At 37.3% G+C, this 72,089-nt stretch overlaps 2 protein-coding genes and 1 non-coding gene across 5 annotated transcripts; 1 reads left to right on the top strand and 2 right to left on the bottom strand.

Annotated features, from left to right (window-relative positions):
* Positions 1 to 14,139: 14,139 nt before the first annotated feature.
* On the top strand, positions 14,140 to 14,225 carry TRNAM-CAU (transfer RNA methionine (anticodon CAU)). The gene is given in 2 exon segments: positions 14,140 to 14,177; positions 14,190 to 14,225. It is a non-coding gene; the product is annotated as a tRNA-Met (tRNA).
* A 4,594-nt stretch (positions 14,226 to 18,819) lies between these two features.
* On the bottom strand, positions 18,820 to 24,405 carry LOC149840835 (GDSL esterase/lipase At1g29670-like). Of its 3 annotated transcripts, none has more exons than XM_090004565.1 (5): positions 24,041 to 24,405; positions 23,620 to 23,958; positions 22,604 to 22,840; positions 22,087 to 22,327; positions 18,820 to 19,237 (listed from the first exon to the last, which is right to left on the bottom strand). In XM_090004565.1, exons 1-5 carry the CDS (start codon positions 24,044 to 24,046, stop codon positions 18,972 to 18,974), a joined length of 1,089 nt encoding a protein of 362 aa, XP_089860691.1. In that variant the 5' UTR covers positions 24,047 to 24,405; the 3' UTR covers positions 18,820 to 18,971. The 3 variants fall into 3 exon arrangements, with proteins under 3 accessions (XP_089860691.1, XP_089860692.1, XP_089860690.1); XM_090004566.1 differs by having other exon boundaries at positions 24,045 to 24,405; XM_090004564.1 differs by having other exon boundaries at positions 23,620 to 24,405.
* Positions 24,406 to 42,302: 17,897 nt separating this feature from the next.
* Positions 42,303 to 56,105, bottom strand: LOC149840834 (serine/threonine protein phosphatase 2A 57 kDa regulatory subunit B' theta isoform-like). The gene is made up of 3 exons (XM_090003368.1): positions 55,703 to 56,105; positions 54,101 to 55,592; positions 42,303 to 43,143 (listed from the first exon to the last, which is right to left on the bottom strand). The coding sequence occupies exons 2-3, from the start codon at positions 55,361 to 55,363 to the stop codon at positions 42,760 to 42,762; spliced, it is 1,647 nt and encodes a 548-aa protein (XP_089859494.1). The 5' UTR covers positions 55,364 to 55,592; positions 55,703 to 56,105; the 3' UTR covers positions 42,303 to 42,759.
* Positions 56,106 to 72,089: the final 15,984 nt, after the last annotated feature.

Raw genomic sequence — 72,089 nt, 5'->3', positions numbered from 1 at the left:
ATAAGAGACCTATGCCCATGATAACAGAAAAGTCAGATCAGATTAGGGTGTGTGGTGTTTACATGTTGTGTATTCTTGATAGATAATGCGATGGGTTTTAAAGAAACAACAAGACTTTACACGTTAAGATATTTGCAGAGTTTTAGTCAGATTTCAAAATGCATTAACAACCTCATGTGTTTGGTTTCCAATAGTTCCAATATAAGTTTCCTATGCTGAACAAAACCTATCTCGACCATATTACAACAGTGAAGGAAAATATATGCTCTAAAGTGTGAAACATGAACTCTTCTAGACCCAAAGTGTACCAGAGATTGTGTGAATATGCATGCATCTGCAGGTACAAGCTAACAACATACACAATAATGTAGCACAAATTATATATGAAAAAATGTTACATGCAGAACTCTATCAGAAATTCATCAAGATTGAAACGCCATTTTTGCGCAGGAATAAGAATTTAACACTCCCAAATATGATAAAAAATGGCAGCCTTGGGAACATTTATTTGAGTAGTAATTCTAACTGCTTGCTCCAACTATACAATTAACATATTAGAAAAGAGACACATCCACTATGTCAAAATCCTAAAACACACCCACTGTTTCTTAAATAATATAAGAAATAATATCCCCTATAATTCTCCATTTGCCACCAAACTCAAAATCATTTAATAATTGATGTTGGCATATTTATGAAAAAATGTTTATAAACACATTAACATGACCTTTTTTCCATCAAAGCATATAAAACAAATACCAGCAAAAAACTACAAGTTGTTGGGTAATCTACAATGACTGCATAACATCGTTATTCCGAACCATCATAATGAGCTTTATAAACGAAATGCAGAGAGAAAACCTCCAAGCTATTTGATAGCCATGTTTCAACCTAGAGTCTGTCATACTAGATTGTGTGGGAGGGAAGGGAGTTTGTGAGAGAGGGGGAGGAAGTTAGAGAGGAAAAAGAGGGTTCGGGTTCCCCTTTTCTAGCAAAGACGTGAATGTGTGTGTGTGTGTGAAGTGGGTTATATGTTTCCCCAGGAACACACAGGTGCGTGTTATTGGGTCTGAATGAGCGCCATGTATGTAAGTACGTGGAGCTCATTTTCCCATGTGTGTCAGCATCAATTAGCAGCAGAGTCTGATGCATTTGCAAAGACTTAAGTATCTTTTTTTGCCATTAGCGCCATAAAATGATGTTTTGAGTAAAAGACAAAAAAGCCCTCCCATCAGAAAGTGTTAAAATAATCATCGTTTTCGCCCTAAGGAGTAAACTCCTCGGCTTTAACAAGAGCTCATCGCAATATGTCGCCCTAAACATTTCAGATCACCCTTTGACAATGCATCATCTGCTGTAACAGGAGCATCGATTGACCACACACCCTTTGTCATCGTCTACTGTCGTCGGAATACCCTTTGTCGTCGTTTACTACCGTCAGAGCATCCTTTGTCATCGTCATCTTCTAATATCATCGGAGAACCCTTTGTCGTCGTCTGTTCGTGAGAAATAGTTGAACTACTAGAGAAATCAGCATTTTGTTTATTGTTCATCATGATACCAGGGTGCAAGCATCGAACTGACTAGACAAAGAATAGTAATTTACAACAGAGATAATTGTGGCAACATTGAACTGAGTAGAGTAGTGATTTACAATAAAAATCAGATAAGAAAGTTGCGATTTACAGTAGAAATCAAGTCAGAGAGTAGCGATTTACAACAAAAAACAGATCAGAGAGTAGCGATTTATAATAGAAATCAGATAAGCGAGTAGCGATTTATAATAAAAATCAAATAAGAGAGTAGGAATTTACAATAGAAATCAGATAAGAGAGTAACGATTTACAGTAGAAATCAGATAAGAGAGTAGTGATTTACAACATAAATCGGATCAGAGAGTAGTGATTTAGAGTATAAATCAGATTAGAGATACAGTAGAAATCAAATTAGTGAGTAGTGATTTACACTACAAATCAGATTTTTACTGTAAATTGTTACTCTCTGATCTGATTTCTATTGTAAATAGCTACTCTCTTATCTGATTTATATTGTAAATCGCTACTTTTTTATTTGATTTCTACTATAAATCGCTACTCTCTTATTTGATTTCTATTATAAATTGTTACTCTCTAATTTAATTTTTATTGTAAATCGCTACTCTCTTATCTGATTTCTACTGTAAATCGCTCTTTTCAACAAAGAGAGAGTAAAAAAAATCATGGTCGCCCAAAGAGAAATCTTATTACTTTTTTCAACAGTTATAAGAAAGAAAGAAAAGAAAGAATTTATACAAGGCAAAGGCAACAACCTTAAACCTAAACAAGTCTGATCTGATTCATAAGAAACCGAGTCTCAAACATAAGCCCAAGAAAAAATTGTTCTGGGGGGCGATGCCCCCCCAGAGACCCCCGCTCGCTGAGAACCCCCAGACCCCTCCTTCTGTAAGGAAAAAAACTGTGAATCAAGCTCCACAACTCATCAGGCAGGAACGAGAAGGTGGCCATGTATTGTAACAAGCTAAGAAGAAAAGTGAAACATGCAAATCTAGTTACGGGGAGCAAGAGGACATTTTCATCCAACGTATATCTATCTTACATGAGGACATTTTCGTCAAAAGCATATCTAACTTTTTTATATGTTATTTTATTATAAAGTCATCGTGGGCAACATTGGCATATGAATTATCGCAGGTCCCAAGATATTCCTCCGTACACACAGAAACACGTGAATTTGTGTTCCGGGGAGAACACACACCACCCTCTCACAAGAGGTGGTTTTCCCCCCTCTTTAAGTTACCATTTTATTTATTTATTTTTATTGACTTACTTTAACATTTTATCTATTACATAAATATATATATATACAAATATATTTATATATCAAGTAGGTGAGTGACGCCCCACCCTACTTGAGTTTTCTCTCATCATGGGTAATTGGATCTACTTAAAGAGGATCCAAGATCCATTCATGTTTTTGGATCTATATTAGGACTATCAGAATTCATACAAAAATTCAGACTTTTTGAGCCCTGAAATCAAAGATCCAAATCCTGAGATCCAAATAAGATATCATGGATCTAATACCAGAGATTTAGATAAGATATTAGGAATTCAATATCAAAGATCAAATAAGATGTCATGGATCCAATATCAAAGATCCAAATAAGATATCAGAGATCCGATATCAAAGATCCGAATAAAATATTTGAGATCCAATATCAAATATCCAAATAAAATGTCACTGATTTAATATCAAAAATCCAAATAAGATATCAAGGATCCAATATCAAAAATCTGAATAAAATATTTGGGATCCAATGTCAAATGTCCAAATAAAATATCACAGATCCAATATCAAAAATCAAAACAAGATAGCAGGGATCTGATATCAAAGATCCAAATAAAATATCTGGGTTCCAAAATTAGATTCAAAAGTAAAAATACCCCCATATAACATTTCGGCCATAAAAAAAATCAAAATTCATGTAATAAAATTCACAAGTGTTACATCCTCTACCCCTTAAAAGAATTTTGTCCTCAAAATTCTCATAAAGGACTACTCAAAAAGACTGGGTACTTTTCTCTCATATTAGCCTCGGGTTCCCATGTACTTTCTTCGATATCATGATGTTGCCACCTAACTTGATGAGAGGAATGGTCATGGATCTCAACACTCATTCTCTCTATTCTAATATCTCCAATGACTTCTCTTCAACAGTCAAGTCTTCACGTATATCCACATCCTCGTACCAGATCACATGAGATGGGTCATGACAGCATGGATACGTGGAATACATTATGAATCTGTGTGTACTGAGATGGTAGGGCTACCCAATATATTGTTTCACCAACTTGCTTCAGAACCTTAAATGGACCTACGTATTTAGGATTCAATTTTTTCTTCTTGCCAAATCAAAATACACTTTTAGTTGGTGACACTTTTACAAAGACTTGATCTCCTATTTCAAAAATGAGTTCTCTGAGTCATTGGTTTGCATAGCTCTTATACTGGCTCTGAGATGTCCTCAACCTATTCCTTATCATCAGAACTTGTTGCATATAGTGTTTTAGCATGATTGGTGATTTTATGGATCGTTCGTCTACCTCATCCCAATATACTAGTGATCTGCAGGGTCATTTGTACAGAGCCTCGAAAGGAGCCATGTCAATGCTCGCTTGATACCTGTTGTTGTAAGAAAACTTGGCCAATAGCAAGTGCTTGTCTCAATCGCCATTCTCATCCAACATATAGGCGCATAGCATATCCTCTAGATTTTGTATGGTCCTCTCTGATTACCCATCGATTTGAGGATGAAAAACAATACTCAACTTTAAATTTGTACCCAAGGCCTGCTATAGTTGCCCCCAAAATTGAGAAGTAAAGTGTGGATCATGATCAAATATGATCGGGATTGGTACTCCATGCAAGTGGACTACCTCCTTGATGTATACACTATAAGAAAAACGTTATTTAGCGATGGAAATTTGTGACGGAAATAATTTGTTGCAACGTTGCGATGAATTAGCTAGATAAAACTATCCGTCCCTAAAATTAGAATTAGTTGCGGAATTTGCGATAGAAAAATACTGTCATAAACAATGTCATAAATTTACAACAGACAAATTTCGTCTCACACTTCGTCGCAACTTCGCGACGGATGAGTGACACCGTTTTTCCGTCATTACTCCATCACAAATTTGTGACGGCGTTTGCGATGGAACATTTTTTTATCGCTAATGCGTCGCTAAATTTCCCATAAAACCCTAATATGAGCCCCTTTTTTTTTCCTTTTTGTTTGATTCTGTTGCCCGCCGCCCTTTGCCTATCGCCCGCCGCCCTCTCCTTTACCTTCTCCTTCTTCCCTCACTCCATCTCTCACTGCCATGTGTCGCCTCCGCCGACCCCCGAGCACTGACGTCGTCGTGTGTCGTGTGCCCCCCGAGCACCGATGCCATCGTGTGTCATGTGTTGACGACCCCTAAACAGCCTGACTCATTGACAGTGCCTCCTGGTGCGACAGGGTTTTGACACGACAGGGCTCTCACCCTCTCTGACACCCTCTTCCAAGGGACTTGGCTCCAGTTTGTCGGTGAAGACGCTTCTACAGACTACAATTCGTTAGGCAAAGCCTATTGATTCTCAAGCTGGGTTATTCTCGGTTCGCTCTCCATTACTAAGGGAATCCTTGTAACTTTCTTTTCCTCCACTTATTGATATGCTTAAACTCAATGGGTGGCCTCATCTGACCTGGGGTCGCTAAGCTGAGACGAGAAATCACCTTTAGAGTTCCAGTAAACTTTTGACGCTTCATGCGAGCTGCAACAATTCACCGCACACAGAGTGCACGACCATGGTAATCCACTACTTGCCTCACTGCATCATGCCGTGATCCAACATTTCAGTCGACGACACACCCATAAAAAAGGCACCGCAAGCCAATCTTCCATTTATATATTTATGCTTTCCAGGTGCATAGTTGAACTAATTGTGTGATGCTTAGTGCTAAGCATCGCATGCAGCTAAAAATGTCATGTAAAAAGAAATAAAAAAAAAATACAAAGGCAAAAGCATGCAAATCGGGTAAATACCTGTGGTGAGTAAGTGATGCAGAAGCATCACAGGTTATTTAATTTCTTTGATGCAATATTTTTCTGCTCACACACTCACTTAGTTATGGATATATATGACTGTTTTGCTGGAGTTTGGAGATCATGCTGAGCATGATTTGAATATATGAAAATAGAAGTACTCTTATTTTTGGAATTCAGATTCCATACTAGTCATGATAGTAGTTAGCGGGATATTGGAGTGTGTTTGCTGCAGGTACCCGTTTGACATTGTTGCGGTATGAATGAGTGATTGTATTGTCATGTTTGATGTGATTGTATCTATGCTTGCATGAAGTTATTTTCAATTTGATTATGTCTTCCATGTGAAATTGTATCATGAAAACATGCTTCAAATGAATGTATTGTGTTGCTGAATGTGATTTCATCATTCTAAATATCCTTGTGATGAGTGTAAATATGATGTGATGGTTTTGCACATAAAAATATTAAGTTATCAATGCATGCATTATAGTTCTTGTGATTGAATAACATCATATATATATATATATATATATATATATGTGTGTGTGTGTGTGTGTGTGTGTATGTGTGTGTGTGTGTGATATATCAAATCATTACATCCACCATCAATGCATGATAAATTAGATATTTTCTTTATCATAGTATTCTTATGATTCTCTTTTAACTGGTTATGATAATATATGTAACATCATAGGACAAAATGGTTGCAAACCGTTAATGGATGTATCGTAGGATAGTTGACAATGAGGTATCGCTTGAATATATTGATGGTGTTGACAATTTTATTAAATTTGCAACGACAAGTGTTAGTACAGTGGATCTCACTGGTCGGATCAGGTGCCCCTGAATGATGTGTAAGAACAATCAATTTCATCACTATGAATTTGTTTGACTGCCTTATAACACATATATGCATGATTGAATCACTATGAGAGTTTTTTGACAACCTTAGAACACATATAAGCATGATTTTATCACTATGAAAGTTTTTTTACAACACTAGAACACATATAAGCATGATTTCATCACTATGAGAGTTTTTTTACTGCCTTATAACACATATATGCATGATTGAATCACTATGAAAGTTTTTTGACAACCTTAGAACACATATATGGATGATTGAATTACTATGAAAGTTTTTTGACAAACTTAGAACACATACATAAGCATGATTGAATCACTATGAAATTGTTTGACTGCCTTATAATACATATATGCATGATTGAATCACTATGAAAGTTTTTTGACAACCTTAGAACACATATAAGCATGATTTCATTACTATGAAAGTTTTTTGACTGCCTTATAACACATATATGCATGATTGTGATACATAACACATTTATTTGACAGCCTTATAAACCATATATGCATGCTTGAATCACTATGACATTTTTTTGACAACCTTAGAACACATATTTGCATGATTGAATCACTATGATTTTTTTTTGTCAGCCTTAGAACACATATCTGAATTCTGTTAATGTCCTTCACTTTATTGCTAATCTATGTGTCATTCATCCATGTTACTTTGATTGCCTTAGATTAGGTGCATTGCATATAATTTATTTCATTATATTTTTTTATCAATACTAACATTTCAGTTCTCTTGTAGGATGCTGAAGATAATCAGCGTAGAGGAGATAATGAAGGCATGGATGAAGGGGCAGATTGAGATAATGAAAAGGATGATACTCCGAATCTTGGCGATGGTTAGATTCATGTGTTGAATTTGTTGCACCTTCTTGTTGCTTCAAACAAAACTCTTTGTATATGTTCACTTGTAAATAATTAGAACTTGGCGAGGATTATAGTGGATCGATAAATTTTTTCCCCTTGTAACTTGTGTTAAATTTGTTTCACCTGCTTTGTATATATATTTTTTATGTGTACTTTATTTTTTACACACAGGATATATAAATTGTATAACGAGAATTTTTTTTTCGATATTTATATTTCAAACAAATTTTTTTATTTATTTTTTTATTTTTGTGATGGATTAGGGATGAATAATATCCATCGCTAATTAGTATTGGTCTCCAATTTAGCAATGGATTAGAGACGGATATATATCCATTGCAAAACTGAATCGACCTATGTTTTATGATGGATTGTAATCCATCACAAATCTGTCGCTACAATAGCGACAGAATTAGCAATGGATGTGCATCCGTCGCAAAACCAAATCTCTGCAGATTAGCGACAGCCTCGCGATGAATCATGACATTCGCTAATCCATTGCAAATTAGCGACGAAAGTAGCGACATATATGTTTCGTCTCTAATTAGCGACTAGGAAATTGCGATGAAAGTTATTTGTCGCTAATTCGTCACTAAACTATTCAGTGACGGATTTGTGATAGATTAGCGACGTATTACATCCGTTGCTAATCCACAGATTTCTTGTAGTGATAAGTCTGCTAGGCTCTCTAGGGATTGGTTAATCCAGATGGGCAAAAAGTGAGCTGACTTAATAAGCATATCCACTATTACCGAGATAGTGTCATGTTGTCTACGAGTTTTAGGTAAACCCACCATGAAATCCATGGTAATCTCCTCCCACTTCCAATGCAGTTGTATGCTAAGCGATCCAAGTGCAACTTTGGTAAAACACTACTTGGGACACATAATTTCAGTCCAAAAAGTGAAGGTAGACCACAAGAAAATTGAGACAATAAAGAGTTGGTTGGTGACCCAATCTCCCAAGAGATTATGGGGTTGTCTCGGCCTTACTAAGTACTTCTGCAAGTTCATTTAGGGGTATGCTCAAATCAAACACCTCTTGAATGCTCTATTGAAGAAGGGCGCCTCCTACTGGAGCGAGGAGGCTGCCACTACTTTTGAGTCCTTGAAGGATAACATGACTTAAACACCCATGTTGGCTCTATTGGATTTCTCGAAGAGCTTCATAGTGGAGACTAACGTCTTTAGGGTGGGTATATGGGTTGTTCTCATGCAAGAGGACCATCCCTTAGCCTATTTAAGCAAGGTGATCACAGAGGGTTTTGATGTATGAGAAGGAGTTCATGGAAATCATCGTGACTATGGACAAATGATGCTCATACCTAATTGGCAGGCACTTTGTGGTATGCACAGACCATGAGAGTTTGCATGCTACAGCTAAGAGTAAGTACTCCTACCCAGTAAAAGTAGATCTCAAACCTTCTCAACTATGACTTTAAGATTCAGTACCATAATTGTGCCAGTAATCAAGTGGCAAACACACTCTCATGATGAAGACACGAAGATGAGTTGTTCTGTTTCAGCAAGACTACAATGACATTTTCATTCTTAGATGTTCTCCAACAAGAATATGAGATTCATGACTTCCTCTTAGCTATTCGTACGCAAATTTAGAAAGGAGAGGATTTTTTATTTGCAATCAAAGATAATCTAGTTATGCACCATGGGCAGATAGTGGTCCCTTCCAAGTCTGATCTTACATCCCTTCTTATAGAAGTGTACCACATGACTTCGAGAGCGGGACATGAATGAGTCTAACATACTTACCAACGGTTAAGTAGGGAGTTCACGTGGAAGGGGATGAAGAAGCAAGTTTGATAGGTAGTTGGGCGATGTGATGTATTTTAGAGAACCAAGTACAAGGTTGTCTCTCTCGCGGGGTTGTTGCACCCCCTATATGTGCCAGACCATGTATGAGAGGATATCTCGATGGACTCCCTTTCATCCAGAGGGAATCCGCTATTATGATGGTGGTGGACTTTTTGTCCAAATATGAACATTTCTTGATAGTAGGACACCCCCTACACTCCCAAGTCCATCCAGAGTTGTTTGTTTGGGAAGTGTTTCACCTACACGGGATGTCCCGTACCATCATCAATGATCGAGATCCCGTATTTATCAACAATTTTTGGATGAAGTTCTTTTGTCTACTAGAGACAAAGCTAGCCATGGGTACTACTTACCATCCCCAAATCGACGACCAGACAGAGGTGTTGAACATGTGTTTAGAGGATTACATTTGAGCATTCGTTGGTGATCGACCCAAGGCGTTGGTGAGACTTCTATTGTGATCAAAGTGGTCGTACAACATGACCTATCACTCAGCTATTCATGAGACTATATTTCAGGTAGTGTATGTTCGGTCTCTTCCAACCATCGAGGAGTGTGTTGGTGGAGCAACGCAAGTGGATGCAATGGAAGCTTTGTTGTTGGAGAAAAATCAGCTATTGCGGTTGTTACGTCATAATATGGTTGCCGCTCATGAGTGGATGAAGAGAGCATACAATCAGAAGAATCATTCATGACAGTTGCAAGTAAGCGACTTTGTGCTCCTTAGATTACCAGCTCATCGAAAAGGCACTATTCATCATGTACATCAGCACATGCTGGCATCCTGAGGGTGTTGTATGTTCCCCCCTGATGATTCACTGAATCCCACGTCTCTGTTCGGGGCTTTAAATGAGCACCACGTATACAAGCACATGGGGCTCGTATTCCCGTGTATGTTGACATAACTTTGCATCATACTCTGGTGTTGTTGCAAAGACTTAAGTACCCTTTCTTGCTATTCTTCTCATAAAGTGATGGTTTGAGAAAATGACAAAAATGCCTTTCATTCAAAAAAGAAAAAACAAACAGTTCAAAAAAAGGACAAACATGTCCTCCATCCAGAAAGTCGAGAATGATGTTGACTCTTCAAAGTCTTCTTCTTCTTTCTCCGTTTAAAAAAAGGACAAACATGTCCTCCATCCAGAAAGTCGAGGATGATATTGACTCTTCAAAGTCTTCTTCTTCTTTCTCCGTTCAAAAAAAGGGCAAACATGTCCTCCATCCAGAAAGTCGAGGATGATGTTGACTCTTCAAAGTCTTCTTCTTCTTTCTCCGTAAAACACTGTAAAACCCCCTCTCTCTCTCTAGAGAAGAAATCAAGGGAGGCAAAGAGTTCTCCCTGGAGAAGGCCATGAACATCAACCCTCTCAGTCTCTCTCCCTTCTCTCTCTACTTCTGTGCACATCCAACAGACGATCCTACATTGCTCCATCAAACACCGACTGACCTGCACACTGACTGTAGCATCGTTCAACTTGAAGAGTTGTGGAGTCTGATTCAGAGTTTTTGCCCTTACAGGAGAAGGGTTTGGGGGTTCCTCCCAGCGTGGGTAGCATCGTTCAACTTGATTCGTTGTGGAGCCTGATTTAGAGTTTTTGCCTTTACAGGAGGGGGGTCCGGGGGCTCCCCCCCGGTGTGGATCTCGGGTCTCCAACGAGCCCCACAACAATTTATAGTGTTATCGGGCTTTTCTACAACGATTTACAGTATTTTCGGGTCTCCAACGAGCCCCACAGCGATTTATAGTGTTATCCGGCTTTTCAACAGCAATTTGTAGTGTCTTTCGCAAATCGCTATAGCGATTTATAGTGTTTTTGGATTTCACTATAGCGATTTGTAGTGTCTTCCGCAAATCGCTATAGCGATTTATAGTGTTTTTCAATCTCACTATAGTGATTTGTAGTGTCTTTCGCAAATCGCTATAGCGATTTATAGTGTTTTTGAATTTCACTATAGTGATTTGTAGTGTCTTCCGCAAATCGCTATAGCGATTTATAGTGTTCTTCAGTAAGCACATCGTTGTAAATTGCTACCTGAATTAGGACCAACTTGTCAGGACCATATCTCCTTAACCGAAGGTCATATTCCAAATCCGTAAAAAATGGTGTCTTCGTTATTGAGTCTAGTTTATTCTTGTAAATTTTAAGCAATTTCTATTGTCATTTCATTCCCCATTTTAACTAAAAACCAGACCCTTATTATTTTGTGTTATTTGAGTTGCACAACACCATTCTCGCTTGACATCCACATCTTGATTCTGGCATGCTCCCTGTTGGATTTTCCATTGATTTCTTCCAACCTTGCTTGGAACAAACATATGTATTTCTCACCACGACACCCTGTGCATTTTTTGACCACGACACCCGGGACCCGTACCGGGGGGGAGCCCCCGGACCCCCCTCCTGTAAGGGCAAAAACTCTAAATCAGGCTCCACAATGAATCAAGTTGAATGATGCTACCCACGCTGGGAGGAGCCCCCAAACCCTTCTCCTGTAAGGGCAAAAACTCTGAATCAGGCTCCACAATGAATCAAGTTGAACGATGCTATCCACATTGGGAGGATCCCCCAAACCCTCCTTCTATAAGGGTAAAAACTCTGAATCAGACTCCATAACTCATCAAGTTGAATGATGCTACCCACGCTGGGAGGAGCCCTCAGACCCCCCTTCTGTAAGGGTAAAAACTCTGAATCAGACTCCACAACTCTTCAAGTTGAATGATGCTACCCACGCTGGGAGGAGCCCTCAGACCCCCCTTTTCTGTAAGGGTACAAACTTTGAATCAGACTCCACAACTCTTCAAGTTGAATGATACTACCCACGCTGGGATGAGCCCCCAAACCGTCCTTCTGTAAGGGTAAAAACTCTAAATCAGGCTCCACAACAGTCAATGTGCAGGTCAGTCGGTGCTTGATGGAGCAATGTAAGATCTTCTGTTGGATATGCATAGAAGCAGAAATAGAAAGGAGAGAGTGAGTGAGAGGGTTGATGTTCATGGCCTCCTCCAGAGGAGATTTCTTTCTCAGATAATCCTGCAGTGCAAAGACTGGGTCTTAAATAATCATCTTCGGGGCACTTAAGTCTTTACAACCACTCCTTTTCAAGAATCGTCATTTTTTTTTGCACCAATGGAGGAGAGGGTACTTAAGTCTTTGCAATCGCATCAAACTCCAACGCTAATTAATCCTGACAAACATGGGGATACGAGACACACATGCTTACATACGTGGTGCTCTTTGGGACCCCCGAACATGAGATGTAGCTAACTGCCCTGTTCGGGGGGGGGGCATATAACCTGCTTCGGATCTTTTCCTATTCTGGAGAAGGTTATACCAATGACTTATCACTTAGACCTTCCTGTGGGAGCCCCATTACGCCATTTGTTCCATGTTTTGCACCTTAAGCCCTATAAAGGAGAACCGACAGATAGGCTCTCTACCCTACCTGATCCGAGAGATGCCTCGTAGCCACAACCATCACGAGTATTGAAAAAAAAATTAGAGAAAGGATGGTTGCCTAGTCACTGAGGTGTTGGTTCAATGGGTTAAAAGTGGAGTTGATGAAGCAACATGGGAAGAGGAGGATCAGCTAATAGCATAGTACCCAGAGTTCTCACCTTAAGGACAAGGCGAGTTTGAGAGGGGTGAATTGTTACAAACTACTGCTCAAACTCGTTCAGCAATGATCCAGGATCCAAATCAACCAAAGTGTTGGATGCCCTTTTTTATTGGACTAATTTGCCCCTATGATGGATTATATATAGATGTTTTGTTTCTTAATTTATTTTAATTAAGATTATTGAATTTTAGTTTTCTTCGTTCTTGTTCCATAAACCCTAACATGATGGAACATGTTTCTCCCTCTCCCCTCTTTTCTTAGTCTTCTTTGCAAGCAGGCAGCCAAGGAAGGAACACCTTTTCTCCCTCTTTTCTGTCCCTACTAATTGGCAAGGGGGAGACATCTCTCCTTGCCACTCCCTCTCCCTGCGCTTGTCTCATTGCCTGAAACTCGCAGAGACCGTCCCTATCGAGAGTCAGCCTCTGACACAAGATTTGTGCATACATATGGTTTGAACCAACGAGGTGTGGGGGATTGGCTATCAATAAAATTAAGGAAAAAGCAAAACATATATTCATAATGGGGAAAACAGAGCAGAATAGTTTTATACTTTATGCTAATAGGGGTGTCAACGGGCCCGGTTTACTAGAACCTGACCCGAACCAAACCAAACCTTATAGGGTCCGGGTATGGTGATAAATAAGAAGACCAGATTAAGACATAGGTCCGGACCCGAAGGTCCGATTAATACATGGACCCGGGTATACCAGACTCAGACCCGACCCGAGTTTTAATTAAGACCCATAATTTTTTAATGTAAAACTGATAAAAAAATATGGTTTTGCCGGGTATGGTCCAAGTTTGGTTCATGTAGTTCTTATTGGGTTCGGGTATGGTTTTTCTTATAGTGGACCCGATTAAAATTTGGATCGGACCCGATACCATACCTGAAAATCTAGTCCAAGACTAGTTCCACCTGGTCTGAACCAAACCCGACCCGTTGACACCCATAATGGTGACTAAGGTGGATCCATGATGACATCCATTTAAAGTCTAATGATATTTTTTCATTGGTTTGGGAATATTTCGTTAAAAATAAATAACAAAACAAAATAAAATAACTTATGAGAAAATCTCGGTTTTAAAAAAATAATGGAATACGTGAGCTTTTTTAAATATATCATTTTTTATCTAAAAATTTATAATATCACGATATATTCAACATTTAATGTGGTCATGGAAGTATTGCACTTTTCAAAAATAAAGGATGCGATATTTGGCACCATGGGTGGAACTCAAGTGTGAAGTTTCAGTCCCAATCTGCCAAATTTACAAAAAACTGTTTGGAACTACGCGAAAAGGGCAAGCATATGTAATAGATATCTAAAGAAAAACTAGGTTTGAGTTGACAACATGGGGTGGTGGCGCAGTTGGTTAGCGCGTAGGTCTCATAGCTGTACGAGTGATCCTGAGGTCGAGAGTTCGAGCCTCTCTCACCCCAATTTGCTTTTACTTTTTTTTCTTCAAAGGTTTGAGCCTATTCGCCCCCACTTCGATCATTTTGATTTTGAGCCGACCACGTTCACGGAACGAGTTGGACCAATCTTTGGTCAAGCCGAAAAACTTCACTCTTTTTGAAGCCCATTATGAACCAAACTGGGCCTCCTATATTCCGAGATTTTTATGCTAGGCTTGATCTACGTCTGATATTTGACAAAAAAAGAAAAAAAAAACAACTATTACCAGTTTGTACAGAAAATAAAAGGCAAGAAAATCAATCAAATGTAGCATACCTTACAAGATGAAGCCCTTGTTATTTGTTTATTTATTATTTGAATAAATTACAAAAAAACGTCTGACATGTCACCAATTTACATAAAATCATCCACAGCTATGTTTTGGATGAGCCTTGGTCAATGATCAAATGTCAGCTGGCTTGTTAATTTTAAAAAAATATATATGAATTTTGAAATTACAAATAATAAAAATTGGACTTCTAAACCAGCTATTGCCATATCGGTGTGAATTTTCTTTTTAGTTTGGATCAATGGACCAATGTTGTCAGTATAGGTATAGTATCGGCAGAAAATCGATACTTTTCACCCCGAATCAACTATTTTTTAATAAATATAAAATTATTTTTTATATTATTTGAACGGCTTTAACATGTGTCACAGTCTATTGATACATAATATTTTTTAATTATTTCTTGGCCAATTCAGAATGATTCACTTGAGTATCAGTATCTGCCCGATACACCTGAATCGTTGGCCAAACGATTCAGGGGTGATACTGATACTGACAACATTGAAATGGACCAAGGGACAATACTTTGCCATGGCTTGTAAAAGGGCAACTGGAATAGGGCTGCAAAATGGTTAAATATGGGTCGTTTCATGCGTGATCCAAATTTTGTGCACTTGGTCCGAATTAAAAAGTGAGCCAATGATGTAAGATTGCATCCCTATCCAAACCATGTGATAATACTGGATCCAATAAAAACATATTCAAAACATGCTCCTTTTATGTAAAAAAATATTATTGGATCAGATTTTGATTAATTGATCTTAATTAGATCAGGCCTAAAATGCTGATCCGAATCGAATCTGAATCCAAAAATGATCTGATGAAGACAATCCAAATGCCTAGTTCTTTTATTTTTTGGATAATCCAAGAAAAAAACCTCTCCATCATGCCGACCGCACATTGGCTGACCTCCGGTTGGTTTGAAGCCCCCCTGCCTACCAGGGAATACATTTAGCTTTGGCCTTGTAGCAAGTAGGAGTGGGCATTGGGCTGACCCAGTTTTTAATGGGCTTGGGTTTGAAGAGAAGTCCATTGGCCCAACAGGCCGATGTGAAGTGGGTCCGGCCTGGCCCAAACTTAAAATGCATAAATGCTTGATTGAAATTATGGGTTAATGAGAGAATAGCAAGTTTTCATGCAACTATAAGTAAATAGTAATAATTGACAAATAGTAAGTTCTCATTCAACTAATTAGGTAAATAATAATACTTATCCAAGTTACTATGTAATAGTTAAATTTTAAAAAATTTATATTATTAAAAAATTAATAAATAACTTAGGCCCATCGGGCTGGCCCACGTATATAATGGGTCAGGTTTTGGCCAGGTACCTAACGAGCCCGGGCCTAAAATCATGGCCCATGGCGGGGCGGGTTGCCCACCCCTACTAGCAAGGGACGACACCTGTGAGTGGTTTCTAATTCGTGTCACTCTGTCAATTTGGTGACTAGTGAATAACTCAAGATAGAATAATGTTATCAATTGAGCCTCAAAAACTTCTTTTTTTTTTTTGGCGGGGGGTGGAAGGGGCATTGGGATGGGGGGTGTTTAGGCAGTTCAAACCTATAGTTTTGAAAATAATATAAAAACAACCAATATTTTGGCCGAGCTGATGCTGTCCAAATTTTTGAATACCCCACTCTGAATCTATCACCCAAGTTCTTGATACGGACCAAGTAGGCCAAAAATGAGATTGAACTCAATCGTAATTTGAAATTAGCAGAAAATCATGGGATCTTGATACACAAAATAACTCAATCAAAATTTAGGTGTCAATACAATTACCTGAAAGAAATGTGTGTGTCGATAGGCTTAGAAAGTTTACAATAGTGACTAAGTTCAAAACTTAGCTACTTGGTTTTTAAGACTCTCTGAATCTTGTTAGTGCCAAGTGAAGGTTCAAACTCAAAAAGTACCTTGATTTATGCAAATAACTTTCACGAGTTATTATAATTTTGACCCACAAGAGGGATTGTTGTTATTTAGTTCAAGATTTATAGCCTTTTTTAACCAAATTTTATGTCCAAATAACCCTCTCTTTGCCTAATTTTTTGAAAAATAGATTTTGAAGAGAAACCCCACTTTATGAAATATATTTAGTCTCATATTGAACATTTTTTGAAAACATATTAGGTATAAAATATGTAGAGTTGACTTAGAGGGCAAGGCCTCAAGGGGCCCGTCAATTAAACTTTCAACTAGCATATTTTGGTTCAGTTTGGTTTGATTTGATCCGGTCTTAATCTTGGTCTTGTTTTGAGTTTGACAAATCTTTTTCACTCATTTTAGATTATTTTGTACTTCATAAAACATTTTTAAAAGAGTTTTAATTCATTCTTAAAGGATATTTCACACGAAAAATGGTTTGGGAGGTTGCCATTTTGGACCATAACTAAGTGTGATGCCTATCCCAATGTTATAGGCATTAGTGGGTGCATGCAGAGCTTTACAACCATTATGGGGGCATGCTAAATGTTGTGACTAATGGACCTCTGAGGATTTGTTGAACAATCATCTAACCTAGGTCTATATATACCCTTGAAGGTCCCTTAGTCTTCGGAGAGTTCTTATGGCTTTGTTGGTATAGACTCCTTTCTTTTTCTTCTTTCACTCTTATATCAAAGTTGTTTTCTTTTTCTCTAAGGGGCTGCTCAGGAAAACTGTGTCAGTAGCCTTAGTGCAAAAGGTGATTGAGAAAAGCACAAGAGGTGCAGGCTTGTTTGTATTTCAGAAGTGAAGTTGTAGTTCACCTTTTTGCACCTAGTTTTTACATGGAGGGGCAACTATCGCTTTTAAGAGAGCGCCATAGTGCATGCCTTCAAATTATTTCAGTTATTGACATCTCCATGGTCGACATGCAGATTGTACAGAAATTCTGACATACCTTGGTCTTTTCTCCTTTTCTTTCTCGCTTGTTAGATAACTTAGAAGATAATTGCACAAAATCAGTTCCGATTTGGATTTTGATGTATCCAAAGTAGAACCAGCTAGGTTATGTCACACTAGCACTCGACCCATGACAAGTTCCCATGGATCCCACCTGTTTAATTAGATCGCTTGCTAGAACTCAATATTAAACATGCTAATTTATCTTCTTGGATAACTCAATTTGGCATAAGGTGCAAAATGGGTCCAAAACAACTAGAATCACCAAATAAATCGAAGCCCAACATCAATATGCATGCCTAAGTGATTGACCTCTAAAAACTGGTTTTGTTTCTGGCGAAGCTTCTACTATGTTTTGGTCCAAAAAGCTTGTTAGAATGGCTAGAATTGAATCAATATTACCCGAGGGGGATCAGGTTTGGATCCCACCAGGACCCACCCTTTAGCTTGGATACAAATGCAGTTGGATCTGATGCATAGTTGTTTTCGTTCGGAGACCTAGGGCAAGGAAAAGAGATGAGCCACTTTGGCTCTCACAAAGAGCTCATTTAAGCTTGTAAAATAAGATCAACAAACCAAACACAAACAATAGGTGCTCAGCTCGGTTGGACAAGCATAGGCTCATTAAGTAGTAATCAGTATTTTTAATATATTTTACACCAAAATGTTTGTGTAGAGAAAATTGGTTTACAAGAGATAGGTGGAGAGTTTAATTTTTTATTGCTTGTAGCCTTCAAACAATATATGTTTTTATAAATGAAATAGCTCAAGCGTGACTCAAAAGGCCTAGGTCTCAAATCCTATTACTTCTAGTTTTGAAATAATGTGCCTTTTTTTTTTAAGAAACGAGCCAAATTGTGCATGGCTTGTTTAGTATGAACTTGTAATAAACCCAAACTCAGCTTGGCGCGCATAAAAATGAGTGAAGCTTAAACACCACAAGCTTGATTCTCATTTTTTTTTTATATTTGCATGGAGAAACCACCTCCAAGACTAGAAACCTAGTCGTGCTGGCTATGCCAGCCATACTTACGATCACTACCTCAAGGGAGTTACCATGATTTGGCTTGCACGAGGGATGATATCCATGGGATTTGAACCTAGACCGCCTGCCGAGCGGCCTAGCCCCCATCCCCCTTCGGGGTCAAACTCGGCTCATTTAGCAGCCCTACAAAAACCATACATGTGCTCATATGACACTAGCTAGCCCGGTCACTTTCCAAAAGTGCTCATGCAGGCAAAGTTCAAACCCATGTTAAATGAGTTGAGATTGTGGTAACAAATATTGACAATATTTTTAATGTTCATATTATATCAAAAATACAATATTTCAAACAACCACTTATTTTGATAATATGATGCTTTAACATGATATTAATGTGGTAAAAATGAACTTTTGCACTCTTTTTTGTTTTTGTGTTTATTATATTTATTATATATAATATAAGGTTTTTAATGACAAACTGGCTTCATTTTGGGTAATATCCAACGTGGCATTCAGTTCGTCCTTTTTCTCGCAATGTACTTACTTGAATATGAAATTCCTTTCTATCCACTCAACATAGTTCATCCACACCAGGGCAGAGAGAGGACTCCAACCCAATCTTAGCAAGATGACCAACATTGTAGGGATAGACCTCCTCTGCAAGCTCTGAGAAATAGGCCTTCTCTGCCAACTGCTTGTAAGCGGCCTCTGTCAAGTGCACCCTATCAAAGTAGAGGTAGGTATCCCTATCCTTGCATGGGGTCCCCCCTTTCTCGCACATCTGCCCCATGCTTCTAGGAGAGACTGGGCAGCAACTCTCGTTCACCACCTTGAATCCTGATTACCACAAATCTCATTGTTTAGAGTTCTTAAGCTTGTTTTTTTTCTGCTGTCTAATCAGACCCATAGGCTATAGAGAATTGTTACTTCTAATTGTAGATTCTCCAATATTATGTTACATTAAAGACACTGACACGAACTATGGCCTGATGTGAGTTTGCAGACTTCCTCAAAAATAGGACACGAGGACACTTTTTTTTAACTGTTAAAAACAAAATTGATATTTTAATATAAAAATATGTTTCTTTTAAAAATACTAAAAGTATTTGAAAATAATAACATATTAATCGTAGATGTCACAAGCCATGTCATATTATCATGGCCCCCTTGTCGTGTCGTGTCATGTCAGTGACACATAGCTCCAATACCATGTGAGCAGATCCAGTGAATCGAGGCCGAACACTTATAAATTGTTCAGCCCCAACCATTGGCTGCCACGTCAGTGGATGCCCCCTTATTAAAATAGGGGGCCCACGCCTTCCTCTATTAAAAGGGTTGATATCATCTAACCACGCCTCCAATACCATGGCCTTGATTCTAGAGACCACTGTATTGTTAAATGTTCTTGAGCCCATGGACTAGGTCTGGTTTGGTTATCATAAATTGAATGCTCCTACCTCATTCAGAATGGATCGGAGGAGCAGGTTGATGCAGTCTAAATTTTTTAATACCCTACTTTGAATCCATCGCCCAAGTTCTTGATATATATGGACTAAGTGGTGGAAGAGTCAAGATCCAAGGATCTAAATCTTGCAAATGGATCCAAGCATGACCAATCCAAACTCAAGATCCAAGCTTCATCTGATGCAAGCTACCTCAATCAGCTACATCAGCAATGTCGGACCTAGCCTTGGGTGCCCCTTTATGAAACATTAAATGCAAGTGGGACCCACTGGGCATACCTCTTGAAAGGCATGAATGCAGGTATGGGCCCCACCCCTTGGATGCCCCTGCCATGGTAAATGGCCTAGGGCTCATGCAACCTTCTTAAAGGCATCCCTATGGAATCAAGCAACCTTCCCTATTTTATGGACCTTGGAAGCCCAAGTAGACCTTGTGAATTGGGCTCTACATTGAAGGTTCTACTTAGCGAGAATATATCTATCTATTTTAGGTGTTTTCTAATTATTATATCGTGTATCATGTGTAGCCGTTATGTTGCTCATTCCAGCCTGCGTATAGAGACTCATTTGTAGTTTTGAAAACGATAAAAAATATAATTATATGAGATTTGATCTCTCTTTCTTTCTTTAGAACTCATCTTTCTCTCTCTCGTCCCCCCTCTGTTGGATGTTTATTTATTTCTTTAAACCTCTGCGAGTCCCCACCCCTTGACTCGTTCACTCTTTCTAACCTTACTAGTTAAAGGTAGTTTAGACCTTGCTTAGGTTTGAATTTACGTACTCTCCATAGGTCCAAAACAAGGAGATCTAGATTATGAAAAACCTAGCTTAGACCTGGTTCTTGCTAGGGCATATGATGCTTTTCATGGTGAGTCTAGGTTAGGTCTAAGGCTAAGGTCAAAGTCAAAATCGAGTTAAACAATGTCAGTAAAATAATAGGTTTTGGTAGAAAAATTGATACGCCCAAACAGTATAGAAGAAAATTCTCAAATTTGAAGAAATTCTTTCAAACACCTTAATGAAGGTATGAATCAAGTTCCAGGGTCAGGAGACATCGGGACACGTCTGTATGAAATTAGGAACTGGATGAACAGACAAGACACGATAAGGTCGGGTTTAGTTTGGTTATGACAGAGTCCAGTAGAAAATCCAGTTCTCTCAAAACACTGCACAGAAAATTACCAAACTTTAGAAAAAAAACTCTAGAACCTGGTGGAGAGTAAACAGTTTATGGTGTTGTAGATCTTGATCGTCTAAGGCTTAAGGGAAGATCAATTAGTTGAAATTGTCCATATCACCGAACATGGTGTTTTATGACTAAAGAAGTAGTCTATGGTTCAGCAAGACGAGCAGAGGTTTTAACTGCTTGGAGGTGGGCTATATGGTGATATTTTGTCACTATGAATTCAACTACCCTCCGGATACTATTTAACCAGTACCTTCTTTGTTCCTTTTGGATAAGCTGTGTACCACCCTATGGTCTCTCTCTCTCTCTCTCTCTCTCTCTCTCTCTCTCTCTCTATATATATATATATATATATATATATATATATATATATATATATATATATATATATATATATCATCGGACCCCCTTTCTTTGGACAAAAGTCGGATGCGTGGCCTTGTGCAGTGTCCTTTTTTTTGAACTTTGGTGGCAGTTTTGAACCGCCTATAAAAACATTTTCTGCACAATTTTTTTTTGTGCCGATGATCATGCACGTGATCAGTGGCACATGTAATCCCGACTTTGCATCGGACAAGATGAGTGTATGTATATACAGATATGAGAAGTGAACATATTAATTAAGCCCCATTTCTGGTTCTGCCTCATAGGAACTAATGAAAAAGGGGGCCTAAGGAATGCATTATTCTCTCTATATATAAGGGCATAACATCATACACCCTTCTCATCGAACGTTAGTTGGACGCACCAGGCGCATCCGTTAATTTTTTTTGTGTGTTTTATGATCTTTAGTGGCGTGCTAAAGGTCTGGGCAGAAAACAGCACTTAGTAGCGGTCACAATCGCCCTAAATGCTGTTTTTATTAAAAGAACCATGTTCTGCTGCTGATCACGCAAGATCAGCAGCAAAAAAGCTTCCGATTTTCATGAGACGCTTTGTGTTTGACGATTTATATATATATATATATATATATATATATATATATATAGAGAGAGAGAGAGAGAGAGAGAGAGAGAGAGAGAGACCCAAGAACATACCTTTAGGTGCTGGATCATCAATCATGTCTTTGATAATTCTGTATGTATTAACAACCACCACATGTGATCCAGGCATTGCTAGCTTCATGTGGTCTATGGTGGATCTCAACCGAGTGTTGAACAATATAGCTGCTTGGTTCGCCCTCTCTGAGCATCCTTCCTTCTCCCTAACGAAGGGTGTGCAACCAATTACGTACAAACCAATCAACACAAATTTTCGAGCTCCCAAACTGTGTAACTTCTGAAAAAAAAACATCATCAACACCAAATTAAACCCTCAATATGCATCTCAACCATCATTATAAATTACAAATTTGCAATCTTTTCATATGACCAAGTTGGTTAAAGAAAAGAAATGTGATGTTGGTGTTGATGGTAATGATGATTTAACAAAGATAGTAAGGCTGGGTGGTGGTGTCCTCAACCCGAGTTTTGCCTCACAAGGAGGCGGCCGATTAAGTGATCCGGTTCCTGGTGAGGCGGTTTTCCTTCATCATCAAAGAAAAAATATATATACCTTGAGTTGCTGAGTATAGTTTCCTATGAGGCTCTGCAGGAATTCATATGGAAGGCATTGTCCTCTCCCAGTATATTTGGTGCACATCTGGTAACAATCATTACCCCCAGGATTGAAAACAAATATACCCTTAGATAGGAACTCAGAGAGTTGGTTCTTGTTGAGTTGAGACCTCAAATCTGGGAGCGTCGCACTTCGGAATTTCTCGACTTGTTGGTAGAATGATATGCTCGTGGGCTGCAACACATCAATCCCAAAGGAAATCAAAGTGAATGGGTCAGATCTGCAACATATTGTTTTCCTTGCAATATGTCTCAATAGTTTTTTTTTTTTTTTTGAGGTATGCTTATAAACTCAATAGATGATTGACATTATTGCGTATCATAGTGTTTTGTTACATTTGTGAGCAGTTAACATGACCAACTGCTTATACCACTTTCTTAAATATGTAACCTCCTAAATGTAGTTAACATGCCTTTTTATGTTTGAGGTGCTAATAGCCTCTTACATGTGAACAGTTGCCCACAAGGGCTCCATTCATCCGGTAAGGGCAACTTGTGAACATCAGCAAGTTAACAAGATGTCACAGACTTTAAAAACTCACAAAAGGCATCCCTTCCCACCAGGTTGAAGCTAGGTTTACTCTCCAATGGGAAACAGAGATGCCAAGTGTTTTACCAACAGGAGGCCTGCTAATATACCGCCGATGCTTAAGAGGGGATGGGAGGGGAGAGTTAGTTTTCCCTTGGCCTAGTGCCCCTCTCGCCCCCCCCCCCCCCCCCTTCCCACCCACACACACACACACACAAAAAAAAAAAAAAGAGAGCAGTTAACATGCCAACATCAATCCAATAGACTCAATTTTAGATCCATTTGGTTTATACCAGGAATAATAATAGCAAATGATTCAAAACCAACAAATTATTAACAATTAAGACTTTGGAGTCTCGAGAAATTTCTGACATGCAAAGCTACCCCAATTAAAACAAAACAAGTGCAAACTAAGGTTTACTTACAGGGTCAGAAGTGATGTCAAGAATCCCAGAGCCACCAGAGGCATAATTGACTCCACCAAGTATCCTTTTTCCTTTGGCTGCAGGGTCCATTGCAACAGGAAGGAAGTCAGGAATGCCCAAGAGCTGGCCCAAGATATCAGCTGGGTTTCTTCCATTGGTGACCCTCCCAGTAGGGCCTTTGGGAAAATCTACCCCATATGGCAGGAACCCAAAATTCACATCTGGGTTGTTCAGATAGACATTATTCCCATTGTCAAGCAAGGAATCCCCAAAGACAAACATGGGTGGGACATCTTTTTCTTGTGTTGGAAACAGAATTGAGCTGTGGGAAGAAGGAATCTGAGGCAGAATAAAGAAGAAGAAGATGATGAAAGTTGTTGACATGATGCAGTAGTAGTAAAGAGGGCAGAATTTTGCTCACCCACATGCATAGGCCCCCTTTTTCCAAGGAAGATGGGAGAGGAAGATGTCAGTTCTTGAAAGAAATTATGTGAAAAACCAAAACGTGGTAGTCTATAATGGAATCAACAAAGGCCTACTGAAACAATTAACAAAAACGTGGGAGTGTGGAGGGAGAATCGGGTACAATGTGATTACACACTTTTAATGTGCTGCCGCGCCAGATTACTGACAATCTTTGGGATACAGCCTGTCAGCTGTGGAGCCCATCTGCACATGTATAGCGTGCAATCACATTGCACCTTATCCCAATTGGGTGATGAAACAGCAAAAAGTATGGCTGGACGAGCAGCCGTACAACTTATCTCAAATGAGAAGTACGGGTAATCCCTCGTGGACAATCAAAGCCTAGGAAACTAACTAGGAGAGTGAACTTTGTCAGTCTTGTATGTTGTTTAATGACTTGGCTTCTAACCCAGTAAAAAAAAAATCAGAATGACACAGTTGGGAAATAAACTCAATGAAATCGGTAAGATTCTTATCTAAACACTTTTTTTTTATAACAATTTAGTCCACATCACCCAGATATTCAAATTCCAGCCAATGATGATGCTATAACTTCCTATTTGTTCTTAACAAATTACTATCTACAATTTGTCAGAAACATTTTAGCTATATATGCATAATATATATATATATATATATATATATATATATATATTTGCTACAATTGATCATAAATACAATTGTAAGTGTATTACTCACACGAATTGCCAAGTCATCTTGCCCAAGTCAAGCGTGGTCTATCTGGGCTCCTCTGAGAGCCATGGACCAAAGCACATTGGATGTTCTTGATGGACTGCAAAGGGAAGGACTAGCTTCGTTTAAAACATAAAGGCTGAATTTGAATGCCTCAGATCTTTAATCCAAGATGATCTGAGATCCTAGGATCATAATGAGGATTTAATGGACTTGGTCTGCACTATCTAAAATAGGGCCAAAGAATAAGTTTCAACATAAGCTAGTTGTACAAAATCATTGGTATTTTTTTAGTTTAGAAAAGATTTTTTTTCATATGCGTGCCTCACTTAATGTCATAGGTAAATTAGTCCATCCCTATTGGTTTTCCAAAAGCATCACTAACTTTTATTAAGACTTTCAAAAAAGAACCCACGAGAACTCTGCTTATCTGGTAGGGGTGACTGGTGAATGTCACCAAGTTGATGCCATTTCACAAGCTTGAAACCCATGGGTGTGTTTTCTTTGCCATCAGGCCTAACTCATGCCAATGAACTTTGTGAACGAGGTGGTTTGGCTCTAGTTAAGAAACTTACTGAAATTTTACAACTAAAACTATCATGATTTTACGTTGAAATTGCATGATTCGAAGTAGGGGTGGGCAATGGGCTTCCCTGGCCTGCTAATGGACCAGGCCGGCTGAATATATATATACATATAATATATACGGAAAAATAACTGTACTATCTTATAAAAATGGCATGTTCTCGCAAAAACCCATAAATATGCAAAAAATCTTCTGCATGTCCAAAATTATTGATTCCCTACTTTTTAGTATCATTTTATCCTTTACAACATATTTGCGCGGATCTCCTAACATTCACAAAAATATGTTTCAAACCTCCGAATATAGTTAAAATCATTTAGTAGATTCGTAATATATTTATGTGGATCTCTTCACTTTTGCACAAATATGTTGTGAACCTTTGAATATGGTTAAAATCATCGAGGAGATTCACAATATATTTGTGTAGACTTCCTTATGTTTTCACAAATATGGTTAAAAATCACCAAAATGATTCATAACATATTTGTAACCTCCAAATATAGTTAAAATCACTGAAAAAAATCACAACATATTTCTACGAACCTCCTCACATTCACATAAATATGTTACAAACCTCCAACTATGGTTAAAATCACCAAGGAGATTTGCAACATAAATATGTGACGAACCTCCAACTATGGTTAAACTCACCGAGGAAATTTAACATAAATATGTGATGAACCTTCAACTATGGTTAAAATCACCGAAGAGATTTGCAACATATTTGTACAAATGAAAACTCCCTCACGTTCACACAAATATGTTGTGTGTTAATGAAGAATACATTTTGGAAAGTCATAGTTCAAGAATGAGAAGCCCACGCATTTTGGAGAGTCCAAGCTTAGAAAGAAGTCCATATTCAACATGTTTGCTCATGGAAAAGAAATCTTGTGATCTTGGTATTAAAAACTCATATCAGCATACAAGTTTCAAGGTGAAAATGTAGTTAGAAAGAAAGTAAATCAAAATAAGAGGAGCAAGAAAAAATCTTGTGATTCCACATCTCTCTCAATTTCCCATCTTTAATCTATTTTGTATCTAACATGAGAGGCTTGATGCATATCTTGTTTTATATACCTCCACAAGTCTTGTATATATATCAGGTTATTTTTTTTTTAAATAATAAGAAAAAGTGTGTGATTGTTTTGGATCGTGAATGTAGGTTGAAGTGACCTAACTACATAAAACTCTGAGTGTTATCCTTTTTCCTTTTTTTTGCTTGTTTTTCTTCATGGTATCATAGCCTTGAACAACAAGCCTTCCTCCTTTCATAAAATTTCTTTTTGCTCCTTCTTGTTCATGGCTTCTCAAACTTCTACCTCCTCTTAATCTCTATACCCATACTCATCGACTCTAAACGTATCAAATTTTGTTATGTTGAAGTTGAGTCAAACAATTTTTTTGCTATGGAATACCCAAATTATGACCTTGGTTGAAAGTCAAGACATGCAAGGCTTCATCAATGGAGAAACTCCCATGATGGTGGCAACCATTTCTAAGAGCATTATTGTTGAAGGAATAAAAGTAGTTCCTAATACATCATACATTGCATGGAGAAGATCTGATCATCCATTAAAGGACTAGATCATAGGCACTTTATCAAAGAATGTTCTGGGAATTGTCGTACGGTTAGAAAATTTTCAAGTGATATGGTCTTCTCTTGTTGACATGTTCTCCCAAGAATCTCAAGAAAGCGAGTTTCATTTGATGTATCTTATGATAGTCCACAAGAAAGGTACAGATTCCTTGCTCAAATATATTAGAAAGTTCAAGAGTATTTGTGATGATTTAGTTATGTTGGCAAGCCTGTTGAGGATGCTTCAAAAATCTTTTGGCTTTTGTAAGGATTGGAGAGTGGGTATGAGTCTTTTGTAACCACCATGTTGAAACCTCTCATTCCATTATATAAGAATCTCATCACTCAGCTCCAAAGCCATGAGGTTCAAAACAAATTACATGAAAAAACATTCAATCAAAATCAAGTTGCTTTCATTGCTGGATGTGGTCAATATAAAAATAGAGGAACTAGGCATTACAAGTTCAATTCTAGAGGCTGTGGTTTTTTCCATTCTAGTAGTATGGGTGAATCTAAGAAAAATGAAAATCAAAATGAGAAAAAAGACCAAAACAACAACCAAGGAAAGGAAAAATAGGTCATTATTTGTCAAATATGCCATAAGAAAAATCACACGACTGTAAAGTGCTATAATAAATTTAACCATGCCTTCCAAGATGATGATGTATTGGCTCCCGTATTGTCTAAAAAAAAATTAAATATTATCTAGTTTTCGTTGATGACAATACAAGATTTATGTGATTTTATCTACTAGAGATAGACCTACTCACAACACCAGTATGAGGAAATCACCCAAGGATTTGGCAGAGACCATGAAGCATGCAACACACATGCTTGCAATAGACCCAACATTTTCAGTTTGCGGCTTTTGTATATATTGAGTCAAAGTTGTGATTTGCCAAACAAGAATTTCATAAATTTTATTTTTGAAATATTTTTATAATTTTTGTATTTATTAAATTTTTATTTTTGATATCTCTAAATTTTTTATAACTTTTAGATTCTTATTTTAATTAAAAATATTACCTAATGGGGGATGACCTTATCAATTAGGAAAGTGTGGTTGAAGGTTGACATCAACCAAGACTCCTTTTCTTAAATTTTATGAAAAGTTTATACACTTTCATAAATATGTAGAGTGTCAGTTTGAAAAGAGGATAAAAGTTTTTCAATCAGATAGGGGTGGTTAATATATGAGCAATCTTTTTAGAAAGTATCTTGATAATTTGGGAAATTCATCACCAAATTTCTTGTTTGCACACTCAAGAACAAAATAAAATATCGAAACGAAAGCATAGAAGTATTACATAACTTGGCCTTACTATTTTATTTCATGCTAATGTCCCAAAAAGATTTTGGGTTAAGGTTTTCTCTGTTGTCGTGTTTCTAATCAATTGTTTGCCTTCAACATCTCTTAAAATGGATTACCCATTTTTCAAACTTTTTTGAAAAACAAGCAGTTTATTCAAGTTTAAGGATTTTGGGGTGTAAATGTTTTTCATACTTCAAAGATTACAATAGATACAACTTTGAACTAAAGTCATGGCCATGCGTATTTCTAGGATATGATGTCAGGTACAAAGGATATGAGCATTTGCATCGTAGTTCTGGGAAAATATTTATGTCCCAACATGTGATTTTTTATTAAGACAATTTTCCTTTCAAGAAACTTGGAACTCTATATGACGTTTCCAAAGTCAAAGGGGATTTTTCTACTATGCAGGATTAGGAGATGGAGAAGTCAAACTCCAATAATATCTCTATTCAAAGATTTGAGCTCTTTCCAAACATTGGTTTTCAAAAATAGAATGAGATTCTAAATGAAAACAAGCAAACTGTTCAAAGTCAAGAAAATTTGCTCAGAGAAGGTATTGAAAATGAAAATGAAAATATTCAAAGTCCAGTCATTTTAAGTGAAATAGAAGTTGAAGAAAATGTTCAGAATGTGATACAAGAAGAACTTTGTGTCGATCAAAATGAATCTCCTATCAATGAGCATCCTCAACCAAATAGTCGGTCTATGATGAAACAAAACATGCATGAGATTCACAAGCCAAATCCCAAGTATGCCAATGTGCACATGCTGAAGTATGAATCTATTCTAAAAGAGCCAAAATTCATCCATGAGGATCTTAGTCATTCTGGTTGTAAAAAGGCCATGGATGAAGAAATGGTAGCTTTGGAACAAAATCACACATGGGACCTTGTTATGTACAAATCAAATACGAATTTAGTGGGTTCAAAATGGATTTTTAAGACCAAAATAAAATCTTATGAAACTTTGGAAAGATTAAAGGCCAAGCTTGTTGCTCGTGGTTTTAATCAAGTAAAGGGCATAGATTTTTATGAAACTTTCTCTCCAGTTATCTAACCTGCTAGTATTCAAGCTATTTTAACCATTGCTACTGTCAAGAAATGAAAAATATGTCAACTTGATATAAAGAATGCTTTTCTTCACAAGGATCTAAATGAAGTGATCTTTATGAAACAGCCGCCTGGTTATGAAGATATTTTTTTTTAATCATGTTTGTAGATTAAAAAAGGCTCTTTGCGGTCTTAAACGGGCATCCCGAGACTAGTTTGATCGGCTAAGTGTATTTCTTTTGTATTTTAGATTCATGTGTAGCATGGCAGATCCGTCTAGGTTTATTTATCACTCTAATCAAGGAGTACTAATTCTTTTGGTCTATGTCGATGACATAGACCTCACACGGGATAATGAATTGATGATGAAAGGATTTGTAGCTAAGTTACAAATAAAATTTGCAATCAAAGACTTGGGGAAACTTTACTGCTTCTTGGGTATAGAAGTTAGGAATTCAAATGAGGGGTTGTTTTTATGCCAAACTAAGTATGCTTATGACCTTCTTGAGAAGGCAAATATAAAAAATTGTAAGCCTACTTTGACAACCATGGCAACAAAAATGCAGATAAATAAAAGGCCATACAAAGATTTTACCTACTATAGAAGTCTAGTTGGAGACCTCTAGTACTTAACCATCACTCGTCCTGAACTTTCTTTTAGTGTAGATTTTGTCAGCCAATTTATGCATGAGCCCATGATTGAACATTTTCAAGTAGTTAAGAGGATTCTTAGATACGTCAAGGGATCAACAGACCTTGGTCTAAAAATATTGACTCAAGGTACTTTGGAATTGTATGCTTTCTCTAATGCCAATTGGGCTGGTTAACCCAACACCAGAAGATCTACAGCAGGTTTATGCACCTATCTTGGATCTAATTGTATATCTTGGAGCACAAAGAAGCAAAGTATTGTAGCCCGGTCCAGCTCAAAAGCAAAATACAGATCCATGGACTTTACAACTGTGAAACTTACCTAAATATCATATATCCTTAGAGATATTGGAATTCCTATTTCAAGCACACCTATATTACATTATGACAACAAAAGTACTCTATATATGACCATTAATCCAGTGTTTCACAGCAGGTCAAAACATATACAGATAGATTACCATTACGTTAAAGAGAAAGTGGCTCAAGAAAATCTCATCACTGAATACGTGAGCTCGGATCAACAAATAGTCGATATTTTTACTAAGTCCTTGGGGCAGGAGCACTTTCACTTTTTGAAAAACAAATTGGGCCTTCGCCCCTGTCTCAGTTTGAGGGGGAGTGTTAAAAACTCAGATCAGCATACAGGTTAGCACGTGAATCAAGATCATGTCAAATGTGTTGTTTCTATAATTGCAAATGCAATAAAATGGCAAGGTGAAAATGCAGTTGGAAAGATGATAAATGAGAATAAGAAGAGCACATTTGTTGTTTCTATAACTGTAAATATAGCAAAATGGCAAGGTAAAAATACAGTTAGAAAGAAGGTAAAGCAAGATAAGAAGCAAAGCAAGAAAAAATCTTGTGATTCCTCATCTATCTTAACTTCCCATCTTTAGTTTGTTTTGTATCTGACGTGAGGGGATTGATGCATATCTTGTTTTATCTACCTCCATAAGTCTTGTATATATATCAGGTTGTTTTTCTTTTAAAATAATAAGAAAAAGTGTGGTTGTTTTGGATCGTGAATATAGGTTGAAGAGACTGAACCACGTAAAACTCTGAGTGTTATTCTTCTTCCTTCTTTTTGCTTGTTTTCTTTACTTGGGATGGTGTCTAATTGCAACAAGAAACCTTATATGATTGGGAAACCTTTCATTGAGAAGTCATGTAATAGAAAAATACTAACTTATATTTTCTATTGTACCTTGTTAAGAGGTTATAAATACAAATCTCTCTCTAGATAGATCATTGAATAGAGAGAGAGAGAGTTTATTGTAGACGTAGGCACAGTTCCAGCCAAATCATGTAAAAAATCTAGTGTTCACGTGTTCTTTATCTTGCATTTTCTTGTGTGTGCTTAGGTTTGTTCCAATGTCATATCTGTTTATTTATTACGGTATCAGAGCCATGATTCATTGATCCAATAATGAGTTGATCAGGCTAGGTATATTCAGTTGCAGTGTGTGGATCAACCAGCACATTGTTCAGGAATCATAGGGTAAGCAATATTGACCTTCATGTGTGTTCTATTGTTGTTTTATGTAGTAAGAATGCAATTTCAGTTTTAGGTGGTTAAAATCAATGTGTATTTTATGTGACCTAAGAAAAGAGGTGTTTGTGTGCTAGTAGTGTTAGTGCAAGTGTGTTTTCTACAAGTTCTTAAGTTGTTGCTTTGTTTTTTAAGGAGTTAGTTATATAGTTTTTTTTATCCCTGTGTGCTCGTGAGAGTGTCAGTGTTTGTTGGATCACCATGAGCTCATCGTCTACATCCTTGTTTCTGAATTTTCTTATCCAATGGAATGCATTTTCGATTTCAGTCTTTGTAAAGCTTGATCTTATCACTTAATGTGGCGATCACAAATTGAATTGGTCATGTTCATCCAAGCTTTAATTAAATTTGTTGATGAGTCATTAACTTTCCCCTACCAATACTTAGCGAGTCACTAGTGGACGAGTTGATTCCCGAGTCACTAGATTTTTGAACCATGGGTTTTTTATTTTGACATAGTGCATTATACTTTGAATGAGATTATGTATGAATACAAAAGTTTCATTACCATTGTGACTACTCTCGAGAAGCTCCCTTTTTTTATGGTTTATATGATATGTTACTAGATCAAGAAAAAAAATCTAATTGCTTAATCAATGATCTTTTCAAGACACCTCTATCATTGTCTTTTTTGCACAATAAGGAAAAGGTCATGGTCAAGAGTTCTCTGGACAAGTCAGAGGTGGAACACGTGGTGGTAGAGGTCGAGGTAGAAATTTCAAAAACTTTGGTGGTCATGGGTTTTCTGTAGAAAATAATCAAGGTAGAGGCAATGGTGAGCAAGATAAAGGAAACCCCAATCAGCAAGGGGTTATCTGCTAGTTTTGTAGTCCGAAAAATCATATTGCTATGTAATGTTGAGATATTCCTAAGGCTTTTGTTGTTGTTATAAATATATCATCAATAAGAAACTCTAATTGGTACCCAGATACATGAGCAACTCAGCATATGACAGCAGAAGAAGAAGTTATGACAAAAAAGATAGAATGTTAAGGTCCAAAAATAGTTATGGTAAGTAATGGTGTTAATCTCCTTATATCCACTATAGGTATAATAAATCTTTATTCTAAGGATAGGTCCTTTGATTTAAAGAATGTTCTCTTTGTTCCTCAAATTAAGAAAAATCTTTTTTCAGTGGCTCATTTTACAAATGATGATAATTGTATGTTTGAGTTTCACCCTACATGCTTCTATGTTAAGGATTTGAAGAACAGGGTTACCCTCATAAAGGGCTGAAGTGAGGGAGATCTATATGTTTGGAATAAAGGAGAGAAGGAGCTAAGAAGAGTTGAGACATACTTTACTCAAAAGGATATGTCACTAGAGACATGGCATTGCAGGCTTGGACATCCTAGTCGGAGTGTCATGGATAATTTTTATTCTGAACATTTTTTTATTTCTAATTATCTGATTTATGTTCTAGTTGTGTGAATAGAAAGACACACAAATTGTTATTTGAATTATTTAAAACTTTTGCTAGTTTTTTTCTTGAGAGTTTTACATATAGACTTATGGGTCCTGCACATGTCTTTTCTAAAGGACATAGATTTTATTTATTAATTGTGGTTGATTACTAATGATTTTCTTGGTCATTTCCTTTGGTGAGAAAGCCAAATACTTTGAGTTGTAAAATATTTAAAAATATTGTAAAACAAACTGGTTTTCCAAACAAAGTTTTTCAAAGTGATGATGGTGGCAATTTTATGAGTTTTATATTTTCTAATTTTTTAAATTAGCATGGCATTAAATGATGGATTTCATGTCCTCATACTCTCCAACAAAATGGGATCGTTTAAAGAAAGCATAGGCATGTTGTGAAAACAAGTTTTAGTATGTTGTCTTATGCCTCTATAAGTACCAAGTTTTTGGTAGATGATTTTAAGATAGTTATATATCTCATAAATAGGCTTCCTAGTCTTAACCTTGGTAACAAGTCACCTTATGAATTACTTTTAAAGCAAATTCTAGATTATTTCTTTATACTTTTGGATGCACTTGTTATCCTTGCCTTGTTTCATATAATTCTTCTAAATTGGTCCTGTAAACCAAAGTTAGTGTTTTTCTTTGTTATAGAAGCAACTACAAAGGCTAGTTGTGTCTTGATCCTGTGCTGGATACAATTTACATTTCAAGACATGATATTTGATGAGTCCAAATTCTTTTATTCTGGTATTAATGCTTTGGTTTCCTTTCAAGAGGTCTTCAGTTGGTTACAATAATAATATTTCTCTAAAAGCCTTGTTGAAGGACAAGACTCCCTGACAAAATGATGTAATATCACGAAGTGGACTCGGTACACACCGATCCAAGATCCAATCGGATCTTGACACGCGCGGAAGCTTATTCGATAATGAGTCTGAACAGGACTCTGGGAAAATAGAATTTTGGGACTCAAACACTCTACTTCGACAAATGAGGTCCAAATAAAAGTTGTGCACGACTCGCACAGCTTTCCAACGAATCTAAAATCACTGGATTCGACTCAGCGGTGTCCGTTTCATGGACTCGGGACTGGGATGGATGAACAAGGCTATGACAGACTTCCAGATTCTATGGGCAGTCTGTTTGGAGAGGTTTTTGACCTTGTAAACAGTGAAGTTTGCAAAAACTTCCAACTGAAAAATCGAAGGTTAAATCCAGACCTTTTTAACGAACTAAAATTCAGAATTTTTAGAGTTTTCCACAGGGCTCTGCGAATTTTTGAATTCTGGAAAGTGGTATGAGTTATTGATAAAAGAACTGAGTTTTCCACTATTCAACAGTAGCAAAGATCGATATTTTTAAGACACTTAAACGAAGAATCAATTAAAACTCAAAACATAAAAATTTTAGATCTAGGTTCTATCTTTTCACAAAATTAAACAAATCAGATTTTTATGTAGGGAATCTCCAGATAACTAAAAAATACTGAACACCACTACGAGTGTTCTGAACCAAACTGGTGACAGTGGATTTCTGTCAGTCCAAAACTTTGACAAGACTTTTTAGGGACTCATACAATCGATTCACGAAATGGCCTCAACTATAAAGTTGTAGGGAAATGTCTTAGCTTCCAGGAAAGCTAAAGAACGTCAGAAACTGACCAGTATCGAGGCAGATACGATTGTTTCTTTAGAATTATTTCTGACAACTCGGGATTCTAGAATCTGGGTTTTGACAGAAAAATCTGAGTTATATAATAACCAATAAAACTGAATATTTATGAACAATAGAATCACTCTGCAACATAAAAGACTTTTATTCACTCACTATAAAAACAACGCATAACCTATTGCAACTTTCAAGCAATCTTCAACGATAAACACAAATCACATATGATCAAAATAACGAAAATGAAAACACATGAACCAGTGAATAATATTTGGATGAAGATGGTAATGAATGTCGTTGGGAAGCAACTGACACTAATGGAGATTTACGAACAGTAGATCGAACAAACAACAACCGCGGACCCAAGTGCCAACACACCAATGGTGATCTTCACAAGAGCACCTTCCACGCCAAAAATGAAGTTCAGTTCTTCTTTCACCAAAAATGTCTTATCTCTAGAACCAACCACACCAAAATATGTTTTTTCCTCTCTCTAGAACCAGCCACACAACAAATTTCAAAAATGAATAAGCCTCCATCTCCCTTGATCGACCCCCTCATCATAAAGGCTCTGGAGCATGAGGAAGAGCCACATTAAAGAGCCAAATGGCATTCCCAAACCATGCTCCAAAAAAAGATATTGACTTGGGTTATTTTTGGCCATGGGCATTAAAATGATCAACAACCATATTTGACTTAGACCAGTCAAGACTGAGATTTGAATAAGGACTAAAATGGTCCATTCCCAAATGGCGCCAACTAGGGCTCCCCTTGGAAACAAATCTTGATCCAGATCCAAATGTGCAGCGAATTGGATCCTGCATAAAATGCATTAGAAAATGCACATGCAAAAAAATAAAAAACTACTTGCGTTCCCCATACACCCTCTAGTACCACAAAAAAATCCTACAGGGTACCAGAACTATCCAGATCCGTAGAATTCGGCTCCTAAAAAAATTACAAATAAAAACATATTTAACGCAATTCCTAACATGCCAAAATGGAATCGAATAATAAAAATACAATCTCTAAGAAAGATGCAAAATATCTCAGATATTGTAGCACGGTAATCAAAATGGGTCTAGGTTGGTAGAAATCCAATTGGACTCTGATAGTCTTACACGATTGGATCTGTCCTGGGTCGCATCCTAAATTGGATCTTGAGAATTGGATTTAGATCCAATTTGTCTTCAAAGCTCGGATCTTCAGGATGCTCTGCATCACAAACCCTAAGACTAGTCCCAACATTGTTCTTCCAAATTCTCTAACGCCAACTCTCCTGTCATGTCTGAGTCCAAGTTCACCAATCCTAATCTTAACCCATAGAATATGACACTAACTGAACCCATCAGTCCTAAACCGAGTCACTCTTTAAAAATAAATCTTATCGCTGACATTAGATAAGATTGTGAGCAGAAAGTCTCACCAGAACGAGACCAAACAAAGATGAAACAATTGTCTTGTCACTTGAAATGGTACAAAAGATAATTGATGATTTTGATAAAGACAATGACTTATTTTTTGAAAAGACAAAGATAGAGAGAAGCTTTTGGAGAAAAAGCATCGAAAAATGACTTGAGGTGGTCCTAAAATTGGGATATTGGTAGGCTTGTCTAAGAGTTTTGACTAGTTTTCACAAGAAAATAGGTTCGAAGATGCAAAAATAAAGAAAACAAACACACATGCATGATATTTTGTGTTTTGGGGGCCTGAAAGCTATCCAAAGACCTCAGAAATGAAAAGAATAGTTGACGATAATTCTTCACCTAATAGTGTCAATTCTCAAGCAAAGATGTGTCATTATCGGACAATGTGGATATGGGTCTCCTAGCCCGAAAAAAAGCAAAAAAGGGGATGGCGACAAAATAGATTGCCGTCATCGGACTGGATATATGGACCTGAGTCTTGCCACCCATTCCGATTAACGTCAGCCTTGGGACAAGTAAAAACCTGTTTAGGGCCCATTTTTTACCATTTTTCAAAAATTTTGGGACTTTTCCTCAAAATTCTTGGAGATCTTTGTGATTCATGGCTTCGACGAGCAGAAGGACATTTGATTCAATGTTATTTACCATTTCTTCGTCAAGAAACCACTTAAAAATAAGGTAAAAAAAAAACCTTTCTCAAGATTTTGATTTTGGCTTTTTTATCCGTAATGCCTAATTAAATTGGTGTGAAAAGTTTTTTGAAAAAAATGATACCATGGGGACCCTTTCCCCGGTTTAAAACATTGAAAATCGACAGGAATCAAAGGGTAGCCCTTTGAATTCCTAGAAAAATTCCCAAATCTGTTTTGGGTTAAATTTGCATGATAAACTTAGATTTTTAGGATCAAATTACTCAAAACCTAGTTTAGAATAGTTATGAGCATGTTTAAAACCCTAAAAATAAGGTTAAATGATGAAAAATAAACGAAAAAGGGATAGACCAGCATTGGAAACCCTCGCCCACTAATGACAAATCATCGTTGGTGTGAAGAAGATGATGATGATAGTTCAAGGATGTGGTGACGAGAATTCAAGCAAAAGGAATTATCGTCAACATTTCATGGTGAAAAATAGACGAAAAAGGGATGGACCATCGTTGGAAACCCTCTCCCACTAATGACAATTCATCATTGGCGTCAAGATGACAGTTCAAGGACATGGTGATAACATCAACAACAACAACAACTACTACGCCTTCATCCCAAAACAATTGGGGTCGGCGATATGAACCAAAAAAGAAAATCATTCAGGGTCCTCCACATGAATCCTTCTCCTCCAATCATTTATATGCAATGCCATGTCCTCGGTGAGGTTCAAAGCATTCATATTCTTTCCTATCATCTCCATCTAAGTCTTCCTAGGCCTACCCCGACCTCTTTTAACTAATATATTTTCCCATTTCTCCATCCTTCTAACTGGAGTATCATTAGGCCTTCGCCGAATATGTCCAAACCACCCTAAACGATTCTCTCTCATCTTATTTTCAATGGGTGCAACGCCTACCTTCTTACGTATCTCCTTATTCTGAATCTTATCTTTTATTGTATTTTCACACATCCATCTAAGCATACGCATCTCAGCTACACTCATTTTTTGAATATGATATCTCTTGGCAGCCCAACATTCTGTATCATATAGTAAAGCGGGTCTAATAGTCGTCCTATAAAACTTTTCCTTCAACCGCAATGGCATTCTACGATCGCACAACACTCCAGTTGCACTTTTCCATTTCATCCACCCAACATTTATCCTATGATTTACATCTCCATCAATTTCTCCATACTTTTGAATGATAGATCTCAAATATTTGAAACAATCATCCATCGGTATTTCTTGCTCACCAAGCTTCACTACACTCCCATCACTACTTTGTTGCTTACTAAACCGACATTTCATATATTTTGTCTTACTCTTACTCAACTTAAAACCTCTTGCTTCCAATGTCTGTCTCCATAATTCTAACTTAACATTAACCTCAGCTCTAGACTCATCAATCAAAACAATATCATCAACAAACAACATACACCACGGCACATTTTCTTGAATTGATCTCGTAAGCTCATCCATCACTATAGCAAATAGAAAATTGGTTGTCACCCCTCCACAAGTGCGGACATTGGTTACTACTCCTTTATACATATCTTTAATTATACTAATGGTGACGACAATTCAAGCAAAAGAAATTATCAATATTTCTTGCCACAATGTTGACAACAATTGTATCTGTCATCAGCATCCGTTAACAACAAAATGATTTGTCATTAATGGCCTACTGATGACACTCCTTTGTGTCATTAAGAAGAGTCTGAATCTAGTGAGAAATACTTACCTTGGTCGTTCCTTAGCTTTGTAAAGAGGAGATGGTAGACCTACAGGAGGCACTTTAAACGGCCACTAGCATCCAGACCTTGTAGCCACTACAAATGACCATCGGCTGGTCCACCATCGACAGGGACATGACAGGAGATCACCGATCAGTGGTTCTTGACCAGTTGGGTGATCGGTGGTGGCCAGAACTCATTGTCGGTTTCCCCAACTGTTAGCCACTACAGTAGGCCTCCATCGGGCCCAATGACAGCGAGAACACCATGGGACACCAACCACTGGTTTTCTCAGACTTGAGGGATGCCCGCCTATCAACCAGAGCTCCCCTCCTAGCCCAATCATGGCCAACAGGAGGGAGGCGTTTGTGGCCTACTCCCACCCGACGGAGGCTCAGGTGGGGTTCGCCCACCTGATGACCCGTGTCATTAGATTAGCTACTGAGCAACCACCCATCATCCATTACTGGACGACATGAGGACCGCCCACCAGTCAGAGCACCTCCTTGAGCCCTACTAGGCTCATTGGGTGGGGGACCTCGGGTACCCACGATGGGTGGGGTTCTCTCACCTGATGACTCGGGTGGGAGGCTCCTACCCGATGACCCGGGTGGGCAAGCATGTTTCTATTCAGAACCGGTTCATCCCCTAGACGCAAAGTGGGATCGGTTATTTGGTCTCAAACCTAATTCAAATGGGTTTGGGCCTAGTTCTGGGCCAATTTTGCCCTCTACAAACTGGTTTTCAATAGTTTCAATCCAATCCAAATCCAGAATTGACCTGGTCTGAACCCAAAGCTCAACTTCTCTAACCCATATCTGACCCAAATACCCATGTGTTGGACCCAACCCTAAATCCTATAAACCTAAGCTCAATTCATGATCTAAACTTAACCCAGACCTTGCATGTCCCAAGACCCAATCCTATCAGAGCACGTGAGAAACCCATGCGCCTAATGTTTGACCTTGAAGGTGACAAGAATCGGTTGTGGCAACAGTTTCTAGAGAGCTCTCTCCTTGAGGACAAGGCAAGTTTGATAGAGGTGGATTGTTCCTAATAATCTCAAATCTGACCTCGAAAAGCTGCTCTGGATCTAGATCTGCCCAAGAGACCCAGTCTAATAGGGACTGAAGGACTCCCTTTCCTATTTGGATTCTTATTTTTGGTATTTTACTTCTTTTAGTACTCTTAGATAAACTCTATAAATAAATGTTATTATTCTTGATTATTTATAAATAAAATTAGTGACTTGATTCTTTTTTCCTTATCCTTTTTCTTGAGCCCTAGTCTTAGAGGGAACACATTTTCTCCCTCTTCTCCTTCATGCCTTCCTCAGTAGCAGCCCACTTAGAGGGATCGATATTTTCTCACTAGCTTGTTGTTGGCCCTATCTGACGCAAAGCCTCACCATATCGAGAACAGATTTCTCTCTTTTCAAGCTTTTGCTTTTATTAGAGCTTTTTTGAGGTTGAATTTATAGAAACTGTCCCTCCTTAGGGGTCAGGTTTCTAACAGTTGTATTATTTTTGTAGGCATATATTGAGAAATATAGTTAAAAAAGGTTTGCATATTTTGAGGACATTTGTGAAAATGATTTGTGAAGGGCACACTGTATTTGCAGACGTATTTAGAGGTATTTATTTAAAAGAGGTTCGCATATTTTGGGGACATTTGAAAAAATGAATTGCAATGGTTATACTATATTTGAAAAATGATTGTACTGTATGGCTAATTTGACATGTTTCTTTAAAAGCCCTATGAATTTTTATATTCTTCACATGTTCAAAATTGCAAATATCTAAATTTAAAAAAACTATTTTAACCTTCGCACATGCTAGCTTCCTCCTATATATGCAAATTTCCTTCAAATATGTGACTTTTTTGCAAAACTGCCTTTATTCTCAAATTTGTGTCTCTCTGATCTAATGTCAAAAACTAATGTTTTTATAGTTGTTGAAAATCTGAGACATAGCCTTATGACTTTCATGTTTTGTGTTAGAACCGAAAGCCTTTCTAAGGTTCCCATTTCTGAATTTCAAAATTGAAATAGAAACATGCTCTTCAAACTGGAACAACTGAATAATGGGTTGTTTCAGAAGACGTTTTGACCTAGAAAATGAAGGATTTTGAAAAAATACATAAATAAATAAAGAAACTAGACAAAAATACCTTTCTGACTATATCTGATTTGTTGAAAAATGATAAAGGAGCATTAAGATATAATTCTGTCAGCGTTCATAAAACTTGAAGAAGTGTATAAAATATATGCGGACTTGAGGAAGTCAACATAAAATATGTGCATACTTGAGAAAGTCTGCATAAAATATATACAAACTTCCTCAATTTTGCATAAAATATATGAAGACTTGAGAAAGTTTGCATAAAATATGTGTGGACTTCCTGAAGTCCATAAAATATATTCAGACTTGAGGAAGTCCTCATAAAAATATATGTAAACTTCCTCAAGTCCGCATAAATAAAATATATAATGACTTGAGGATGTCAAGTTTGCATGCGGACTTCCTCAAGTTTGTATAAAATATGTGCAGACTTGAGGAAGTTCGCATAAAATATATGTGGACTTCCTCAAGTCTGCATAAAATATATGCAGACTTGAGGAAGTCTGCACATATTTTATGTAGACTTTCTCAAGTTTTATGAACACTGTCGGGGTATATCTCAGCACTCCGTCATTTTTTAGCAAATCAGGTATCGTTGGAAAGGTATTTTTGTCTAGTTTCTTTATTTTTTGTGTATTTTTTTGAAATCCTTCATTTTCTAGGTCAAAACATCCTCTAAAACTATGCATTATTCAGTTGTTTCAGTCTTCAAAGCAAGTTTCTGTTCTGGTTTTGGAACTTTGAAACGAAAACTTTTAAGGGTTTTCAATTCTGACTCAAAACATGAAAGTTATAGGGTTGTGTCTCCAAGATCCTGAGCATGACTTCCATTAAATAGCTTATCAAAATAATTTTTTCATCTCTCCTTAATCTCCTCATCTTTGACTAAAACCCTTTACGTTTCATCTTTTTTTTTTCAGGATACAATCTTTTTTTTTTCTTGATGGTACGAGTATATCTATTTTAAAAAAACGATATTTGGTCAAAACATGACCAAAAAAAGGACTTAAAAAGGAAAAAAAATCGACCAACTACCATCATGGAATAACTAGGTTGGTATCATCCTTTGCTAAATGGTAGTAGTCGGACCATTTTTCAACTGTTGGTTGGCTGAAAAATAGTTGAATGTTCCGAAAACAAAAGGAAACATACTAATTCAGCCATTTTGTAGTTAATCACCAATCAGAAATGAATAAATGTAATTGGATCAAGATGGCTCCTTGAAAAATCCAAAAAAAAAAAAATCATGGAAGATAAAACCACCCTCGAGATCAGATTCCTAGTCACCCTGACTAAACCTGTTGTAATACGACCAACGGTGTACACCGGTGGCAGACCCCTTGCCCTAGGGAATTGTCCGGCTTCGGCTGTTGACTTTTATCCCTTGCTCTCATTAAAACAAGGGGTTTGACACTTATGGAAATGGCACCCTGACCACCAGTCTAATGGCCAAGGCCCCTTCCACTGCACCAACCCCCTTGGAGCTTTCTAGAAAAATTCAATTGCTACTAAAAACCAACTTTGTCAACCTTGTTTTGTATCATCCAAATAGAGCACAAAACCAAGTTTTACCTATAAACCTGGTTTGATGCTCAAAACCTAGCGAGGCCTTTAGAAAATGCTCACATTACCCTTTTTTGTTAGAATGCACTGTACATTCGGGTATGCCATATATAACCTTTTATAATTTGCTCAACACAGAAACGAGAGACAGAGCATTAAAAGAAGCTTTCAACAAATCAAGCAATCAAAATATATAACAAGGCGCACACAAGAAATGGAAAAGTGTTTTGATTATGACAATCAAGAAACAAATTAAACGTAGAAGATGGTAGGTAAGGAGGCAAAACCAATGGCCTCAACCTACCAAGACATTCTCTAAAATGACAACAAAAAAGAGAACCGCAACCAATGAACCAACCGACCCAGCACTTTAAATAGCAGCACTGCAACACCTTCAAGCTTCTATTAAGTTCCTACTATTGCCATCTTGCAATGTCAACATGAAAACAGAAGATGAAATGATTCCCCTTCGATATGCATATATAATATATACAGTCGCTTTGGTTCAGATTACAGATAAACTAGCACGCAGGCAGGATTGAAATCAAGCATCTTTGAATACGTCTGTCCCCTGTACACTGATATCTCATCCTCCAGTCCAGATAACTCAAACAGACGCACAGCTGCCCCTAGGATATCATGCTTGATGACCACTTAAGCTGTTGGAAATGTTCAACTCCCAGCAGTAGGCCTCTGACTAATTGAAGCTGTGTGAAATGACAGAAAGCAGGGGACGAGAACAGCTTCGTTACTGATTGCCTTGGATGCAGCAACCTCCTCCAAACGCTTCCATGTGGCTTCGCGCTTATCTTGAATCTCTTTCTCCTTTGCTTCATCTTCCTGGAACTTGAGCAAGCACTCCTCAAAAAGTTCGGGATCCAGATCCAAGAGGATCTTCCGGACATTTAGAGTCAGACTTTGAACTGCCTGATTCCAGTGACTCCTGGTATTTTTCTCTAGAGATGGCAGGATAATGGGCAGTATGACTTTTCTGTTTTGTTTAATCAAGTTCACAACATGATCATTGTTCCATAAGAACAGAGCCCGCTCAGCCACCTGCATAAACAAAAAGGTGTTCGTTCAACAAGCACTCTAGCATTCCATATTGCAGCATGAACCCTCCAACCAAGCAAAAATTGCACATTGACTTTCCTCAGAGTACAGGATTATTAATGTCTTCTAGACATTGGCTTTCATACTTGCAGCATGAAAAACAGGAGATGCACATCCATGCCTCAATCTAACATCCTTTTTCATAGGACAAATTATCTTCCAAATGAAGAAAAAAGGACGGTGTCGGTGTTGAAAAAAAATCAAAACAAAGTCCCACGCTGTTAGCATTAAGTAGAATGGATATTGCTTTTTTCTAAAGTATGCATGAAGTAGCCAAGGAAGCATTTTACAGAACCTTTTTCCTTGAAAATAAGACAAGATAGAAACATAATAGGATCTGAGGAAACAAGGAAAAAGAGAAGGATGTGCTAAGCACATAGGAAGAAAAAATTAGCATAAAACTCAATCAACAAAAGCTCAATAGAAGATTATTCTTAAGAAACAAAAAATAGAAAAGAGGTTTTTATGGAGGTTTCAATTCTAATCTTTAGACGTGTGTGGGGCTGGTAAATGAACCGAACAAACTGAACAGGGGCTGTTCGGGCTCAGCTCGTTTACAGCCACATAGTGTTTGGACTCAGCTTGTATGGCTCGTGTACTTTATGTATTTTATTTTTATTCTGTCCTTTACACTTTTGTAAAGGGCGGTTTTGTTTTTTAGTCAATATAGCTGTTGGGAATCTCCAAAAACTATATTCAGTTTTGTCTTTTAGTGAATATGGTTGGAAATCTTCAGCAGCTATATTTCTAGCTGTTGGAGCCTTTCCCAACAGCTATATGGGTTATCTTGGCCCTCTTGTTTGTATATAAATAGGGACCTTGTCTCACTAGATTTAATGCTTTTGCTAAGCATATTATCAATAAAGATTATTATTTTTTAAGTGTTTGTTGGCTCTTTGTATTAAGGCCTTGTTGACTCTTTGTATTGTCCCTAGTGGACTTGTGATTGTGCACATTGTAATTGTGTATAAAATCAATATTCATACATGCATGTGTATATGTGTGTGTAGGCATGCACACGAGCCGAGCCTGGGCTGTTTGAACTCGGCTTGCTTCAAAATGCCTGTATTCAAGCTCGGCTCAAGCTCGGAGCCGAGCTTGAACAGCATTGTTCAGACTCGACTCGGTTCTAAGCTTGACTATTGTTTCAAAAAAAATTACCAATGAAGGGGTATGAGAAAGTGAGATTCGATCCCTGATCTCTCAAAACAATGCACAAATGACACACCATTACACCACATTGTTGTGGTTATGTTGACCCAGAAAATTTATATATACTAAAAGCTCGCTAGAATACAGAAAAAAGTTACAAGGCAGGAGATTCGAACTCATCACCTTTTAAGAAACTGACTAACACCACGCCTCTTGAGTTTCATTTTGCAATCATATTTTATATATACCTTATGCAAGCTTTCCGAGCTTAATCGAGCTCAGCGACTTCATCAAGCTCGGCTCAATTAACCACACCAAGCCTAGACTTGTGTTCAAGCTCGGCTCATTTAGTTTTTCGAACGAGTTTGAGCCGAGCTTAAACGGGTCAAGCCCGAGCCGAGCCAAGCCTGAGCAACGAACATGAGCATAAGTCTCTAATTCCTCATCTTCAAGCATCAAGATTATTAAATAAAATGAACACTCACACTAACACCAACCCACAAAGAAAAACAGCAACAACCAAAACTCTCTATATCACAAGAAAAAAAAAGGAAGCAGTCATGGACAATGATGGCCATGTCAAAAGCATGTCTGACCTTGCCCATAAAGTAAGCTCAACATCATGTCATATTGCTGACACAGGCACAAAGAGGCAATGAGCTTGCCATGTAATGTAACATCACAGTGATGCCCTAACAATTCCAGGATGTGCATACCTAGTGGATCATAATCCAAGACCAACTATACAAGAATTACAGCCCTAGAAGAAGGTCCTTTACCCTAAATTGCTTTAATGGAAAGTCTCAAAGGATGTACAAGAAGTTTGTAATAACATGTCATTGAAGATTGCAATCTTTTCATCCACATCCAAATAAAGAGATATGTTTCATGATATTCAAAGAACTCCCACCCTGTAAGGCGTCCATCAAACATTTACCACCGTCTTCAAGTTCCTATTCTTTGAGTCCACATCAGAAGATGATTGCCCCTCACCGAACCAACAGTTTTTAACCTTGCGATTGAGATCACAAATGAATGACAGTAACAACATCCTCCAACCTTTTGAGCTTGACTCCTAATTTGGGGCAACATAAAACATCCCACTTCATAAAAATGATAGGGGTGTAATCCCTCTTTTCCATTGCAAAGAAAATGTCGACACTGTTTGAAAGTTAATATGATCAACTTAAGAACCTTATAAGAGAGTATTCTGTGAAACTCCAAGCTGCACACATGTCTAATCTTACCTAATTTACCAGCATAAGGTGATAACTTTACATTCCAATAACTAACCTTTGTACCGATCTCTCTAAGATTACCAAAGAAGAGGCAATCATAGGTATATAATATATATAATATGTATATGTGGTTGGTGTTAAATGGATCCTGATATGGATTTTGGACCCTTTGAGCCAAGATCCAAGATCCATGAGTAGCTGGATAGATAAGTTTTAAAAAAAATAATAGATAGTAATAATGTAATAGATAATATATATATATATATATATATATATATATTAATTAATGTTTTGTTTAGAAAGGATTTCTATTGCCTTAAAAGGAATAGAAATCCTTCTAAAACAAAAAGGACGTCCTCTTTAGAAGAGGAGTCCTATTAGTATTACCTTCCTAGTGGTTCATAATCCAAGACCAACTATACAAGAGTTGCGGCCCTAGAAGAAGGTCATTTACCCTAAATTGCTTTAATGGAAAGTCTCAAAGGATGTACTAGAAGTTTGTAATAACATGTCAATGAAGATTGCAATCTTTTCATCCACATCCAAATAAAGAGATATGTTTCATGAGATTCAAAGAACTCCCACCCTGTAAGGCATCCATCAAACATTTACCACCCTCTTCAAGTTCCTATTCTTTGAGTCCACATCAGAAGATGATTGCCCCTCACCAAACCAACAGTTTTTAACCTTGCAATTGAGATCACAAATGCATGAAGCCAACCATATGTATGGCTTCAATAAGAGCGTTTTCATTATCCAAGAGTCATTCCCAAATGAAATGTACATCCCGATCCCTAACTTCTGATACCTTTCAAAAATTATCAAATGACACAATATAAACCATGCACCTGGAATTTTCCATTTCCACAACCAAGGTGATCGAGAAAACCTATATTTGCCCCTGACCAAATGTTTAGAAAGTGAAACTTTTAAACTTTCAGGATGTCATTGTGGTCAGTACATTTTTTTCACTTTTCGCTATAAGCTAACCCCATAAGTTAATCCATTTGGCTACAGGATGAGGGGAGAATGTAATAATTGAATCAGCCTGCAACTTTTGAGAAAGGAATGAACCTGGATATATATATAGGGTAGCATTTGGTAATGGCACCATTACTTACAAACGCCTCCGAATCTCCATGGCACAGGTTGTTTTGATCGAATCCGACCTCATGGATGGATTCAGCATTGTTATGAACCGTCCCAGATCCGACCCAACCAGATCTGCCCCAGCCAGGACCCATTCAGCTAGAGTCCCGCCAACTGGGACTAGGCAGAGGGAGTCATCCTTTTCCCAAGACTCTCCAAAGAAACAGGCCTAGCCCGGAGTTCTATCCAGGTTGGGACTCTAGTGGGATGCCCCCCTAGAATCCCATCTAAGGTGAGACTGTACTTGTACTTTTACGTTCTTGCCCTCTTGTAAATATATAATTAGATGTATCCAGCATAGTTTATTTGAAATGAAATTTATTCAGAGATTTCTCTAAGCTTCGTTCTTGGTTCGTTTTCGTGTTTGTGTTCTTGTTCTCTAAGAAAACGTATTTCTCCCTCGCATCTCTTCTTCACACGTCATCGACCCGAAGGGAACGCCTTTTCTCCTTCCCTTGTCATCAAACCCCCATTCACCTCACGCTTCCTTGTATAGCTGATCAGGAGAGATGACTCTCTCTCTCCCCCCCAACGTTGCACGCCCCTCCCTTTTCTTTACCCATTTGTGTTTAAGATGCGCTCTCTTGTTGCTCTCTCAAGGCCCTTTAGTAGAATTCACTCTTTCCTAGGGTTGGGTTCTAACAGTGGTATCTGAACATCGCTTCTGAAAAATCGTGTCGACCAGCGAAAATGCCCTAGTCTATGCAGCAAGGGATCACGCTCTTCTTGAATCCATTTAGATTCCTATCATCACATTGATCGAAACATCAGAGTATGAAATTTGTTCAAGGGATGGAGAAGATTAACGAGTCCCTTGACAATCTTAAGAGTAGCATGGATCGTCTCATGAACACTATAGATGAAGGATTCGACAGAGTAGAACGAGCATTGCAAAGGCTCCTACATTCCGTGACTAATCTGATGGAATGGGGAGACGCCGCCGACAGGAACTCGCCCAACATTTTTACGTCAGTCAGACCTGGCCGAAATCGTAGGCAGCATAGAAGAACAACTTACGCCCTTTTCCTTGCAGCATGGGAGCAAGGTCGACGGAGGTGTTGTCGCCCTTCAAAATAAATTTTCTGGGTTTCATTCCAAACGCCGAATGTAAATCATACTAATTGTTCTAGATTTTGTTGATCAACCTTTTGTTTTAGGATACCTCCATATCCAATTTCAGAAGCATCAGTTTCAACTATTTTGAAGGCGTCTTAATTCAGGATTTGCAGACAAGGCAATGTTTTTATTTTGCTTTTGATGTTTATTATTGCTTCAGAATGATCCTTTGTCCAAGGAGGCAGATTCTTCCTTAACCTTCAACTATTTTGAAGGTTTCTTGATTCAGGATTTGTCAAAAATTATTCAAATATTAAAAAAAAATAGCAATTGTAAAAACGATTTAAAAAATTCAAGGGAAATTGTTAAACCAAATTTTTTTGTTAAGGGTTGACTACAAGTCAGCCAAAGAAATTTTGCAAAAAAGATGTTCAAAACCTGGTTTCAAAAGAAATATTTGCTATATGGCAAGCCATATTATCTGTTTTTTATTTTGACATTGAATATATAAGAGGAGAAAGTAATTCACTTTCTGAGTTCGTATCTCATGAATTTCTGCACTGAAAATAAATTACAAAGATGCAGTGAAGATCCTTGAAAAATCTATTCAGGGAAGAATAATAAAAATAGAGAGTTAATCCCCATCTACGCCACTAATAAAATCAAGCAAAGAAAAAGAAATCAGCCCATAGAGCTGATGAGGAAATTCTACCTCTCGAAATTCTAGAAATCACTCTTTCCCCAGAGGATCTTCAGAAAAAATGTCTTCCCACAATGAATATTTTATCCCTAAAATTAAAGGGAAGAATCATAAATTCTATGAAACAATTCTAATCAAAACAAAAAGTGCAAAATTTTGGCATGCAAATGAGAATGCTTATTCCAAGATGAGCATTGAAAAAATATTGCTTCTACACGAATGAGATATTTCATTAGATCCCAATGTAACTAGAATTTTTTTTCTGATATCCATCGCATGAGATATTATAATTACTGGGATTATCAAGATGCTTGAATTAATGTTTTATATATGCAAAATCCCAAAAAGAAACATTCTTGGTTTATTAGATTTATTAACCAGGTCAAGAACATCCCCATGTGGTTCTTTCGTTATTGGTGGTCAAAATTTGGAGCAACGGATGATATCTAGATGGAAGATCTTAAAAAAAAGATTAGGGAAAGTAATCCGAATAATGAATTTTGGTCTCCCAAAAAATAAGGAGAACAGGCTGATGAGATTCTGTGCAGCTACGGGACTCTCATGGATCATGAGATGGGAATTCAAAGTTAATGCGAAAAATGTTTATCCGCCACTATTCATTAGACAAATTGATATAAAATGTGGGATAAATTTGATATCTGACCAATCCTTGAAAGACAAGATAAAAGCAGATCAAAGTCCAAATCTAGGACAATTTAAAAAGAAAATATAGGAAAAAAATCTTAATGAAAACCCAAAAATAACAGGGAAAGATTCTAGAGATTGAAGCCTACAAAAGGGTACTAGAATTAGTAGAACATTCAGCAAGACCCTTAAATGTAATGACGGAAAACTCTTTAGAAGATTCAGCAAGTGAGGACCCAGTCTATCCAATGTATTTGAGTTACTTCTCTCCACTAAAAGAAGAACAAGAAGAAAAAACTGTCATCTACCCCATCAATTTTTGAAAAAGAAAAAAAAACATGAACAGTGAAAAGAAGAGGACCGACCGACCCTACAAAAGGAATAAAGAAGCATTATAATGTGCATAACAATAAAAGATAAGATTCGGAACGAGGAGACACGTAAGAAGGTAGGCGTTGCACCCATTGAAAATAAGATGAGAGAGAATCGTTTACGGTGGTTTGGACATATTCGACGAAGGCCTAATGATGCTCCAGTTAGAAGGGTGGAGAAATGGGAAAATATATTAGTTAAAAGAGGTCGGGGTAGGCCTAGGAAGACATGGATGGAGGTGATAGGAAAGGATATGAATGCTTTGAACCTCACCGAGGACATGGCATTGGATAAAAATGATTGGAGGAGAAGGATTCATGTGGAAGACCCAGAACGATTTTCTTTTTTGGTTCATATCGCCGACCCCAATGTTTTGGGATGAAGGCGTAGTTCTTGTTGTTGTTGTATAATGTGCATAACAAGACAACGGAATAAAGTAAAGTGAATTCCCCATTATCAAAAAGAAGACTCCACTTCCAAAAAAGCAAAATTCCACTACAAAAGAAGAGAACAAAGCATCTCCCCTTTTGAAAGGTGTCTCCACTGAGAAAAAGCAGATTCCCACTCTAACTCTATAAATATGTAAAGATGTGTACCGTGGGGAGATCGCCTGGTGCCTCTCCTCTATCTTCTCCTCTCTCCTATCTCCTCCTCCTCTCGCCTCTCTCTTCTACCCTGAGTATGCGTGTGCAATACTACAAGGTGATTACTATATTAAGCCTCTCTCTTTGTAAGTTTCTTGCAGCTTCCATGTTACTAGTTTGTATTAATATAGTTTTCTTATCATGTAATCATGAGCTTAAACCTGAGTAAGCTAAATTTGAGCTTGTGCTAATTGTGCTGCATAAACCTGAATAAGCCAAATTTGGCTTTTGGCACCAACATTTGGTAGATACTAACCACTTTTCTAGTTAACCGAGCTTTCAAAGAGTTTTTCCATGCTTTCCTTAAATCTGACCGTACAGATGTGTTGTACATGCTTGAATTTACAGGTAGGAATCGACTCTTGGATCATCTGATTCCGATACGCAGGTAGGTTTTTATAAGGTATAAAAAATCAATGGTCTAAGATTTTCCTAAATATTCAAGGCTTAACACATCATGTTTTTCATCAAAAAAAATGATCCAAGTGTCATTTCCTAGTAAATTGACCGTGTCGAACACATCAGTACGGTTAGATTTAAGTAATACAAGGGAAAAACCCTTCGAAAGCCTGGTTAGCACAGCGGTTAGATAGAAAAGCGGTTAGCAACTACCACCTTCTCATATATATATATATATATATATATATATATATATATATATATATATATATATATATATACTTTCAAGTATTTTTTGCTTGATCTGAACCATTAGACGCAATGTCACATGGGTGCGGGTGTGCGGCACTTTCAAAAAACTTGGGTGCGGGGGTACGGAAATGCGGCAATATATATAAAGTCCAAAAGTTGGACATAAATAACCCTGAGTGCATTGACTGCACCCAAGGTCAGGTTGACCGCTCCGGGTGCCACACCCGCACGCGCACCCGCGTCACGTCGATGCGGGTGCGGCACCCAGTTGGCTGAGTCCCTCTGACATAGGTTAGACATGTTTATGATTGCTTATTTACTATGAAACAAGCTTTCTTTCAATTTGATTTGATGGAGAAATGTAAATATTTTATTATCAAATTTTAGTATAATATTAACCATTGATTTTTTATCTCTTTAAAATACACATTTGAGCATAAAAAATCTTAATAAAATACATGTTCTTTATTGAGTAAACAATAATAAACACATCTAGCGGCTAAGATCAATCAAAAAATACCTGAAAGTATGATTTTTGGATAGTGCTAACAGGACCTAACAAAAAAAGGGGTAGGACCATTCTCTCTCTCTCTCTCTCTCTCTCTCTCTCTCTCTCTCTCTCTCTCTCTCTCTCTCTATATATATATATATATATATATATATATATATATATATATATATATATAGAGAGAGAGAGAGAGAGAGAGAGAGAGAAAGAGTAATGGGTTCGTGCTAAATGAGTTTTTCAGGTTTTTTCATTTTATTTTTAAATTTTGACCGTACATATGTGATCTATATACTTGATTTTATGGGGATCAGCTCTTGAAGGATTCCAACACATGGGTGGGTTTTTATAACGTTCGAAAAATCAACGGCCCAAAATCTTTGTAAATTTTTGAGGATCCAAATATCATTTTTTTCATCGAAAACACATGATCCATGTGTGGATTCCTCGTAAATCGAACATGCCCAACACATTTATGGGATCGGAACTGCGAAAAAAAAAACACCGAAAGAGCAGAAAAACCCATTTAGCACATTTCATTTAGCATGGACCCATTACTATATATCTGTCACATGGGTGCAAGTGCGGGAATGCGGCACTTTATAAAACATGGGTGCGGGGGTGCGGCAAAAAAAAATTGGACCCGGGTCGGATTCAGATCAAACCCATCATGCAGGTAGGGTTTCTCATTCGAGAAACCCTCCCCCACGCGGAAGCAGATCAGGTCATGCTGAACATGAGCGTTTTTTATCAGGTCATCCTCCTCCACCTCCTCCTCCTCCTCCTCCTTCTTCTTCTTCTTCTTCTTCTTCTTCTTCTTCTTCTTCTTCTTCTTCTTCTTCTTCTTCTTCTTCTTATGTCGCACGTGCACCCGCGTCACGTCGCGTCGACGCGGGTGCGGCACCTGGTTAGCCGAATCCCTGTGACATAGCTATATATATATATATATATATATATATATATATATATATATATATATATATATATATATATATATATATATATATATATATATATATATATATATATATATATATATATATATATATATATATATATATCATAGGCACAAATATCGTTATCGATTATATCTCGGTGAAGCTATTTCTTGCAATATTATAGGTTTAATGATAAATCTCGAGAAAATATTGAGGCTTAAAAAATATAAAAAATAACAAAAATAAGTAAGAAAATATCATGTTTAGATAAAAATATATAAATAATAAAAGAAATAAGTAAAAAATGTAAAAGAAAGAAGAAAAACATATTTAAAATGTAAAAAATAAATAAAAACAGTGAAACTAATTGATAATATAGTGATAATATCACAAGAATATCATGATAATATCGCAATATTATCAAATTGGTGATATTTTGAAAATATCATGATATTTTACCTAGATTATGTTTGCTGAATTTACAGCACTAATATCATGATATTTTGAAAATATAATCGATATCTGTGACTATATATATATATATTCAAGCATTTCTCAGTATGTAGATATTTCAGAAATTGTTCTAGAAAAAATACATTAAAAGCATGGAAAATATCAAATGTTGGAAATGATTCAGGAAAAAAAAGAGAGATTTGAATTTTTCAAGTTGTCTTGTATAGTTAGACTGCTATATTTTGGAAGTGTGGCAGCAGTTCTAGTTTTGGAAAATCTTGGCAAAGGATTGTCATATTGTTAGTGGCAATATCTGTGACAGAACAAGCATCCTACACAGTTCTGCACTCTCAGGGAGAGTAAAGTGAACCTTCATCGGAATCAATCACATAATACACCCAAGTTTCTATCTTAGAACTTAGCAAACATGGGATCTTTCCCCAACAACAAGAGTTTTCGAAGGCAAGAAAGGCTTAAATACGTCCTCAAATAATAGAAATGCAAGTGTTCACATATGTGAGCATTTATCTGCGTTTTTGTGTGTCCATATAAATGTGCACGTTTATATGTACAGTCAGGCCATCAAGTAAACAAACACCACATATTTCAAGCTTAAAAGTAAATCCATAGTTCTGTTCAGCATAATCTCAGAGCTAGTTCTGGGCATTGGAAAGCTTATAAAATCATTTATTGAATAGTTCAGACTGCAACAGTATGATGCAGAACAATGAAAGGTCCCTGAAAGGACACAAATAGATTCCTAGAGTTTTTCCCAGAAATTTCTGAAAAAAACATAAATTTCCCAAATACTTCAAACAGAAGCACATACACAAACGAGAGAAATACCAAACCCAGTTAAAGCCGTGACATACAATATATATATATATATATATATATATATATATATATATATATATATATATATATATAACACAAGAAGATCCCTCTTCTCACAAAATTTTGGAATGAATAAAATAAATACCCAAGACAAAGAGCATTAACAAGAAAAATTAAAGCAACACTGAAACAGGCATTGCTCAGAATTTGTCCCTAAATTCACATTTTATTTAAAACAAAAATGATGATCATACAACAAAGAGCACAATACAGAGACGTAAGTCAAATTGAATAGGGTAACAGGAAGTAAGCAGACAAACCTACATCAAGGGAAACAGCAAAGACTAGGAAGGGAGAAAAACCTGTTGATTCTTACAAAAAAAAGATTCAGATAGACCAGAAAAGAGCATAGAAGCACAACAAACTATAAAATAGGAGAATAAAAAACAGAACATAATGGACATATTGAAGCAAGCATAATGAATTAATCAGGTATCATCAAACATAAAAAATCTATCTACAACAATGGTCAATAACCAGAGAAATAAAGGCCAATGTACCTGAAAGTGTGAGCTATTTAAACAGTGACCAATTTGGCGAAACAATGGCACCATACAGCGCTGGAACTCTGCTTCCTGAGTTGCTTCCAACACCTCCTCAAGCTCACCCAAGAACATCACTTCCTTAGAACTACTGATAATTGGCCAGTATTTCAACAACCCCCTTATTACTGTATCAGAAAGTTTACAGTCCTTCTCTACAAATTGTGTGATGCAGTAAGACAACTGTTGATGATATGTAGCAATGCATTTTGGTTTGTGAAGTGGTATCAAAGCACGTATAAGGAATAGTTTGTGTTCTTCTTTCAACGGCAATGCAAACCCATTGATAATACTACCCATAATTTCCAGCAGCTCTGCAATCCCATTGTGCTTTTCCGTTTCAAAAATAAAGCGATAGAATATGTTGTTGATAGCCTTCCTAATAAATGGTCGGTGAACCATAAATTTACCATAGACTCGATGAAGGATAGTCTTCAAATACTCCCTTTCCCTAGGGTCTTCAGAATCAAAAAGATCCAACAACCTAAGAACAAAGGAATGATCAATGTACCTCTTTGCCAATTTTGCGTCCATCTCAGGTGATGTAACAAACCTCAAAAAGAACTCATATACAATCTGCAAGTGTGGCCATGCAGGATCCATCATGGGTTCCTCTTCTTCCACTTCGAAAGACTCTACCGGTTTGCTTTCATGAGACGAAGACGAAAGTGTTCGAAACAAATTGGCGGCTACCATTTTTGTGATCTCCTGCATTACAGGCTCGGTGAACTTCCCATTCGCTGATGCGATGTAATCCACGAGTTCCAGCAGTGTCTGCCGCTTGATATCTTTCTCTTTCGTAAACTTGGCAAGATCAGAAAAATCAAACACCACACAGCACATGTTCAACTTCGTAATGAACAGGTTCTGCTTCTCAGAGCTCGGGACATCCCTGAAGCCCGGCAAAGCTTGGTAGTTAGGGCCATTCAAGTAATCATTCCCCTTCCTAAGATTCATGTGATCAACAGAAGGCAGTTTGCCACCCACATTTGCTTCAGAATTTGCACCAGGGTCCCGATTCAAGACAGAGTCACTGGCTCGAGGTAAAGAAGAAGCGTTAACTGCACCTGAATTTCCATGTCGGACCCCGACAGGCTCATTGCTCCCCAAGATCTTCGATGGATTGGTGAGAGGAACCGCTGCATTCCCCCCTCCTTCTTTGCTCTCCGCCGATTTTGACGACGACTTTCGGGGGAGTTTACCTAGTATCTGTTTGAACATAACTATCGGCTCTCACTCCCCACCTAAACCTCAAAAAGGCATCTCTTCAACTAAAAGATCTATTCATGATGGGGATTTCCAACTCCCCAACTCCTAAAATGATGAAATAGCGCAGAAAATGCAAAATCCCCAAAGTGGGTGTTCCTTAATCGCTTGAGATGCAGGCACAAAAGAAAAACAGAAGATGGCTATCGCCAAATATACATCTACAATTCGCAATCTCCAATTCCTGAAATGATGAGGAAAGCAAAAAACGAAAAAAAAAAAACACAATAAGGTGGGTACCCGTTAATCAATCGAGATGGGCACAGAAAGGCCAGGAAAAGAGATGAGAATGACCTCAACAATACAGATAGATAGCACCAACACACAGGGAGGCGACTCGAAAGAAAAAGAGGGCAAAAAAAGAATAATATTTTCCTTTCCTCGTGAATTCTTGATGAAATCGGATAAAAACAATGCAGATATGGAAAGAAAAAACGGGGCGCGCTTTTTCTATCAACAAAAGGAAAAGGAAAACAGAAAAAGAATAGAGAGAGTGAGAAAGATGATGATGGGTCTCACTCGGTCGTTTTCTTCCAAGGGGCTGCAGATACAAGAACAGAACGCACAGTGCCACCCCACGCACGCACCAAGAAAAAGTTATGGAGAGAGATGGGGAAGGGGGAGTTTTTGTGATCTTTATGTCAAGGGAAGAAGATCTCTCTCTCTCTCTCTCTGGTCATCTATGATCAGGCAGGCCACCCAGGATGAAGCTTAAGACAACCCGTCCCGTCCAAAATCTGAAAACGACCTCTTTTTTCACTTTTCTTTCCTTTTTTTTATTTTATTTTATTGAAGTAGTATGAATTTGTTTATTGTGTTTTTTCGACAGAGAAAGCTGGGTTAGACAGACCCTACCCTACCAGTTATACAACCATACCAGGATTCGAACTTCCAACGTCCCAACACAAGGTGACGTACACTATGTGCTCCTGCCAGGCAAGCGTAGCCCCCATTGGTGCATTTGTTTATTGTTATCAATGCACACGGTCTTCCTTACGCGGTTGTATTATATATGTATATAGTAGCATGCCCTCCTGATCTGTAACCTCATTCTACATCCCTACCCTTATTGTAGTTTGAACACAAAGACCTATTGTGGTTTGAATACAAACCCTAAGGTCTTCTTCTATTGATGATGTCAAACTGCTAACGCCGCTAGCGACAGGAGTATTTGTTATAGTGTGCTTTGCTTTTAATACATAAAATAATGCTTCATAAAAACAAATATTTGCTACAGTCATCTACATGTAACTTTAGTAAAAAAAAAATTTACTTTTAAAATATTTAATTTTACAAAAGTGATCCATAACGGGAAAGAGAAAGAGAGGACATACCCAGATTTGCTGAAATTCTTTTTTGAAATTGTGCTGATGCCGCATGCAAGTTTTGACTGTCTTTTGCTCTAAGAAAAGGTAAAAACTCAGACAAGTTTACTGATTTTCAGAGTTAGTATCACACTATCACGGATTCGTGTATCCAAACAAATATAAAATATGTATAAGCACTAATCAAATGAATAAATAAAATTGAAATAAAGTCTGAAAAATATATTTTTAAGTTCTTTTGGTCTATCAACGCCTTGGCTTAGGTACAATGGTTCTCTAATAGCTTCAAAACAGATTGAAAGTATGAATTTGGTAGGTTTCTTCTCTTTGTCACACTTAAAGTATGAGATTCTAAGATTATTAGGTTTTAGGAAGAGGTTCTTATTTATAGAATTTTAAATAAAATATGAGTTGTTGGGTTTTTCGGATTCAGGTCCAGTTTAAATAGATCTGAATCTATTCCAAATAAGGATAGAGCTCAATCCAAAAGAGTCTTCCTTCATGAAAGTTTTATCAAAGAAGAATCCTCTCTCCTGAAAATCGCACGGGAAGAAACTGGATAGGATATGATAAGATCAAGTGAGAAAATGACTTATCCTCTTGCTCGATGGGTGGGACGACGAAATAGTTTGGTTGTCTCAAGTAGGGATGACCAAGCAAACAGTCATCCTATAGGTGGGTCTAGCCCAGGATGGTCAGACTAGGCATCGTTCCAAGATCGGACAACACTAAATGTGGTCGTCACTGGGTATCTACTAAGGGAGGAGGTCAACCCAAATAGGGGATAAAGGGGTTGAACGGTGGCGGTGTCATCGTCGTCCAGGTCCTAAATGCATAGACACAGGGGGGTGGATGGCTGGTGTGCCACCATCCAGGTCCCAAATGTGGAGACATAGGGGGTCAACGACGATTGTGCCGCCATTCGAGTCCTAAGTGCAGAGACACAATGATGTTTGGGTCGCGAGTATGGAGAGAGAGAGGGTGGGTTGGACAATGGCTTTGCCACCATACATGGGCTCACTTGAGAAAATTGTGGGTCGGAAGAAAATAAAAAACAATCATAATCAAATAAGAAAAGCCATAATCAAATTAACTATAAAAAGCCTTAATTAAAAAAAAAATTGATTCAAAGCCCTAATTATATAAAAAAAAAACTCCAATCAAATCAAAGAAGGCCTTAATCAAATTAACTAAAAAGTCATAATTTAAAAAATTTGATTCAAAGCTTTAATCAAAGAAAATCAAATAAAAAATCCTAAACAATAAGAAATTTGATTCAAATCACTAATCAATGAAAATCAAAATAAAAAACCCAAATCAATGAAAATAAAAGAAAAAATCTCTAATCAATTGAAATCAAAGAAAAAAAAAACCTAATTAATAAAAAAACAGCTAAAAATGCCCTAAGAAGAAAAAAAAAAAAAAAGAATAACAAAGAACAAAAAGTAGAAGAACGAAGAGCAAAAAAGAAGAATGATGAAAGAAGAAGAAAGGAAAGATGAAAAGAGGGAAGAACGAAGAAGAAGACTCACCACCGGCATCAGTGAGCCCTGAGATAAGTGCTGCAGAAATTTTTGAAGTATTTACAAATATTTTTTTTTTTGAGATAATGCTAGGAAAAAACCTCGCATCACCTTATTGTGTCTTGGACCCCTTGTAAGACAGATCCATAGGTTTCTGAATCAAAAAGTGGGGAAGTTAAATGGAACGCATACATGCTGACCCAACTGCAAGCCAAATAACAAAATGGTTCCTTTTGGGTTCCATGTTTGATGGTTTATGTCGAGCCCATGCGACCCTCTCATACACTTTCATCTTTAGGTATTCTTTCTTCCCCAAGTTAACATCAACATTTACTATAATTAACCATGTTGTTGTTTTGTTCTTATGTAAACACAAAATAATAATTATAAACATAATAATAATTATTTGGTTCTCAAATAAGGTGGCTTTATTCCAAGATTTGGCCCTTAAAAAATGTTACTTTGGGCTTCCAGTACCGGTGAGTATCCCAACAGAATCGAATCCATCAAGTCCAAATCCAATCTGAATAATCATGATTGGGATACATGTAAAATAATAAATGATTGAACCTGATCCATTTGCATCCGTATTAGGATTACAGAATAGTGTTTGGCAATTGGCAGATGGTGGTGGACTAGGATTCCCTGGTGACACGAGCGGACACGGTGACTCGAACATTGACACATACGACATTATTTTAATATTTTTGAATAGTATTTTATTATACTTTAATTTTATTTAATAAAAGCTATATTTAATGTTAAAATATTCAAAAATAGTTTTTATTGATCAAAAATTAAAAATTCTGCATCTACGTGTCCGTTTTTTTTTTTAAAAAAATAAATCATACTTTCTAGTCGAAATCGAATCCCGCATCCTCGAGTCCAAAATCATTGTGATCACTTTAGGACTATGGGGCTGCTAAATTGGGCCCCAGATTTGTGTCAACCAAAAACACCGGCAAGGCCTAATTAATGCCATGCTGTTCCCTGACAGCATTACCCATTTGACTCCTTCCCTCCCCTACCAACCTCAAGGACAGGGTTGTGAATCATGCTGGCACATTAACCAGCACGACCCAATGGGTTCTTGACTTGGACTCTTTCATGCTTAACGAGTTGTTGGACCAGGAACTTCCCAGCTCAAGTTGGATCCATACCCATTGTTCTGGATCAGATCATGAATCCAACTCTCTATGTGGAACTGAAAAATAAGAGGAGTTTTCACAGACATGGACCATAACTAGCTGGGTCACGGTCAGCCTACACCACGCCTGCTTCAGACTGGACGTGGACTCGGCCAACCCCAATGCCGAAATGGTGCAAGCCAAATAGGGTGATTTTCTTTGGTCACAAAGGGTCTAAAATTGACCTGACAATGGCAAGGTAGGGATGTCGATGGATTGAGTTTTTGCCGGAGATCAGACTGAATCTGAATCTTATTAGCCAGATTTGGTAAAGCAAATAGAATCTGATTAATAATCCAATTAAGAAATTGTATGAAGGTTCTCAATCCAATCCAGTGGATAGTTTCACCTGATTACTTATATAATATATTTTTGATTAGTTAATCGGATTCAAGTTTGGTACTACTTTTTCGTTACCCAACTCTAAATCCGAATCAAAATCTAGTTTTGCTACATCCAGTTGGGTCGGTTCATTTTAATTTTAAATTTCTGACCATACCAATATGATCCATTTGAATTTATAGGGATCTGCTCTTGAAGTCTTCAATTCCAATTCATGGGTGAGTTTTTATAGGATTGGAAAAATCAAGTCTAAAATCATTATAAATTTTTTAGTCTTCAAATGTCATTTTTTCATTGAAAATACATGATCTGGTATCGATTCCTAGTAAATGGACTATCTCAAACACATCTATAGGTTAGAATCGTGAAAAGAACACTGAAAAAGAAAAAAAAAACATTTAACATGTTTCATTTAGCATATTTCATATTTCATTATGCATGTTTGCATCATATATATATATATATATATATATATATATATATATATATAGTGAAGAGGGATCATCCAACCAAAAGAAAGCTCAAAATCTATAACTAATAATGATTGAACGGCTCTCCATCTCCTACGTTTGAGTGTTTCGCCGATTGGACTTTATATATTTGTTTTTATAATTTATTTTAAAAAAATATGCTTTTACATAGATAGTTTACAAGATCTCGACATGTTTTTCCAAGACGAGAAAAATTGAGGCTCACAATGCATTTAAAAATTTTATATACAAAGTAAGTGGATCATTGATTTTTTGGCACTTTAAAAAACACATCTAAATATCAAAAGTTAATTGCCTAAAACATGTTCCTTACTAAATGAATGATAAAAGTCCAATGTATAGAGTCTGAACAATGCCGTCTGATGATTGTTCATTATACATTTTATACCTTGATGGAAGGTTCCTTTATGTGTGTGGGTTGTAGCAGGTGTGCACAATGGTCAATAAGATTTTTTCCACCCAATGAAACCCTATATGGATGTGCTGGTCAGTTTATTTGCTGGGAATTACAACTTGGATCATGTTTTCTTGAAATAAAATTATGATTATTTAAGTCATAAAATTTTAGTGCATTTTTTAGCCATTGATTCTTGACACTGGAAAATCCTTCTTACACATCACAATCTTATCATGAAAAAAATATTTTTTTATTAACCAAATTATGTAAATCACAATTATTGGCATTTGATCGTTTAGTTAAATAGTTTAAGATGAGGGCATACCAAAACTTTATATATATAGGAAAACTAGAGTATGTTTACTAACCAAATATGTTTTTTTTTTTGTATGAATCCAGATTTTCATAGGTTTTTTTTACAAATATAACCCTACATATGCATTTGGCATGATTCAGTTGCTAGGAATCGACAGTTGAATCATTGTAATCGGATCAAGAAATGAGATTTTTTATGCTTGAATATTTATAAAAATTTTAAGCTATTGATTTTCACCCCTTAAAAGAATCTTTTTATACATCGTATTTGGATGATCCAAGAGTTTGTTTCTATAAAACAAAGCATCTAGATCACATCCGTATGCTGAAATTTAAAAAAAAAAAACTATGAAATCTTCATTCATACCAGTAAACATATATATTTGCTCAAGCAGTTAGGGGAGTTTTTGGAAAGACAGTGAAACCCTTTATTGCTTCGGACTGGTTTTTTTTTCTTAAGACCCCACCAGTTACTATTCAACGTACCACTGGGTTTTGAATCTCACCCAGTGTTTACACCCACAAACCCCACCCCACCTGTGGGTGTAACATCTTGACTTTTTCCAGACCTTTAAATGAAATTTAGTTGTCTTATCAGTGACAGATATGTGTTCATGTGGTTTTGGATCTCAAACTGGTTGAATTTGGGTTTGGGTCAATCCCATTTGGATTTGAGGGCATTCTCATCATTTCTGAAAAAAGATGAACTTTTTTGGCTAAGGGTCATACCCAGCACAAATGATAAAGATTAAGGTATTATTGTCTTAGGCATAAAGAAGGGATTTCTAAAAAAGATATTGGTTTTAAGGCTTATGATATTCTTGTAATTAAGTGTGTTAAAAAGAACAAATTCGAGATAAATTTTTTTATTATGGGCAAATCTATCTTTATTATGTGTAACAAGTGTACAGGTGAAGCCTCACCCTTTTCCTCTTTAATTGCCGTGATAACCTATCTTAAAAATGGGTATAAAAAGTGGGTTAACCTTAAGTAATCCTTTTATGTTTACATATATTCTCTCCCATCTCTACCACCTTCTCCTTTTAACTATCAAACAGTAAGCACAATTGCCCTTACTCCTTCTCACTCACCCCCATATTCTTCTCTTCTTAAGACTTGTTAAGATTATTGCAAAGAGGAAGAATTGAATTAGTTGAATCTACTGTTGGGAAGAATTTACGTGCATTGAAGAGTTCCTGTGAATTAGGGCTGAATTTTAATAGTTTCTGGATTTGTATTTTTGGGTGTTCTTGCACGTTTCAAGAAGGTACAATGCTCTACCCTCATGACTTCTGGAAAGTATGCAGCATGTAGAGCTTTTTGTAAGTTTGTGTTCTTGAGAAATCATGAGATTATTTTTGAGAAACTTCATATTATGCTTAATATATATCATGAAAATTTTGGTTTAACATATATTTCTAAAACTTCTTGTTGTATAGTTTTGATTCTATTGTGTAAAGAATTAAATCTGATAATATTGAACTCATACTTGAACCATTGTTTTTTTAGAGTTTTTGGATAGTTTTCAACTTTGTCCAAACACAATAGTCGGCCCCTATTATTTCTCACCTTCGGTTGATCTATTTTGTAGCACGGGAGAGTCGACCGCTTTGTTGTTCAATATATAAAGCCACTTGAGAGTCGATCCTCGGGTTCAGAGAGTTGACCCTTTCTAAAAAAGGGTTGACCTCTGAATGCTGAGAGTCGGCTCTTGAGAGCCAAGAGTTGACTCTTGAGTTTCTCAAATGAATTTTCTTGTTATTTTGAGTTCGGGTTTAGGCTGAATCACACTAGGAACAGATTGAGAGGCTTATGTTTATGATATGTTTGGGTTTGTTGCATAAAATTATGTTTGGTACTCTGATGAGGGACTCAGGTTGTGTTGAAATACATGGGTACATGAGCATGTATGCATGGTATGATACATATATTTGTGCATTTTTTTTTCAGTATTTCTGATAAAAGGAGTATTGTTTTGTTAGTAGTGCAAGTGTGACACGATGTGATTTGTACATGCACGACTTTGCCTGTGTTTGTATTTGCAAGTGTTGCAATACATGTTATAATACTTATGTGAGTATGAAATTTTAATTCTTTTATTGCAAGAATGTACAATACGTGACTGAATGCATGATATAAGAATAATGTCAATTGAGTATAGATTGTGTGGGCATTGACCCGAGATAACGAAGAAGTACCATATTAAGCATAAAGAATTAATTAATAACAAGCTATAATAAAGGATTGAATTAAGCTCGCCAAAGTATGTGGCTGGAGCGAGCTTGTCAAATATGAAAAAATATTAGCACCAACCTTGTGGCAAAGGTGTAACACTAGTTGGTTAATTGTGAACCGTCCCTAGCTACAGAGATTAGGAGACTATGACTCTGATGCTTGAGATAGATGTAGAGCTACTGCAATATTCTTAGTAGTGCATTACGTTGAGTTTAGAAAGGGATAAGGTCTTGTATTCTGTGTTTCAGGGAAAAGGATGCATTAACAAAGGGTCCTAAACTCTGGTGCAAGTATCTCGATATTTTTCAAGAGTTAAAAAACTTAAGTAATTGATTGAATAAACACCCTTAGACATGCCGAAGATGCCCACAAAGGCCAGGGGAGTGATACTCTTTGGATAGAAAGCAAAATCATAATAAAAAAGTATATGATAAGAATCACATATAAAGCAAAATAAATTAAATAAAAAATTTAATAAAATATCCATGCATGTAAAAGTAGTAATGACATGAGTCCATGAGTTGGTGCCTTGGCCATGAGGGTCGACTCTTGAGTTAGGAAGGTCGATACTTGTTTGTTTTGAATTGAAGTTCTATTACAGTGGAGGGTTGACCCTTATGTTTGGGGAGCTTTTTAAATATAGTTTTGACGTTTTGTTCTAAGAGTTGACTCTTGTATTTGGAGGGTTGACTCCTCATGTGTAGTTAATATTCTATATTTTAAGGGTTGACTTTTTTTAGGTCTATTAATGTTAGGCTTATTTTTTAGGGTCAACTCTTTTTTAGTATGTGCTCTTTGATCTGTGAGTCAACTTTTGTGAGTTGTTCTCCTGTGTTGTGTAAACTTGAATGTTAACTTTTATGAGAGGGGTTGACTCTTCGTATTTGAGAATTAAGGATCTTTGACAAATAAACTTTTGGTTTGGCTCATATTCTAAGTTGATCATGTGAGTAGTGAGAGGCAGAATAGAACCCTAGCAAAGGCGTAGCTAGGGGGGGCAGGACTGGGTTGTAGCCCAGTCCTGCCTCCCGAAACAGTTAAATTTTTTTTTTTTTTAAAAGCCCAGTCCTACCCCAGCCCTGATTCCATATGAAATAGATTTTTATCCATTTTTGTAGCTCAGCCCAGTCCTAGCCCAGCCCTAACTGCAGCAAATAGTTTGATTTGTCCATATGAAATAGATTTTTATTAATAATTGTAGCCATTTTTTATTTTATCTCAAAAAAAAAATTTTTGGGGCGCTGCCCCCGACTATCACACAAATAATTTTTTTTTTGCTACACCCCTGTTTGCCCCCCACTCACATGAATCCTAGGTACGGCCTTGAACCCTAGTGTCTGGACACTAGAGGCTCGTGGACACATGGATGAATGAATTTTTGGATTTTCTTCTAAGGAACCTTTTTGGGATTTTAGGATTGTGATGTATAAACTTATATATTTTGTGAATGAATGAAATATGATATTTTTTTTACTAGTGATCCTTGATTCAGAAAAAAACTTTACATGGCTTTTATGTTTTTGAATAAAACTAAAAGTATTTTACCAAGGTTTAAAAAAAATACTTGATGTGTCACAGTGGGTCTCACTTGTACGAAGATGAAGGGGTAGGGTTTGTGGTTATAAGATCACTCATTACATGGATGAACCTCTAACGTTAACCCATCATAAGTAACTCTGACCTGATACATACACGGTGTTCTTTGAAGCCTAAGTCGTTCACTTAGGGTTTAGTGTTTGTGAAGAGTCCCAAGTGACCCACGGACCCCCTCTTTTTCCGCAGGTTCCTTGTCATTAAAAGAAAAGGGTCACGTAATGAAATGAGAAAATATCAGGTCAGAGTTCTGATGACATTCATCCATGCGATGAACAGCATCCCAAATACCATGTAACAAATATTTTTTCAGCAGCTCATTTTGAAAACTTTAGAACAATGGTTTTGAAAAAAAAATGTGGGACCCATCTAGAATGCATAGAAATACATCGTTGGTATTTGGGATGCCGTTCATCGCATGTATGGACGGCATCAATTATATGATATGCACTCTAATAAACAGATCTAACAGATTACTCTCTAACACCGTTCAGGCCTACCAACCACCACCATCATGGGGTTCTTGTATCTTTGATGAGTGGCACAATTTATTTATTTTTTAGAGCCATTGTTGCTTTAGACGAAGGGCATCAGGAAGTATACAAAATAGACAACTCAAAACAAACTAAAAAACGCTGTGTTTCGAGGAAACTGATCATCTAATATCGTGGTTTCTGAGTCTTGCTTTCAATTTCGACGTCACTTTTTGAATCCCACGAGCTTTGAATTTCATTTTAATCATCTGTTGCCGTTGAACATCAAATTCTACATCTAAAGAATCAAAGTACAAAATCAAATAAGGTTGGCTGTTTCTCTCTACCAAGCTTTTGGGACTTTGACCTCCATATAAAAGCGATATGTGAAATTGAATTTTGACATCCCCCTCATAAAACTTTGTCTCTCTGTGTAGTACAGCAGCCCATGGGGGTCTACACATCTAAGTAGGAGTGACTTGTAAATGTCACCAAGCTGACGAGACATCACAAGTTCGAAACCCAAGGGTGGCATCTCTTTCTACAAGGTCAAAGCTGGGTGGGTGTACGTACACACTAGTGGGTAAGGGAACCTCAAAGGTTTTACCAACCAAGACTAGCCAATATGTGGTTGATGATAGGACTTATATATATACACCCACAAAGAATGTTCTAGTCAGGTCTCAATTTCGTTAGGTCCCAATTAAGTTAGCTCCCAGCAAAAAAAGTGATTGCAGGTAATTTTTGCTTGAACCAAACCGATAGATGCGTTTATCATAATCTACTTAATAGATAACATGCATTCAATTAGGTATTTTCATGCACGTATTTGTTATTTTAGATGGATGAAAAATCAACCGCTCATAGTGTTCTATAATTTGATGATAAAAGATTCTAATTTCTTTGGTAAATTGATTTGATCTGTTCCGTGGTAAATAAACAATTGTGAACGCATCTACAGGCGCAGATTCGACAAAAAAAAAAACTTATAACCAAGTTTTTTGCTAGGACCTAACTTGGGACCCAACAAAATGAGACCTGACTAGAACATTTTCATATATATATATATATATATATATTCAAAATAAAAGCTTTAACTATTGCATCAAAAAGCCCATAAGAGCTCCACAAGCCTAACTGGGTGGCTCAACATAAGGCATTCATGTTGAAGGATGTTACGAGTACGATATATACCTGGGGTGTGTCCCTTACTACAAGATCAAAGCCAACAAGAAACCCTAACCCATGGGCAGAAGGGAGTACTTATGGAGTTTTACACTGCAAACACACCTCTAACGGATGACCAAGCCATAACAGCGTTTTTTTCTCGTTAAAAACAATGATATCGCTTTGGAAAAAGCAGATTGAGGATTATGCACTTAACCATCCTTGGAGAGATCAGATAAAATCGTGTAAATTTTGGAGCAATACATTCAAACTACAATCAGAGATTAAGTTCCACATCTCACAGTCAACGTGGCAGCTCTCGGCACACAACGGGATGTCCGAATCATAACAGTGTTTTTTCCTCATTACGGCCACAACAAAATATTGAATTGAAAAAGAAAAAAAAAAAGATTGAGGGTGCACTTAACCATCTTTGAGAGAGAGATAAAATCAAGTGGAAACTTTGGCACGATATATTCAAACTACAACCAGAGATCAAGTTCCACATCTCTTTCCACAAACGATAAAATAAAAACTAAAATGCACAAAATAATGTCCAGAATTCATGAAAAATTACCCTTCAAATAGACAAAAAAGTTTTTGATAGAGAGAGAAACTAGAAAATCTGTTGGAAGTGACTAATTAAATGGCTCTTCACACCAATTGAATCAATAAATTAATAGGGTCAAAGAAAAGATAGGTTCATGATATATTAAATCTATGCCTGTGCACCTTATTACTCGCTTTGTGTACAGCTTTAAACATCAAAATATGGAGGATGATCGGCTTTGTTTGGGAGCCTTGAATCAAAGGTGCATTAAAGTTTCCCCATTACCCTCTTCCGTTTGGGAAAGGTGACTTGCATTTACCCTAAAACTCTGTTGTTTGGGAGCAGTGGTATTGCCAAGGATCTGAACTCTCCCCCTCCCCCCACCCCGGAAAACACTGCGTTGGGGATGGAATTAGCAACCTCACAACACATTTTAACACCATTCACATGAAGATGTTTTGGCAATTCTATCCTCAAGACCACATGTTTGCAATGCCACATATAGGGGTACATAATGAACTGAGCTAACTCGAGTTTGGCTTGTTTAAGCTCAGCTCAAACTTGTCCATTTAACTAAATGGGCTAGAGGCTTAGGCCTGTCTCTGTAAATGAGCCAAGCTTGATCAATACATATCGGTTAAACTCAATTAGCTCGTCTAGGTTGGTGAAATGCATTTATATATTATACTATAGACCAAAAAACAAAGTCATTTTGTAAGGGAGGTAGCTGGTTTGGATCCCAACCCTCTCACACATTTTTTTTGTTTTTTGGAGTTTAAAAGCCCCAGCCAACTGCCTGAGCCGAGCCGAGCCCGCTCGAACTTGAGTCAGGCTTGTACATTCCTGTTTTTCTAACAAACCGAGCTCGAACAGCCAAGGCTTGGTTGGACGTTGGCTGGTGTGCAAGTGCAACCCTAGCCACATTTTGTCAAAACCACCTTTCTGCAAAAAAACAGGGTTGGGGCTTTGTACATACATTTGTAATAGAAAAAGTACAGCTCTTAAGGAAACCATAACCAGGCATATTAGACAAACCCCTAAGGTTGTCATGTTTTCAGCTTTTTTACCTTATTTCTATTTGAAGATAGACTTTGATGTTTTGGAGACTTCATGGAAAGGTCCTCCCGTTGAGTGGTTTTTGAATGAAAACTGCATCTATAATGAAGAATGCTGCTCCTATTTGTGTTAAAAACGCATTACCACCGGCAGCCGGCAGGCAGATCTTGTAATTGTACAACCACAATAAATTAGGTTTAAGTTTAGGGCATCCCATGAAACGAGCCAGGTACAACGGCTAGGTTCCTGCAAAACATGATTATCTGCACTAACTTCACACCAATTAAGCTGTCAGTGCTGAATCAATGAGGACTAGTGAACTACCTGCTAAACAATAAATGCATATTAACTCCCTTAAGCATCCAATATCTTTAAGTTATCCCATCTAGGTCGCCCCAGAATGGGGGTCAAACCTGGATACTAATATCTGGATCTTCGTCATTTTTGCAGGATAATCCTCATTCAAGGCATACCCTTAACAAAAATGTGAGGTGGCGAATCCAGTGAAGTGGATGGTAAGGGACTTGGGGCCTCATGGTTCAACAATCGAACCTCACCACCTTTCATAATTTTCAGCACTGACACAGCTACCAACAACAACAAGAAGCAGGAAAACAAACCGCAGTTGCCAGAGTGGGAATTGGGATGAATCAAAATAACGAAACTGTTGTTTCAATCTTTTAGAAGATTCAGAAAGCGGGAAGCAAATATAAACCAATATGGGAAATCGTTCAGTAAACGATATGTAGAATTTTATGAGCATAAGAATCAAGATTCTTTAAAAGATAGACATTCTTGAGGAATATGATATTGATGTTTTTCTTCCTCTGATTGGAAACAGGCAGCTGGGTGGGGAATTCATGCATTTGGGAGATGCATGGTCAAACTACCTTGGTGGTGGGTGTTTGGAAACTGGTAGAGGCGATGGGAGTTTATGCATTTGGGAGAGGAAGTGAGACTGTCTCTCCAGTGGATTTAGTAGCTACCACTTTTTTCAAATGCATAAACTTCCTCCTGCTACCAGTTTCCAAACAGATGGGTTACTCTCACCATACATTGAATTTCAAATACAGTTACGAATCATAGGATCCGAAATCCTAGGATTTCATACCCTAGAATAATATCACTTGAAAATGGTACCAGATCTCATATGCATCTACTTGAAAATGAGCTGTCACTATGAATTACCAACTATAGATATCACCATGGATGAGTCAAATCTAATTTGGATCCAGACCAGATAGAACCAAAATACTTTTCCAACCAGAAGATGCGGACGTAACACTGGCTAAATAATTAGATCTGGATCTATTTCTCCAAACTGTACGCAACCTGACCCTATCAGTATTCAGAGAGTAGCCCTATCCATTTTCTTAGGCCTTTGTTGCTCTTTTTGCAGTCAGGATGAATCATGGTTCCCCTCTAACCTAAGTTACGTGCGGCCAGTTTCCACTTTCGGATCCACCATGCTCTTACAATCGATCGAGTAAAGATCTTGGTCCATCAGTACCTGCTCAAATTGCAGCCAAACCAGGTCAGGTTCCAGATATTGATAGAAACATGCGCCTGACACAAATAGGGCTGCTAAGCCAGCCGAGCGAGCAGAGCTTGGTCTGTTTGGACTTGGCTCGTTAAGGGTACAACCCTAGCTTGAGCTCGGCTTGTCAACTCATCACGAGCCGAGCTTGGGCCAGCACATCATTTAATGCCCTATCTCTCATAAACGACTTACTGTTGACATTCTCTCCCATGCCAAAAAAATGAAGGTTTTTATACAAACCTTTTAGTCCGGTATCGATCAATGGAGAGATGCGTTCCCCTCTCTTTAGGCATTAAAAAATTATGGGTCGGTTTTGAAGCTTTTGGGTCGGCTTGCCCTGACTTGATTTGATTCAATATTGTGTCAGCAGGTCACAGGCAAGCCCTTAAGACCTGAGCCAGCATGAGCCGATAGTTATTGCATCGGGCTTTAGGTGGCCCATAATTCCCATCGGGCCCTAATGGGTTACTAATCGGGTCTGCCCAGCTTGACCCGATACCCATTCCTACCCAAGAACCATCCGTAGGTACACATCTTCATATCATACAGGTTAAACATTGCGACGTTGATGGCATCACATCTAACCATAGCTGAGCAGTTTCAAACGGAAAATGAAGACCTCCACGAATACATAGTTAGGTAGAGCAGGTTCTAAAGATCAGGGTTTCTACACTCATAGGACACGCCTTACATGACACCTTCACCACCTTCATGAATGTTGCACTCCGCTGTCCTAGGCTTCAAGCAACATAAAAATTGTACCCTCGAACACCTTCAAAATGTCTACAAACCCCTTGCAAGAGCACCTGTTACAATGCCTGATGATGAGACCAGAACATCTTATTTCAGCAGAATCCGAACCAGTATGTAATACGAACTAACTCCAATTAAACAGACTTGGATACAAAAGCTGACCAAGGTCAGCCTTATTGACAATTCGCTAATGTACTCGATTAATACAATAATTCATCGTCTCAGCTACAAAATTGGAAATTAACGAACACAGGATTCAGTAAGATCTGGACTCAAACAAGAGCCAGCATAAGTCGGATCAGGTTCAGCTCAACTCTGGTCCAATTACAGCCTCTCTGCTAAGCAGTTATTCTTCTTTCTCTATTTAGTGGGAATAACAACATTGTTATCTTACCAGTAAGCGGAAATAATACAAAAGAACCAAGCAACTGGGTATTGTTGCTTCATTTGATTCAATTAAGCCAAATGATCCAGTGCCATGAGCTGCAGAGTCTTGTAAGCCTAGACATCAACTCATGGAGGCTTCAATTTTGCAAATAACACATACAAGCAGGCATTGCTGCAACCTCTGGCAGACAAAAAAAACTGTCAAGCCTGCAGGAATATTAAATCAATGAAACAACCAGGAATCTGAACTTCTGGCCAATCTCATGCTATGCTTCTACTTTCACCAACACAACCAGACAAAATACGGTATGTTCAATCATGTCATTAGCACAGCAACAGTGACATCCATGAGCTGTTCAGATTGGTATTCATTTACAGATGGAATAGTTCATCATGATTACTATGGCACATATCACACTAGAATACCACAAATTTGTACTGCCTTCCAAGAAGGGCAGATTATGGATTTCTTTCAAGTCCAGATCCAAAAGATTTAATAACACTGCATGATCCTTGCTGATTTTAAGCATGTTTTTCAGAAACTCAAATTGATTACATCAGAGCTTGAACAAACTAATCCAAAATAAAAACAGCACATAATCACAAAGTCCATTTACTACCCAAGGAAATATATTTGGGACCCACACCAAAACACAAGCAGTTGCTTTGGCTTGTTCAGGAAACCTGGAAAAGGTACCAACCCAGGAATATCTCAAAGAAAGAGGTCAGAACCTTCCTCAACCCGTCCCAAGTGTCCCCACCAATTTTTACATTTTTCCCACATTCCATTTGGGAGAAATGAATTAGTCTCTGAAACCCGTCTGTCTCAAACAAAACCTGTTTTGAGGCCTGTCCCTGTTCCGACCCCCCCGGTTTCTTAGACCAGTTCTCTAGCCCAGAACGATTTTGACCCTTCCCTTTGAACAATGCCTTCCTCGACCTCTCTAGAAGACCTCCACCAAGTTTTGTGATTTTTAGTGCACCCGTTTGGGCATACTGAATTTTCTACGAAAACTGGTCAGACCTAGCAGAACCATTCTAAAACCAGACTTTGTTTGACCTACCCAACCTAACCCACACCTAGGCTCAACCCGGGCCCAACTGGAGCACAACATGTGCTTGAGATGATAAAAACAGTACTTTCAAATAGGGATTCTATCTTTCTGAGATGCAGACCATCGCAAACCTCTAAGAGTTAAATATAGTTCTTTACATGAATGCGACTGTTGACATTTTAACAGAGATATCAAATAGGCAACTCAAGTAACATGCATAAAGAGGAAAAAAGATTTTGGAATGAGAATAACCTGGAGCCTGAAAGTGCTTCGAAGCAGATTTTTCACAATA

The sequence above is a fragment of the Nuphar pumila genome, chromosome 4 (genome assembly GCF_984573655.1).
Source record: "Nuphar pumila chromosome 4, dmNupPumi1.hap1.1, whole genome shotgun sequence".
Lineage (NCBI taxonomy): Eukaryota > Viridiplantae > Streptophyta > Magnoliopsida > Nymphaeales > Nymphaeaceae > Nuphar > Nuphar pumila.
The sequence above is the reverse complement of the archived record's forward strand: the minus strand, read 5'-3'. Positions and strand labels throughout refer to the sequence as shown.

What these genes read in the sequence shown, in the direction of transcription:
- LOC149840835 (XM_090004564.1), bottom strand. Translation starts at nt 24,003, where the DNA reads ATGTCAACAACTTTCATCATCTTCTTCTTCTTTATTCTGCCTCAGATT. An exon ending in TTGACATCACTTCTGACCCT is followed by an intron (nt 22,841 to 23,619) that starts GTAAGTAAACCT and finishes GATGTGTTGCAG; the next exon opens with CCCACGAGCATATCATTCTA. An exon ending in ACTATACTCAGCAACTCAAG is followed by an intron (nt 22,328 to 22,603) that starts GTATATATATTT and finishes TTTTTTTTTCAG; the next exon opens with AAGTTACACAGTTTGGGAGC.
- LOC149840834 (XM_090003368.1), bottom strand. Translation starts at nt 55,363, where the DNA reads ATGTTCAAACAGATACTAGGTAAACTCCCCCGAAAGTCGTCGTCAAAA. An exon ending in TAAATAGCTCACACTTTCAG is followed by an intron (nt 43,144 to 54,100) that starts GTACATTGGCCT and finishes TTGTTTATGCAG; the next exon opens with GTGGCTGAGCGGGCTCTGTT.